Source organism: Mastigoproctus giganteus, chromosome 12, assembly GCF_048544385.1.
Source record: "Mastigoproctus giganteus isolate SK-2022 chromosome 12, ASM4854438v1, whole genome shotgun sequence".
Lineage (NCBI taxonomy): Eukaryota > Metazoa > Arthropoda > Arachnida > Uropygi > Thelyphonidae > Mastigoproctus > Mastigoproctus giganteus.
The window spans coordinates 42,072,954-42,145,042 of record NC_143586.1 but is presented as its reverse complement, the minus strand read 5'-3'; the positions used below and the strand labels follow the sequence as shown (position 1 = coordinate 42,145,042).

General features: G+C 37.1%; 1 protein-coding gene across 1 annotated transcript; it reads right to left on the bottom strand.

The window, feature by feature from the left end:
* Window positions 1–40,806: 40,806 nt before the first annotated feature.
* Window positions 40,807–69,916, bottom strand: LOC150076953 (uncharacterized). Its single transcript, XM_090386022.1, has 2 exons — window positions 69,690–69,916; window positions 40,807–42,681 (listed from the first exon to the last, which is right to left on the bottom strand). The coding sequence occupies exon 2, from the start codon at window positions 42,654–42,656 to the stop codon at window positions 41,379–41,381; it is 1,278 nt and encodes a 425-aa protein (XP_090242148.1). The 5' UTR covers window positions 42,657–42,681; window positions 69,690–69,916; the 3' UTR covers window positions 40,807–41,378.
* Window positions 69,917–72,089: the final 2,173 nt, after the last annotated feature.

The following is a 72,089-nucleotide window of genomic DNA, read 5'->3' as shown; positions in this document are numbered from 1 at the left end:
AAGAGGAATATTTGACCTTTCTTCATGGAGGAACGTGTCAAGCTCCTTAAGTAATGAAGGTGGGGAAATCTTCTCACTCTCCTCTCCAAATATGCCCACAGTGGCTCAATAACGTTTAAGTGTGGTGTTGTGCAGGTCATAGGAGATGCTTAGCCTCAGTTTCATTCCTCAAAGCAAGATTGGATAAGTTTAGCTCTGTGTATTAGAGCATTACCATCTTGGAACGTGGCATCCTTTGTGGGAAACAATGTCCGCATCCTGGGATAAACCTGGTCACTCAGAATATCAACGTTATCAGTAGCAGTAATTCGCCCGTTCAGGGCGTTGATATACTGGTGTGCAAAATTTAAGGACTAGTCAAGTTTTCATCTGTAGCTTCTCATGGGAGTGGACTGGATATGGGAAAAGCATACCAAAGGAACCTCGTGAGGTACAGAAATAATGAAGGAAACAACACCGACACAACAACGGAAGCAAAACGGTACAGAGGGACTTTATTCAAAAATGGCAACATAGCACTGGCTGCCATGATACAGATGCATCACTGCCAAAGATGGAACAAAGTGAAGAGGTGGTCCTCAGTAAGAGATATGGCCACCCCTAATGTCGATGCGGGCTTTGCATCGCCTGTCCATTCTTAGAACAATGTTGTTGATAAGTTCTTGCGGTAAAATCGTCCATTACTTTGTCAGCGCCATCTTCAGCCGGTGAACATTTTCTGGTAAGTGTGGAAGTGGCGTTAGGCGTCTCCCCAGAGCGTCCCATATGTGTTCGATGGGATTTAGATCGGTGGAACCGGCAGGCCAATCCATATGATCAATGTCCTCACTTTCCAAAAGCATATCACAGCTGCAGTGCGATGGGGTGTGGCGTTATCATCCATAAACACGAACTCGGGGCCAATGGCACCTCGGAACAGACGCACATGGGGAAGGATTACCTCAGTACAAAGTACAGTAGCGTGCACCGGTTACAGTACCGCCTTCCAGTATTTGGAGTTGTGTACGTCCATCCAGGATAACACCTCCCCAGACACCTCAACCGCCATATCGATCCCTTTCAGTGATGTGTGTGAGATGATACCGTGTGCCAACCTCTCGTCAGATTAGCTGACGTCCAAAATCGCTGCTGAGTCTGAATCTACTCTCATCAGTAAAGAGTACCTTAAGTAAAGATTTTGTGGTTGTAATCTTTAGAAATAGTGTTGGTCCTTAAGTTTTGCACAACAGTGTAAAACCTAACGAATACCAAGATATTGCTATCTGCCTCACTGCTGATCCTCCTCCCTGTTTGACGGTTGTGGGGAGGACGGCGATTATATCAACTGTGCTACCCACGAGGCCATGAAAGAAACGAGAGAGTGGCAAGCAGAAGTGGCAACTGTTAGCACATCCAGTAAAATATTGCCCAGAATACAATGTAATTAAAGTTAAAGTAAGACAGCAACAAGTAAAAGCGCTGTTAAAAGCGAATACGCCAAAAACCAAATAGAAAAGACAAGGTGGTTGGGGGAGAGTAGGAAGGTTTTCCCCCCTCTTGGGTGAGACACGAACCAGGAGAGACAAAAATTTCTGTACGTCAGGAATTCTAGGGAACAGAAATTCTTTGTTATCCCATGTCACATTTGTTATGCCCGTTGGGTATCAATGTGAAATATCCCATTGGTGATAGCTGTGAAGCATTGATTTGCACTTTACTTTTGAAGAGGAACTGCTGAGCTTTGCTTATAGTAGTTCCCATAGTAGACAATAATCGCCTCAAGACGGATATCTACAATGCAATTTATGTGACCATAGCAAGAACAATACGAACTTGTTAGCTTTTAACCTATGTATTTTTAAAGTGTTTGATGTTATGGCTAATTTCTTTGTGAACAACACTGTCTCTGTCCATCCATATTGTTGTATGTTCCTGGTTTTTATCTCTTATTAAAGGGGGGCAAATGCGTTCAACGTTGAAGCCATAGTACCTAATTCGCTCTGGGACTGCCCATCATCACATTTAACCAGTTTAAGTTAACACATCTCTCACGAACTTAATCTTCCACCTGTGAACACAATACATTACCTAAATAGAATGCATTGTGTTCAAAATTATATATCCTTCATTCGCCATTCTCGTAGCGCTTATTGCAGGAAGTAAGACTGTCCCTCTGTACCTGTATCCTTCTCTTGTTAATAAAGTTACATTGTTTACAAAGTCCGATTGTTCGAATCCTAACAATACATGCAACAATGACTTCGCTAACGATTTTTGTTACTTGTTAAAATAACCATCGTGATGGATATCAACAATGCCTTTTCAGTTACCATAGTAACAACAAAAAGCAATCGCGAAATTGCTGGGATTTAAGTGTAAGTTATATTTATACAGAAGCATGGTCCAGCAACCCTCTGCACATAAGTGAACGTCATAAGATCCAATCTTTTGTTATTCCCTGAGATTTAATAGCCAGGAACAGAACTGCTTCGGATACGATTATTGAGGATCTGAAAAAGTAGGAAACGACAAATACTGTCTTATGTGCAAAGTTGTATCGATGTTTTTATTTTAGAGATAATTTTACAGTGAAACTATTAATGATTTCAGCTTGCAATGTATTTTTCCTTTGATATTCGGTGTAATCACAACGATTGGATCAAATGGTTCATAACAAGTGTTCTTGACAGTAAAAAACAAACAAAAAAAAACACTTCTGTTTGTGATCAAAACGAGCAATGAAGTTTATTACTTGACCTCCACTAGGTGGCCTTCCAGCCGAGCGGTCCTTCTGGACAAAGGCATTGGGGAAAACCCCTCTTCGTATAAACTTACCTGGAAGGAGAAGTCTGGGTCAAAGAGGAGTCTGGTTTGGGACCAATGAACACGCCCCTGCTACCAGTCCGGCTTCAGTGTATGTGTCAAAGGAAGGTTGTAATTTAGAAAGGAGGACACCGCTCCTTTTTCTTAAGTTACAATAAAAGCTTTCGGACTCTCCTGTAACCTGCTTAAAGAATATGGCCCCTTCCGAACATTCCAGGTGGGCTATTTGATGAGTTATGATAACGGAAGAGCTTGGTGAAGTCAGAGACCCGTTTTTCACTAATTGTACTATGATCACTTCAAGGAAGTTCAGTTTTATTTCATCTGACACTTCGTGCATGTGTTTCCCGTTTTCATTTTTTTTAACTTGGTGTTCAGTTGCTAATTTTCCTAGTTTTCGTTTAAGTTCAATTTGTTTGAATTGCTTTATTTGTTTGAGAAGTCTTTCTTCTTTTTTTTTTTTTTTTGTAATATTGCGCAATGTCTCTTATGAAGAAAGAGATTATAATAATACAATAATCAGAAAGGCTGTGCGTATTACTTTTTATCGGTACCCCAGCTCCAAATCCTACAGAACCTTTAACATGTTAATATTTTTACTTATATTATTTGTACTTTCCGTAAGGGGGCGCTATTCAATTTTTTATCAATTTTTATACTTACATTATTTGTATTTTCCGTAAGGGGGCGCTATTCAATTATTACATCATTTTCAGCACATTTGTATTAAGAGGGCGCTATCCAATTTTTTCAATATTCATCAAACAATTCACATAATACAATTCCACATTATACAATCAAAACCCAAAAATGCGTTGTCAAAAAATACAAAACAGAGTTTATTAATTATAGACTAGGTGTATTAAATTTTATTAAATATTATCCATAAAAACAAACATTAAAATTTTAAGTTTATTAAATTTTATTTCTTTTAATAATTTACTTCTTTTTATATAAACATAAACTAAATTTATTTGAATAATGTTCTGTTCTATTCGACTTCAACGAGCAGATGTCACAACTCCATTAATTTTGGTATATGGTCATTTCCAACTGCTCTTGCAATGAGCCTTGAGGCGCGCATGGGCAAATTAGCACCACAGCTTCGCATTAACTGTTTAGAAAGTGTAACAATATGCATATAATACAAATTATGCAAGAGTTTAATTAGGCATAACCAAAATAACGATCATGTCTTTATTCACGTGAATTGTCGAGCGCGAATCCATTCAGGTGAAATGAGGTCACAACTGCGTTGCTACTTCCCTACTGTTCATTTGCTTCGCTAGCAAGCCCCATGTGATAGGGGCAATTGTCTGGTTTGTTTTATCTCAACGTTTTCCATTTCAACAGGCTACACAGGGCCGGTATCAGTGTGGAACTATAAACAGCGCGTATGAGAAAGTTTAATGTCTGCTCCTATTTAATTCAACTCGATTTTTGTTAACGAGCAAAGCAAATGGCATTCTTTTAGGCTTAACTCATTTAAGCTTAAATATTCATTAAGTTAGGCTTAGCGCATTTTAAGCTTAAATTAGCATTAGGTTAGGCTTAGCTGGTGTATACAAAAAAAATTATCACCAAAATGAAGTGGAAAATTAGCTTTGCAAAATTATTTTTGCAGCAGACACAAAGAGATTAGAACATTATAGTTCAGTACCCTCATCTTAAGAGTCTGCAAAGAAGTTTAAAAAATAAAATTCAAGAAAAATGAAAAATACCACAAATATAACCAGATTATTTGGTGAGTTTCCAGTCGTTTTATGTCATTTGTACAACATATGGTTACCCCATTTTCTATTTCCTTAGCACATCGTTAACTGCGAGTATTATCGATACGGTAACACACCAGAAGGGTGTTTACTGTTTCTCATTTCACGCGCTAATGCTTCGGCCAGTGATACCGCATGAGATAAGGTCATTATCGAAAATTTCCCGATTTCTCTCTCTCTCTCTCTCTCTCTCTCTCTCTCTCTCTTTCTCTCTTCCTTGCTCACTAACAGCAATACGAATGATTTCTTTTTCTGTCTTTTTTTTTTTTTTTTTTTTGCGAAAGCGAAGCACAGTAACCTTATCTGTCTGTCTGTTAGAATACGCTAATGGAAAACTAAAACGTTTGCCTCCAGCATTTTAAGAAGCAATATCAAAAGAAACAAGAGCGTTGCACCAAATAGAAACAGTTATACGCTTATTAAATTGCTAAAAATTACTTCTAACCAGTGCACGTATGTCCCATTCGAAGCAGTTTTTTTCCTCTTATGCAGACAATCATTTTAACTATGCAAGCTCGTGCAGTGTATACGATCATGAGTTTATCTGTGCAAGTTATTAGTTAAAGGTTAGTCTCCTAGCATTAAAATTTATTTATTTTTCGGGTCTGGCCCTGTGTTTTTTTTTTTTTTTTTTTTTTTTTGATGCGCATAAGTGCTTTTAATAGTGGGCTGAGAGCGATGTTCAGGATTGGTATATAATCGGGCAATGTTTCATTTCTTTTGTCAATTTTTTTCTCATTCGAAGAGCTTAATTATGTTTTTAAGAGGGTGGGAAATTATAAAATGAAATCTGTTTTAACGATAAGTAGAAGATTATAAACGATGATGCGTTTTATGGAGGAAAACAAGGAATTACTTGTGGGAAAGAAAAAGAATAGATTAAGTTTAGCGATGGGTAGACTAAGTAATTTGAAGAGTAAATAATTTTTAAATAATCTCCTCTTAGTTTTGTAGAGAAAAATAGCCCACGATGCTTTGGAGAATTCTAACTGGTCTCGAAAAAAAAAGATAAATAAAAGGTCGTAACATGGTTTGGCTTTCGGGTAAGCCTTAGAGACCATGAACACTCATTTGCATACCCGAACTCCAGTAATTCGTTTTAGGATGCCCTGATCATAATAACAGCTTCTATTTCAAGCTGTAAACTTTGTTGTACAACGTTCAGTTGTCATATTACTACCCTGAACTTAATCCCATGGTCACCAGGGTGTTGGCCTTTCTGTTATGTGTGTATACAAACTAGTAAAACGTGTTATACGCTCTCTATCCATCTTTATTTTCCTTCTGCATCTCTGTGGTTGATAGGGACAATTGTCGGGGGGTTTATAAGCAGTGGCTGACATCTGGCACTTCACCCTCGTACTTTCCTTATCCTTGAAACCTTCGCTTCATACCTCTTGGCTATTTGGGTGAAACAAAGGGTTAAAGTTCATAGATGAATGAAATCAAAGATCAGGACTGTTGTTTTCCTGCTTCCTTTTATTTTGGAACTGTTTTTTAACGGTTCTGTTAGTAGGTAACGTGGGAAAAGGTGTTATTGTCATACATGAGCAGGAAAAAATATTTCGTCATGACCTGAAATCATTGAAAATTTGTATTTTCTTTAACCCAGAAAAAAGGCTGTTTGTTCTGCAGTCAATTTTTCAGTCTCTCTTTTGATCTCCGTTCATGGCGACCTTGAGATGAAATAATAATGACCCACACACTTGTGAATTATATATATCTAGGTGATACTAATAATATTATAAAAATGCAGTTAAAGTCACGCCGGTTTCAAATAGGAAAATCTGAACTGGTTGCTAATAAATGTACAGAGGATTGCTAGCCAAAATAATTGTCATCACTAGTCTGACTACCCCTTGTAGGATGTCATTATAGTATATGAATGTAATTTAGTCTTCCTCATGATGATCATTCGAAGATATACCCTACTATTGTGATCCCTTTTGACGATATATTATTATCTTTAAGATGATAACACACACTGTACAAGTATTCAAGTTTCTCTATGGATTTATGCAGTTGCATCTTCTCTGTACAGGAGTATCTAGATGCACCTGTAATTTTACATTTCGGTTTTCCCAATTTCGTGACCGCCAACCTCTTAGAATTCTTTACAACCTCAGTCTACGATATGATGAAATTCTGGAATGGAGTTTAATGGTTTTCTGCTCCTAAGAAATTATCAATGAATTTTTAATTTTTTTTTTTTATTAAATTATCTAATTTTTGTATACGGGCCGAGTTTATCAGCCATTTGCTTATAATAAATTCTCATTTAGTGTCGAATCTATCTGGATTTTACACTAACCGAAATGAGATTTGTGAATTTTCTTCAATTATTTACAATCTGTGGTTCCTCCGAAATTCAAACCCTGATCACGTGTATCTGATAAGTATTGGGGAACGGCCTGAATACTTATGAGCGCAAGACGCATTTAGGTAGGTATAAATTACAGTTTAGAAATAAACTCAGAATAATTTACTTTGAAATTTGAATTCGACCTTGAGGAATGTCAGATCTAAAAACAAGTTTTAAAGTAACACTAATATAAAGCATTCCTCGGATAGAAAGCAGACAAAAACCAGGATGAATTTATAACTCCAGCTGTCTGAGCAGATAATTTCCCCAACAACCGTGTCACATAACAGACTCAGCATAGGCTTTGCCACTATATATCAAGGTCTGAAAATTAGAGTTCTTATACAGACTAATAGATAATTTGCATAAAATACTCAACACATTAAAATAGTTTCAAATTTATTGTTCACGAGGCTTACTTTTTTCTCTATAAGGTGGTGTCTATAAGAATTCTTAATTTTTCATCTTGTTTTCCTGAATTTTTAAGATCGCAAAGTGCAGTTGGACCATGAAGACAAATTTGATCTCGTTAATCAACTTTAATTTTCTCTCTCTTTTTTTTTTTTGATACAGAAGACAGTTATATGGCATACTTATGGAATGCACCCCACCTCCCCATTTCCACCTCCATCTTTTTGGACAGAATCAAAGCAAAAAAAAAATTAAAAAACATACAGAGAAGGAAGTACACACTTTATATGATTTTCATTATATAGAAAGATAAAAACAACAATTGCAGTTACTTTGTGTAAGGAAGGTAGTTAGAAAGGATCCTTATCAGGCCCTTTAACAACCCACTTTCTTATTTTACTCTCTAAAACGCAACTACAAAAACTGATCTATATCGACACAAATTTTGGAGGAAAATTCAGTTAAACGAAATCGTTGGGAAATAATTCTAGGTGATTTCCTCCCCACTCTTCTATATTATAGTGTTCCCAAAAAGTAGATTGATCGCCTTGCTTGTATTGTGGATCCATTCTGTCAAAAATCATCCCGAAATCTCACAGCAACGATGGATAGTTAATGATTTACGAGCCGTTATCCATGGAAACCTCAATTCCTCCGTCTTCATGTTAATTATGCCTTCGAGGAACGAGAGCTTGTTCTTTCTGTTCGGTTCTATTAGCCACCCTCCCTCTATTGCTTGAAGGTACGCTGTTAAATATGGTTAGGAATGTACGGAGGAAAATGTGATGTGTATACGCGCGTGTAGTACTTAGTCGGATTAAGTACTGCATTCTCGTTTCTATTTAGAGACGAGACAAACTCTCCAATCCTTCTGCAAAATTACCCAAGCGGTACACAAAGGCGTTTAACTTTCCTTAACTTCTCCACAGTCCTCTTATCCCATTGAAAAAGGACCGCATTTTCCTGTTATCTGATTCTTACAAACTGATCTTTTGTGCTTGATCCAAAGTGGAATTTTAATTCATTCTTATGTAACTGTCCGCTTTATTATAGCTTAGTAAAAGCAAAATGTTTTCTCAGTTGCAAATAAAGCGTATAGAGACCGGCCTCTAGGAAAAACTTGCACGAAAAAAAATATCGTTTTGAAAGAAAAACGTTCCTCTTTAAATAAAGTATTCAAGCAGGCTTATACAGCTAAATAAACTGGCGTACAAACAAACTATAAAAGTGGTTAACCTTCCGTAAAATTGCTTTCAACAAAACCTTAAAACAGTGGTAAGCAAGAATGAAGCTGTGGTAACTTTTAGAGGTGCGATTACAGCGACATCTACCGGCTAGAAAGGACTTAAATCGGATAGGCTAAGACTTAAATTTAAACTTCTAGTTATTAGTTTGTATAAATTTATATTTTAACGGTTTATAAAATATAATAATTGCTTACAAATTAATACTTATTTGAAAACAAATATAATTGTTTAAAAATAATTATTTTTATATACTGTATTTCTAAACTAATAGTCAGTCCACAAAGGTTGAAGACCATCCTTCATAAGTATTCTAAATTGTCTGGCCAATATTTTTGCTACTGTTATACACAGACATCTTACAGACTTCTACCCGTTTAGGACAGACGTACAACATGAATTTACAGCTGTTAGATCTCTAATTACAAACCTCTGGAGTTTTGTCATTGAAAAACTCAAATAAGCTGCGAAAATCAAGTTGATGTTGTCGATATGGACCTTGCCAAAGACATTGAGAGCACTCCACACCATCTACTTGGTGCCAGAATTTCATATTATGGAATACTCGAGCCTCTGCTCATGAGTTGTCTCAGGAACATGAGCAATCGTGTTCTCATCCAAGGATATAAATCCTTACAGCAAATAGTAAATATTTCTTGAAAATACTTCGATTTTTTTTGTTTAAATTCATCTTAATGACGTTGCTTTCTTTGATGTATAGTAAATGGGTTCCCCTGTTCTGAATACGTTTCTGAAATAAAATAAAATTTACTATAATATATCCTATAAGAATAAGAACAAAAAAATCAAACGAAATTGTGTTTCGATTATGGTGTTCTTAAAAATAATTATTAAAATTGTTATACAGCAACGCCACGAATTTTAATAATTTTAATAAGATTGTTATGAATGAACATTATTTTAAAAATTATTTAAGCACGATATTTGCATTCCTTTGTGATTCTAAAATAAAATGACTAGCCTAACCTGTACATACACCTAGTAACCTATGACCTTAGCTGGAGGAAGGTTGACTACACTTCATCCAACACGTTCTCCATCCGGATTTTCCTGGTCTGTTCCCGATCAGCATCTACTATTATGAACCACCTCGTGATTACCCACACTCATGGCAAATCGGTCGCCCCATACCGAATGATGCTCGGAGGGCATATGAATGGCCCACAAGGAAGGCGAAAACGAAAAGCTTTCATCCACCTAAAAGTCCAAAGAAAGCCATTCCAAGATGAGCATGTTGCTTTATGAACCGAATCTTGCAATTAGTAGGGGAAATAGGAGGATAACCTTATTCCAAACTCATTAAGTTTGCCAGGAAATTCATTTCTCTTCAGAATAATTTAGACTTTCCAGTTTAATAATAAAAAGAGAATGACACAAAGAGAATGTATTTATATCGAAGATTTTATCCTTGTTAAAATACCTTTGTTTATAGCTTCCTGTTCAACTAGATGAGTATAAAAAAAAAATCCTGTCATATTAAGGCCACCTTAGAATCATCTCATACACCCGTCTGTATTATGTTTTCACTATTAGGTCGGTTTGCCTATTTTGCTGTCCAAGAAGATCATCAACGTTCTGCGTTGTTAAGGGACTCGAACCGGGAAGGACAGTAATTATAACTACTGCGTTACCATCAGGACTAGCTAGGCGCCTAAAATAAACTTCATTTTGAGGATCAAATACACCCACATTTGTTTATAATATCATCTGCATAATAATTCATATCGAAATATTTGTATAAATTTTATTATAGCTTAAACTTTTTTCTTAAAAAAAATATTACGCCTTTCTAAAATAAGGAAATACAGTTTTAGGGATTAAAGGATTTTAGATATCGTGATAAGCATGACAGAAAGTAAAATTAATAATAAATAACTTCAATAAAAATTTAAAAATCACGCGAAGCTTATCCTGTTTCTTCTTTTTTTTTTTATTTGATTCTTTTCAATTAGTTTAGTTTACTACTAGCCAGTTTTATGTCATATCCATCCAAATAAATAAATAAAAAATTCACTCTCAATAAACCCTGGGATACTTCCGTCATTTAACCTATGAGTGGAACGATTTATGTAAAAATTTGATCCGACGTGCAATCTCGATTATTATCATCAAATATCCCCTCAGGGTTTACATGGCTTCCAGGTAATTGCTATGGCATTACATGCAAAAATTGAACACTACAGAAAAAAAAACTAAATTTTCATAACTCCAACCCCTAGGGTGTTATTGAGTTACAATTTCCACTCTACCTTACTTCCCAGTTAAATTGACTTCCAACCCTCTTCCAGACCAAGAGAAAATCATTTTATCTTCTTCAAACTGCTGTTTAAAAAAAAAACGGACGATATTCGAACCCTCTTTAGAAAAATAAAGCTTTTATTAATTACACAGAATCGATTTTTTTTATATATTTTTAAATTTCGTCATTTAGACATTATAAAAATGCGCCGGATTTACATCAACTATAATGACGTCATATCCGGAACTTGCATAACCTGTTTCTGTCATTAAAAATATCAGTGCAAAGGATAAAACAACACTCATCATCTTTCCTCGTGAAAGTCAACTCTCAGACGTCATAATGAAGATAAGACCCGGATGTTTAGAAACCTATTTTCAGTAACAATTTAATCCGTCACCTTTTTGTTGTTTATATTAGGGTGGAAGAAAACATTTGCGCCTACTCACTGACACTCAAAACAATATGAAATTTTAGCTGACAACACGCTTCGTTGTGATAACTGTACTCGCATTCTGACTGTTTTATCTGAAATTATAAAGGAACAATGGCAAACCCAGTTTTCATTCTCATTTTAACTTCAAAGAACACAGCTGTGGGAAAGTTTCAGTTCTTTGCAACTCTCATGGGTGGAATACGGAAGTATTTTATAGCATCTGGGAAATAGGCTAATCTGTCTGGCAAGTTCATTCATCAATTTTTCCAAAAGATTAGTATAAGAGTGAAAATATACGTCTGCTGACAGTAGTGCCATCTAGCGTCATTAAGATAGAGCTATAACGAGATGAGTCTATTACAGTATTTTGTTGTTGTTTTTTTTTAAATTCCTATCTGTGATTAATTTTTTGAATTAATTAATAGAAAGAATGAGGGAAATAGCGTTAAAAGGACAGTTTCAGCCTCCCAATTAATGAAACGCTATTTTCGTCAAGGAGGAGAGGGTTTTATAAGTCTCACTGAAGGAAGGAATTATATGAGCTGCCCTTTTTATCAATTTTATCTGAGTTCGTTCGTTAAAATAGTTCAAAATAGTCGAAAATAGTTGGGATGTATCCCTCCTGCATGCATTACGGTTTTAATGACACAAATCTCTGAGTACGTGGAGAAGAATATCAAAACTAAAGATGCTACCGAGATCTGCATTAAAATGTATTGCTATTTTATTAAAATTAGACCTTATTAATTATACTTCTTTTAAAAAAACATTTTTTATAAGATTTCATAGGAGAATGGTTTTTGTATAAAACATACCTGTTAATCACATTGAAAAACTCATGTCCACAGGTCTATTTCGCTTGAATCATTACAAATCATGAATTAAATTAAAATACGAGGGGTGATCATTTAATTCGCGGACTGGTGCAAGAGCTTATCTTAACTGTCATCATCTGAATCTTCTATGAATTTCTCCTTCTCGAAATACTCTCCCTTGAACTTTGCACACTTTCGCCACCATCATACCCATACATTAAATATTTCTTGCAAGCCATCTTTCGAAAGACTGCGAAGTGCTCCTGTTGTGGCCCTGATAGCATCCTTGTGTGGGACGCGAAATGCCTGCCTTTCAGAGCTTTCTTCAGACGTGGAAACAGGAAGAAATCATACGGGGCTAAATCTGCTGAATAAGGAGGATGTGGCAGAACCTTGGCACGTATGGCAGTGATAACTGCCTGCATAATATTAGCCGTATGTGATCTGGCATTGTCCTGATGGAAAAACCACTTCACGCCGGAATATGGCTATCCTAACACGACACTCATTGCCATATGCTTCATTCATCTCTTGAACTATTTCCGATGCATTTAAGCCCCTTCTGAACACAATAACGAATCACATATCGCTGTTCAATCAATAATTTTAACAGAGATTTACAGGTGAGTATGACACCCTTATCGAGTGGAGGTTCGCACTCTACCAGACTGATGGCCGTTCCTGGGCGTGGCGAATGCCAGGAGGAACAGTTCCTTCCTGAGTGAATCCTCCCAACAATGGTGGAAGCAGTGTCATGGTATGGGGATCCTTTCATGGTTTGGGCCCGTTAGTCGTTATCGACAAAACCATGAACGTTGTGCAATACCAGGACAGGTTGGACAATTATGCACTTCCAACGTTATGGCAATACTTCGGGGAAGGCCCATAACTGAATCAGCAAGACAACGCGCCATTCCATACTGCTCGAGTTGTAACAGTGGTTTGAGGACGTGTGTGGAAAAGTTGGATTGGCCAGCCCAGAGTGCTCATCTGAACTCCATCGATCATCTTTGGGATGTATTGGATGGTCGGGTACGTGCACGTCGAGATCGCCCAACGAACAAGACCGAACTGGTGGCTGCGTTAAAGGCCCAGTGGAGGAACATATCACGCGACATTTATAAAAAGCTGGTTGAGAGTATGCCTCGAAGATTGAAGGCCATCATAAAAGCAAATGGTTTCAGTTCAAAATATTAAATGACACAATAAAAGCTCTTCTTATGTCTGAAGGCAGGTGTCCGGATATTGATGGTAAGGCAGAGTATATCGTATTTTTATATATCATGCAGTTTGTACGTATTTTAAACCAATTTGTCTATTTTCTGGAGCACTCCTACACATCCTCCAAACTAGATTTGAAGCCCAATATTTTGGTAGCAGGTGATTAAGACACGGACGTCCCACTACTATAAGCGAAGAATGGGTGTGCCTTAACAGAAGAAACAGCAGGTGAAAGATGGGATTAACAAATCACTTTTTTTTAATGCAAGAGACTACTCTGAAAGTTCAATGGCCCCGTTTATAAACCTTATCGACCTTAACACACCATAAAAAAATCAATAAAGGAAACCAATGCTCGATATTTCAATAAGTTGATAAATGTCAGTACACATTAACGAAGTAGGGCACGTATAATAATATTTCACGCTGTAATTATACGGGTTTATATTGCTTGTAAACACCTCCCGACAGATAAATATTTCTTCATTTGATAGCTGTGAACTACATTTAAGCACAACATAGAAAGAATGCAAATGATGAACTCGTGGGAACGTGTCAAGTGGAGTCATACACACGGAACTTGAAGGTTGTTGCTGTAAGAGGGTTTTAGGAGCATCAGCGACTAAGGCCATATTGCCCCGTGTATATTGTCTGTAAATTGCGTATGTTCTGTGGTCGACTTTCTGTTTGCTGGATGAAAAATCCTAGTTTCCAGGAGAGAAAACCATGTTACCCTCGCCTGAGACTGAATAACTCAGCCATGTTGTGAAAAAGGCCCATAAAAATTCCTCCCATCATCGATGGACTCGAACTCGGGTCTTTTCCATGTGGGGAGGATGGAAAGTCTACCAACTGTGGGGTTGAACTTGAAGCTTGTTGGGAAACCTCTGGACAGCAACAACAACCGATGTCTTGATGCCTTAAAGCGGTGAATCTGTAAATGGGTGTAACAAAGATTATTAACTTTTTTAGATTAACCTTCTTTTACTTGGGCACTTTGAAATGTCCACGAGGTGACATCCGTATCTTCTTTTTCCAGTTTACAAACTGCATTCGCTTGCGTCATTTATAACAGCGCATAATTATAAGTTAGTTACGTTCTAATTATCTAAAATATCTCGGAAAGAAAGAAAGAGAGAGAGAGATGCCTCCATTTCGACTTGTCATCTTCATCGCTCACTGTGAATAAAGGGATGTCGCGAAGTGGAATGTTAATTCTAAACTTAATTAATGCATTGCGTGTGGGGATATTTATACTGCGCACTTTAAACAAAGCTTTTTTTTAATGTTCAAATAAATGTTCTTTTTCAAGGAGTTAAAACTGCTTTGCAATGATAATTTGGAATAAAACTAATATTGTAAAAACATCTTACATTTGTGATATCCTTTCAAGTAATAATGATATTACATTACATAAGGAATAAAGGCAGTGAAGCTATCTCTAAATTTTGGCTTCTAAAAGGGGGAGTTTCATATCTCCAAAACCAAACGGACCTAATCTTAATAGATTAGGTCCGTTTATAGATTAGGTCCAGGGGCTTAAGATCGCATTCTCATGAATGTCTGTGTCTTGTTTAAACAGGTTCAGCTCAATACAATGAAGTAAGAAAGCGCAGAAAAGATTTAAATTAGATAACCCAAAGGAAAACATGGACGTATCGGGCCATCATCAAATTTTTGACAAAAGAACTGTCCAAAAGTTACTGATGAACGCATGAAAGCTGTATAAGGTGATTCTGCCCCATCTAAATACCAGATATGATTTTGGGCTTTGAGATTTAAGTGGGGTCGCGAATCCATAGAAGCTAACCCCCAATGGAAGTGACAACTCCAGAAATATGCCAACAAATTGAAGACCTGGTTATGGAAAATAACCATCTTTAAAGTGTCTATGATTAAAAGAGAATTTAATATTTCTGAGGGTTCGCTACTGACCATCCTCCATGAAACACTTGGCTAAATCAAAGGTCAGTTTTTTTGGGGACCAACAACGCTCATAATTCATACATTATGCAGATCCACAAGGGTTTCTTTTAAGAATTGTAACCATTGAGGAAAGGTGAATTTATCAATTGAATCCGGAAACAAAACAGGAATCCATCGAGGGAAACATACTACGGCCCAAAACATTCAGGACTCAATCATCTACCAGGAAGCTCATGGTCACTACTTTTGGGATATGGAAGGAATTCATTTGATAAACTACACGCTACATAAGAAAGCAACAAAAAAGTGATGCCCACGTTGTTGTTTTCAAAAATTTAATAGGGGCCATAAAGGAACAAACAAGAAGGAGATTGACACGAGATGTCCATCTTCTTCATGCTCTTAAACAAGTTTAATGGACAACAAATTGAATTCAGAAGGATATCAAAAACTTCGATGAAGATTTAAAACGTCTCGCTTCTAATATCAAACACAGAAAAAGCCTCTTCGCTGAGATTACCACTGCCAACAACCATGGAAATTTACGAAGATCCTCCCAAAGGCATGATACCAGAATCCACGAAGTATTCTAACTCATTTTGTCCTTGCACTCTTAACCGATCTGTTTCACTTTGTACAGGCCATAAACAAATAAAATATAGGGCTGGCCAGAGACGAAAGTGCAGATTCTGTCGTCCATCCTTGTACTTTATAAACAGTGATAACAAATCAACCGTCGGGACATGACTCTTCGCCTCCCACCCATGCAACTGCCCATGTCAACTCCCCGTCCAAATTCTGTTGCATTAATTAGATTACCATTCGTAATTCTGTGTTTGGTTTTGCAATAAAAATATTTAAGTTTAATTTATTTTAATTCATTTTTGAATTTATTGAAACACCTTTCGTGTCAGTTCTGAAACACTAAACGAAAAGTAGGGGCAGTTAATAAAATTCTATCAGGAAGTGGTTAAAAATCGACCTGAAAGTGGCTAAGGAAACTGTTTAACAAATGTTTCGCAACCACTACGATACCTATAAATAAGGGACATTCCCCTAGGGCGCCTCCGTAGCCAGGTGGGAAGGAGCAGCAGTGCGTAGCACACGCTTCTTGATTAGACCGGGGTTCGAGCCCGTCACCACCAAATACGGAGGATGCGGAAAGGTCATTCAGGGAATGACCACCGCATATCCCGGAGCAATATGGCCTTAGTTGCTAATGCTCCTAAAAACCAAATAACAACAACAACATTCCCCTAGAGCCTTTTCCCAGTCAATTAAGTCGGTTAGCCCTGCCAGAGCGAAAACAGCGAGTCTGATTTGATAAAATGAGGATGAAGGTATATCAGGGCCATAAATCCCATTGCAGGGCCTCTTAAATGTATTTAATTGACTATCTTTTTCAATTAAATAGAGATGTTTGATCGCTGGTCGGAGAAGAAACTCCCAGCACTTGTAAAATTACTCAAATACAATTTAAAACTTTTGATGATCAATGGATTTGATCGTTCTTTTTTCATTTTTATTTGTGTAGTTAATATTTCATACCCATAGGTCGTTTTCCCTTCTAAGAAATTTTCTCTCGTAAGACGTTCTAAACCCGTTCTAAACCTCCATTCCCTTGGAAAACTTCTTAATCCTGGTTCTACTGTGTATATACTGATTATATGAGTATAATTGATTCTGTCGAACGTGTCATCTTGCATGCCCACTTTTGGAATTGTCTGTTCGAAGCCCAGTGTGCATATTTATAGCAGGTTCTGTGACGTGTTGCATCCATGGAGGGGTGTCCGCATATTTTTGGTTAGGCAGTGTATTTTTTTAATTTAAAACAAAAAAGTAACATTGCACGTTGTGTACTGTTAAAATACAACTCAGTATGAAGCGGATTCATCCATTGAAGTAGTTTTATTATTGATAGAAAAGACTAGTGTTTTAAATATTATGTTAAATTTAAACGATAGAATTTTTAATTAGAAAATTATTACTAAAATTAAAATTAACATATAATTTATATTGACTTTTTTAACTTTAAAATTTTAATAGTAGGAGTTACTTTTTAGATAAAAATTAAACAAAATGCAAGAACGGGAAAAGTCGGCAGAAAAATAAATTCTTTGAATATGAGTCACGTGACACTTCATGCCCAAATCCCGATTGTCCTAACGTTGCACAACATAATGTTCTTCTGTCGCACCGGCTGTCCTGCAAACACAAAAAGCAACAATATTTTGTAACCCCCCCCCCCCTCGAAAACCAACTATTGTCTTTACTATGTCCGTCCGTCTGTCTGTCCGTCCGCATGTAACAACTCAACTCGTAGTGGATGGATTTTCATGAAATTTTATATTTGTATCTTTTAGAATCGAGCCATCCCAAATTTAATTAAAATTGGACCAATAGAAATTCGACAATTACATACAAGACTGCTTTTTTTGATATATTTTTTTTTTTGTTATAAATCACAAATTCATCAGAAATATGAATTATAAATTATTCATTTCTTATCTTATTCATTTAACTGAAAGCTGTATTAATTACCATTCTTACCAACCTTTTATTATTAATCTCTACGTTTAAAGACAGAAAGATTAACGAGAAGACGCGAGACAACTTAATTCTTCCCTCACCACGTGAGTGTCTTGTTCACCCACTTAGCTACAATAAATGAAAATATTTTTGTTTCTTCCACGCGCTAAGCCTACCGTATTTGAATTGTGCAACTGGTGTGGCTATTAACGTCACTAGATGTAATCTTTGCAATTTGTGAGCTGTTCCTTTACCCAGTAAACAGTGCCGAGCAGTAGCGATAATGACCAGCAGCGTTGGCGATCTAGATAGAGGGCGTAGTCGTCTTTTGCTCGAGATGATTATCAGAAGAGGAACTGTCGTCTGCTTATCTTCTCAGTAATCTTCCTGGTCAGTTTCAGCTTTCGCCTTTGGCCACTTGAGACTGATCTGGTTGCTCCAACCTATCAAAATAATGCGTGTTGGCAACACCCATGCGCTAGTCATGCACGAGTTTTGGAACCTTCGGATGGCGCATAGTTCACTGCGCCCCCAACAAATTCGTGTACTTTTTAGTACACAGTCTAATTGGTATTGTTACAACGTCCTAGGCGTGAGGACTGCGCGTGTTACAATTTCAGGAGGCACGCTCTCAGAGTAACAACCGATTTATTGCTATTCTCACCACCCCTACCAGGCTATCTATCTTTCTTTCTGTTCACGTTGACAGATAACTCCAGGCATGCAATCGCTTTGTGGAACAAGGAAATTTGTTCGAATGTTCTTGAACGAAAAAAGAGTTTCTTTGTTATTAGAATATTGACTTTTTATGGGTATATACTTTGGCGTGGTCGATGTTCCCCTTTAAATAGTGTAGGGTATTTACAAAGTCAGAGTGAGAGTACCCTAAGCATTGATTTGAGTATTTAACAAAAAAAACTATAAAAGAAATTAAAATTATAGGAAATATAATAATAAAGAAATAAATAATAACTATTAATTTTAATTTAAAAAATATAAAAAATATCTTTGAGAAAATATATCATCTTAAGAAGGAAAAAACACCATTTCCTGATTAAAAACTTTAATATATATATAATTATTTGACCCCTTGTAAGGGCTTTGATGGAAAGACTGCAATTGTGAGATTATGGTTTGTCATAACAGTGTTTCATCATTTGTGTACACTGAGTGGACAAAAATCTTATATACCTACCTAGTAAAGCGTTCCAAGTATTTCCATCCATGCTTGTTCGACTGCTGTCCATGATGGCATCGCATTCCTGGGTGGAGAATCCAAAGCTCAAACGTACCTTTCCACAGCATTCCAAAGTGCTCCGCAGGGTTCATGTCCGTTGAACGGGGAGGCCATTCCATGGTGGTAAAATCTTCGGAATGCTCTTCGAACCATGTTCTACTCGCCACGGCTCTGTGGGGAGGCTCACTGTCCTGCTGGAACACTTCATTGCCCTGTTGGTGCACGATGACCATGAAGGGATGTATATGGTCTGCAAGGATGGACACGGGATCTGGACCGTTCAGAGATGCATCTAGACGTACTAGAGGTCCCAACGTGTGCCAGTTGAACACGCCCCAGAAGCATTACCGATCGTCAACAGGCCTGAACAGTTCCTTGTTCACATGACGGGTGCATAACTTTGTGCGGTTTCTGCCAGATATGCACCCTCCCGTCCTCTACTGGAAACGGGACTCATCGGACCAGGAGACCCGTCTCCAAGGTCCAGTCCGATGTTCTTTCGCCCAGTTGAGGCGTAGAGTCCTGTGTCGTGGTGTTAGCAATGGAACTCTGGTGGGTTCAACGGACATGGCACCTCCCTCGTTGAAGTCGCGGTGATTTGTGTCACTGTCGCTCTCCAGTTGACTGAAATGATGCGAGAGAGATGTCAACGGCCATTCATCCATCACCTTTCTCCACCCACAGTGCTGTCCAAGATGAGATGTCATTCCGGAAATGACGTATTCCCATTATACTCTTGTTACTGTCGAACGAAGAGAGTGCAATTTCTGTACCACCACCGCGATAGAGTGATCCATGCGTTGGTCACCCACTATCATCCTCTTTCAAAGTTGGTTAACTCACAACGTTTATCCATACTGACATCGAATTACCGTCTACGTGAATGCAATGTACCTGTATACCTGCCAAAGGGTAGGTTCGTCCACTGGCGAGAGGGGTAACAGGGTCGCGTTGCCACCAGGTATTCCATGAATTCTGTCTTTCAGTGTACAAGCATACTATTTTCGCTGTTAGTAACCCTAAGACATGTCTCCCCCCCATATTTTTCTTAAACACTTTTCACAATTCTATAGTATATAATATCTTTATTGCAGTCAGTAACACGGATGCCTGATGCAATGCCCATAACAGAGACAATGCTAGGGGTTTAACATAAAAAATACACTGCTGTAGTTTAGCAGACGCCGAAAGAAAACTAAAACCGTTTAAAGTTTTAAAATCGAACAGCTAGAACCAGAATCATGAACAATGTAACGTTTTATGCTCACGCCCGCTGCTTACTCTGCCGAATCAACGTTAAATCCTGAGTTAGCGTCATTCAGGAAGTGACGTCATTTATATCATTTCCGTCTGGATATAAAACATTGATTCCATTATGCTGCACAAATTTTAAATAAATTTAACTTGTAATTTAATTTAAATTAATTTAATTTAAATTTAAGATGATCAAAAGCTTTGATTATCTTTGTCTCGTGATTTATTTTTGCAATACCTCTTAATTTTACCCGCAAGTGTATTAATATATTATTTTAGTTAAGGTGAGCAGTTAAATTCTAGTTATTAAATAAGGGTTAGAATTCTGTACACGTGACTTAGGCAAAAAGTCACGAATAACCTCATACACTGAGAGCCTAAGAGCCCCTAAATAGGACAAAATTTGCATTTTTCTTTAAAATGGTCACGAGCAAATAAATGTCCGATGATGCACCAGCAGCTTTTTTTTCGCAGAATTTTCCAGATAAATAAATCATAGATAACTAAATAAAAAAATAATAAATACAAACAACTGGCTGCTACAACCACATAATTGTTTTTTTGACCTCCTTGCACGTTGTTATCTAAATCCTCTAAAAAATGCCTCGACACGTATAGCTTGTCTGGGTAGAGAATGCGTGGGGTGTAACAAAAACCTGCTTTTCCAATCAACCATACATTTTATAATTCCCTATACAGTACTGCACGCTTTGATGGAAGGGACCAAACAACTTCCCCTCTCTCACCCTCTCTAAAAACTCTTCTTCTTCTTACAACTTTATTACAATGGACTTCAGCTTGTTTTACAACGTTATCTTTCTTAAAGCTGTCGACTTTAAGGAATTGCGACATTTTTCAAGCTTATTTCTGAGGAAGAGGACACAATAAGGGGGTGGTTACATATCTAGTGTCAACCGGTTTGACATATTACACCAAATACACAACACATCTGTCATCACTGTATGTTTCTTTACCTTGTCGACAAGGTAAAAAACATAAAAAATAGTCCTTGAAGAAATCATCATTTTTTTTTTACAAATTACAGATTTTTGGAGGGAGAATGTTTTTAAGACTTATAAGGGAGAGTTTGGCATCGTGTTAGTGATTTAATTTCATTAAAATTACAAATACACATAATTGCTACACGACAGAAGGAATAGGGTTGTAATTAATGGCTGCTAACTGGGTTAAAGGTGGAATTTGCAGATGATCTAAAGATTAGAAGAGTATTTAATGGCTGGTATTGAGCAATACTATTTCAAGACGACTTGATTAGACTTCAGGGGTGGTCAGAAAAGTGGCAGCTATGTTTTAATGCTGAAAAAATGCAAGATCTTATACTCGGAAAATTTGACAACTCCAAAAAGTTGTCAGAGGAAGAAAGGGATTTGAGAATTGCGACGTGGTCGTATATGAAGTTTTCCAAGTAGTGTAGACAGGCGACAAGGAGGGCCCATGGTGTCCTCTTGACAATTTATCGAACATTTGCTTGTTGAGGTAGGAAGGCCATAATCCCATAAAGATTGCATTTGGAATATTGTGTTCAAGTATGGAGACCACTCCTAAAAGGAGATATTGCGCTTCTTGAAAGTGAACAAAGATGGGTAACGCGCCTGGTAATATTGATAAAAGGTTGCCTGTATGAAGAAAGATTTTAAATATGTAGACAGCAGAACCTAGTGACTAGGTACCTTAGAATTTTTATAAGGATCTGATAGGATAGTAAAAGAAAGATAGGAGAAATTTTATTGGTATGAAATGACGCTGGAACCAGGAGCTAGATGCATAAAATCAAATTGAGTGGGAAAGATTATAGGCTGGACTGTATTAAGTTTTCCTTTAGCCAGCGAGTTGTTAATCATTGGATGTTGGAATAAGTTGCTTGTCTGGATGATTGAAGCCATAGGCTTGAAGAACTTTATCAGTCAGCTGGATCAGTATTAATGGGAATAGAGAAAATAGAGGAATTTTTTTCTCTCTTTTGAGGGGTCAGAAAAAGCCTGGCTGCCTTGCACTGTATGGCCAATGCTAAACCTAAGCAGAATTACGCGAGCTAATAATTAATTGCCGGTTTTCTTTTTTCAAGATGTTTTCATTTGTTGAATTCTGAAAAGGAAAAACATATTTCGTGAATGGGGGCAACTCCAATCCTAATTGATCATTTGCATTTTTGATAAATTTTTAAGATGATATTCGGATGGGACCAGGAAACTTTCTACTGAAGAATGACTGAGAGGAATACATAAAATGCAACCTACATAGCTAAGAAGAAAAGAAATAGAAAAAAGAAGGCAGTTCTTCGTTCAAATCGATGTCACGGTTTTAAATTGGTCTATTTTTCCTCACCCTGAGGAAAAAATCTTTATAATTACTAATAAGCAGTAATAAAGTGGATAGTGCAGTAATTTAATTAAGCTTATAGTCACAATACGTCTTCCTTGTTAACATCTGTCTGTGAATTTCGAAGTTATTATTTTTTTAAAGCCGCCTGTTGTGTTTCTCTCTACTTTATTTACACACCTGACGAATAATAAAGCAAAAAACCTCGGTTGTGTGGAATTCAATCTATTTGTGCGTGTTAGTAAGTCGCTATTCGTGGCAGAGAATAATCATAAAATTTTTTAGCTGTACCCACACTAGATATTATCTATCCATCTTCTCTCTCTTAAATAAGTGTATTAATAAATTTAAGTTATTATTAGTGATTTTCTTTATTTCTGCTCATTTATAATTTATTTTATCATGTAAAAACTTAATTATATTACTGAAAATGCAGTGTTTTTTTTTTAATCAATTAACTAAAGTGTTTCTTTTTTTATTTTATTTTTATTAGATTCCATGAAGTCATAAATGTACGAGGAAGAAGTACTTAGGGAAAGGGGAATGTCTGAATTAGGTCGTTTTAATAAACAAATCTACCATCATGAATACACTTCCATTTGCACAGGGCCATAAACGACTTTGGGTAATCCAAGAATCGAAAGTATGTCACTAAAAATAAATTCCAAACATAGTTAATTGCTTTTTCCATCTCTCTCTCCACCATAGTCCATTTTCCACACCAAAATGCAACGAATCTCGAATTATTCTACTGATAAATTGCTTTAAAATTCCAGGAATGTTTCTTATCCACGACATCCTTCTCAAGACGAAGCTATTTTACAAACAGTTGCACGCCAGAGATGGGAGAAGGCCTCCCATAATTAAACCCAAAAGAAATATGAGCATCTTAATGCGACATATGGTTGTGTCAAGCTTGATAATTATTGTTTCTGTAATTTTCTAATGATTTCTTTTCCTCTGCACAAACCCTTGGCAAATGAGAGTTTGGCATGCAAGGAACGAATTTATAACGCTGCCTTCAACAGTTAAGGAGTTTCATTCATCTTTTCGTCTCTATTAAAAAGTATCTTTAAAAAAAAAAACTACGCATTATACTCTGTAGATGGAAAAAGAAACAAACAAAAGTGTGTGCCAATTTCGAAATCTTTTTGAAATATCTAAGTATCGTTTCGTTGATATTGATAAACGATCTTGAGATACTTATCTACAACGTCCACCATTTACAAGAACATAGCATAAAGTTATATAATAACATTCAAAATATAATAATATGAAAAGCAAATAATTGTCAGATTTTTATTGGTCCGATTTTAATGAAATTTGGAATGGCTCCACAAATTTTTCTAAAAGATCCAAATATAAAATATCATGAAAATCCATACATTGCCGATCGACTTATTACCAGACGAAAAGAGGAGCACCTCAAGCAGTTGCCCTTCACATTTCGAAGTCTTTTGGTCGTGTTTGGCATAAAGGTCTTCTAAATAAGCTTCCATCTTATGGTTTGCCAACTGTTTTTTGTAATTGGATATCCAGTTTTCTCTCTGACCACTCACTGAGGATGATGGTAGATGGCTACCATCTACCATCATCTTCTAACTTCTCCACTAATGCTGGTGTTCCCCAAGATACAGTTCTTTCCCCCACTCTTGATTAATGACCATCTTCCATTGACCAGCGATCCTGTCTGTAGTTTTGCTGATGATAGCACGATGCATTCCACTTTCCATTTCGAGAAACCTTGCCCTGTTCAATCAGCTTCAACTTCTCGAATATCCGCTCCCAATTTCTTAAATGCTGATCTCCAGATAATTCTCCAGAGGGGCAAAGATAAATTAGTTGATTTCAATCCTTGTAAAACTCAGTCTTGACTTATATCTCGCAAAAAGGATTCTTCTGTTCCTATGCTTATCTTTGGTGACACTCCGATTTCTGGGCATATATCTTTATTGGGGATTACCCTGACTTCTATTCTCTCTTGGCACAAGCACATTACAAATATTGCTTCCTCTGCATCTAAAAAACTTGGTTTTCTCTAACAGTCTCTCCACTGTGTCTCATAGACGTACTGTTTCTGCTGCATACTTTTTCTACAGATACTTCCATGGGCACTGTTCTTCTGAATTGTCTTCTATAATTCCCTCTGTGTCTTCCAAAACAGTCCGAACACGTGCCGCCACCAGCCAACATCCATTTACCCAACTCACTTGAAAAAGAGTCCGCAAAGAGTAATACATCATATTTACATCTCTTGCTACATAAAGATAAAGATACCACATCTAATAAATGTGCAATCTTTCGAATTCAGAAGCAAAGAGTGTCAGCCTCTTTTTGCCATATTTACGAACGTTGTGGGTTCTCAAACATCCACTAGTGCTACCAATGAAACCGAAATAATATCTCCCCAAAGAATCATTAATCTTCCTATCTTTACCAAGTCACTGTGGCTATTGATGGCATTGCTCATCGTCTAGCGTTCTTCCGTGACTGAAAGAACCCCGTTGAAAACACGCAGACCACTTTCTTTTCTCCTCAATTCAATGCAATTCGAAAGGTTAATGAGCCCAATTTTTACACGCTGTACTAATTACAGAACCTGTTTTGCTTTATACAGTTAGAAAGCCATATTCAAAGCAAGCTATACCAGTTCCCTTATAAAAAGAATTTTAGGAAGATTATCTTTTCTAATACTAGGTGGCACTAATATCTCAAATGTGAGGATTATTCTTGACCACTTGAACTTTACCAAAAGTCATTTTTATAAACATTACTGCAGACATCCAGTTACTGCAGACATCCAGTTTCTCCCCTCGGTTAGAGATACAGTAAAAGAGTGTATTAGTAGAAATTTAATTACAAACAGCCACCCATGATGTATCCTCTCTTTGATTTTCTAAAAACATGGTAAATTAAAGATTATCGAGAGAGTTAACAGTGGCAAAAATGCAGTGTATATCGTGAGTGTGGAATTCCAGAAGGTACGATCCTCGGACAGATGAGAGTGGAAGAAAATTTGCGTTCATTCATACACTCTGTAGAAGATGAAGTAACGCTCCAAAGAAAGAAAGAAGAGTAGACTTTCTGAAAACAGTTATATGGTCAAGTTTCTACAGAAGCGTAGTGAAAGAGTACCGATTAATGGGGTAATTTTCAAAGCAGGGGCATTGAAAGTTCATAAGCTACTTGGTGGAGATGATGATTATACATTTAAAGCTTCTGAAGGGTTGCTTTGAAGATGGAAGATTCGTCGTGGGATATCCCAATTAGTCTTTTAGGCGAATTTGCATTTGGTGACATTACAGCAGCAGAACGTTTCCTGAATTTCTGCGTAATGGGATTCAAGATGATGAATTCACAGATGAACGATTGTAAAATTGTGATGAAACAACGCTGTACTATCAACTTCTCCCTGACAACTCACTGGAGGCACCCAACAAAAGGGATATGAAAACTAACAAAGAGAAATTACTGCGTTATTGTGCACAAAAGACTGGAAATCATAAGCTGAACCATTGTACATTGGTAAAAGTCAGAATCCCCAGAGTTTTAAGCAGAAATCTCTACCAGTTATTTATAAAAATAGCTCCAGAGCTTGGATGACGAGTAATATTTTTGCTTCATGGTTTGAAAATGAGTTTCTTCCATTGGCGAGACGCTACTTGCTTTCCAAGAAACTTGAAGAAGTTCTTTTACTATCGGATCATGGTTCACTTCATCCTTCGGCTGATGTCCTGAAATCGAAAGCTGGTAAGATCAGAGTCGGGTTTCTGCCAAGGAACACAACTGCACTAATTCAGCCCATGAATAAGGGCATTATTGAAGCCTTCAAAGTCAACAATCGTGGTGGCTACTTGCTGATTTCAGAACTTCGAAATTCAGTTTGTAGAATTTCTGAACACTGAAGACGTTGCATACAATATTGGATTAGCCTGGGAGAAAGTTAGCTCAACAGCAATTGAAAACCTCTGGAAAATAAAGGTTGGTAAAGACGAGATCATTAATGAAAACCTTGAATTAGCAGCATTTTCAGAACAAGAAGTAAGGATTACTTGAAACGTACTTGGTAGAAGTCTTTGAGAAAAATGACTGATTGAGATGGATGAGGAAGCTCCAGCTGCGCATTACCCGAACCAGAAAGAAATCTCAGCCTCCTCTGCGAACAGTGGAAAGACAATCGACAAACAGAAGGGCAGTGACATAGGGAGTGTCTCATAAGATAATGTGGATGACTCTGCAAGGAAAAAGCACCAGAACTTACAAATTGCTTGAAAACATTAATGAGGTGATGGCGTAGTTGGAACGTCAGAGTGATAGTGAACATCTTCATTTCAAGGGATGAAACTAAATGGTTCTTATCGAGAATTGTCAAGAAGTATTTATCTTGAGATAGCAAGCGGAAGGTCACAGATTCGGTTCAACCATCTCAAGATCCAGAATGCTAACTTCAACTGAAGACCAGAATGTTGAAAAAACATTCTGGTATACATGACAAAAGTGCATTCGTTTGTTATTTATTTGGTTATGTCATTAAAAATATATGAAGATAGGCTATGTAAATGAGATGCTGGAAGAGTTGATAATTAACCTGACTGATGGAGCTTGTTGAAGTTGCTGCTGATAAATGTTTTAACTGATTGACATCTACAGGTGGTATTTGCAAATACCTGTAGATGCACTTTGATAGAATGTTGAACCTGTTATATTTTCAACATTCGGATACTGTTCGTCTGAAGACCTGTTTCTTAATAAAACCTGTTTCTTAATAGAAATAAAAGAGGGGAAAACGAGAGTGGAGTAGAAATTTATACATTTTAAAAAGTTATTTTCTTTTTTGTATCTCTTTATCTTCCACGACCATCCTGACTTCAAAGTAAACACGAAGAATTGGATCACTTCTCCACGCCAAGTTTTAATATTCATTAGTGGTTCCATCCTTCACATAAAATATTATTCCTTTTTTATATTTCAGTAATTATGAAGCATCGCTAAGGGCATCTGCTTGTCTTAAGGCAGTGGGCGGTTTTTACTAAGCATCGGATGATAAATGACAGGCCAGGAAGTTCACGTAACAAAGAGATAAAGTGGGATGCAGGAAAAGGATGTTACAAAAGTTAACATATGGCATGCTGATCTCCCTTCCCGCAGCTATAGGAGAAGGTCCTTGAGGCTACTTCTGCCAAGAACAGTTGCTCTACTTTCTTGCTACCATTGACCCAAAGGGGATAATGACCTGCACGCACTGTGTTAATGAACACTGTTGTTTTCGTGGAGGGAGTCCATTTCCGTCTCACGATATTCGCTTTCTTGATGATTGCAAGAAATCCGATAGAAAGGAGAAGAGGACAAACAGATAGAGAGGATGGGCAGCCTGCTGTTCGATATTAAGCAGCTGTATTTATATGCAAATTATACACGCACGTGTCCAACAGCTCTTATGTCTCATATGATGCCTTCTGTGGTCGTGTATACGTTTTCTACGCATAAGGGCTACTTGCAGATCCCTGTAGAGAAATTACCAGGAATGAATACTTATCTAAATGGGCCACACGTATATACAAGCCTTAGAGCTTGAAAATTCGAATAAAATGTTACCTATAACGTTTTTCGCGCCTTAGGATACTTTCTTATCAATATACCAATATCAATATCAGTAGTGTTCGGTTGCTGTTTATATATTTTTCTGTAAGCTTCTAATTCCCCACACTCACGAGGAAGTGGTGAGGCCATCGATTAAGATCTATACCAGTGTATTATAATTACCGATATTGATATACTTCAGCGCAATTAGCCTTAAATGACTTTTATAAATAAATAATGGTTTTAAGGAGATAAACGAAGGGGCAAAATATGAACTGTTTCACGACCCAGTTTGGCTCGAAATGTTTCCATATTTCATCACCATAGATTGAGTACAAGGACCTTACAAGATTGCCTTTATGGTAGTCAGACTTCAAACTGAATAAAAAATAATCCAGAGAATGAACTAACGTCTAAATATTTTTATGTATTTTACTTTTAAGGTCTGGTATGTTTTTCAGCTTCTCTCAAAATATATACAGATATTTACAACATTTGCAGCCGTACCACTTCGTAGTGGATTGAGTTTGGCAGATAAGTTTGGGTCATTGGGTACAACAAATGTTCTGCTTGCCTTCTCTTCGGAGCTGATACTGTAACTTTCTATCGTTTATAGATGTTCTTTATCGAAGCAGCTCAGTGGACCTTCTGTGATACACAGGGTGAAAATTGAAGCCAGAACCCTCATTCTTCCACATCAAAAGACCTGGGATTTGAATCCTGTCTCGATAAAAGGAACTTTTATGGGCTTTAATTAGTCATTTTAATCGAGCGAGGTGTTAGAATCTCAGGCAGGTTTTTCATCCACACAAACATGCGAAGAGACTATAGTAGAAACACAGCACAGATATTACTGTTGGTGAATTCGTGCAGTTCGAAACCGCAGAGATGGAGAATGTTTTTAATTTTTCTAACTACAGTTATACATGTTTCTAAACGCAGAGAAAGAAAAGGAAGCTGTTGTCATGTACAAAATCAACCTTCCCATGTACAAGGATTGGCAATTAAGTTCCAGAATTGCGTCCATTGCATGCTAGGTTACTTTCGTACTGTTTGGTTGATTAAAAAGAGCTGTCCAGATTCAAAAAAAGCATGGAAGAGCTCTATCAAGCTGCCTGGTTGAGTAGTTATTGGAGGGTTTTAGACGCATCAGCAACTTAGGCCATGTACAATATGCCTTTAAATTGCATGTGTTCTATGATTGATTTGCTGTTTGCTGGAGGAAAAACCAGGCTGCCTTCGCTTGAGACTGACTAACTCAGCCACGTTGTATAAGAGCATGGATGTCGAACTTAGGTCTTTTCCACCTGGAGAGGAAAAGACCTAAGTTCGATTCCACCACGAGGGCTTCAAGTTGCCAATGGTGATCCTTTGATGCTCGAGTGCATATTAAGAAGTAACCAGCCATGGTGTTTCGATTACAATACACAAATAAAGAGACAAAGCATGGAATGGCGATCAGCATGCTGCACGTTCTTCGATAACAATGGAATCATTCGCCGCAAGGAATTTTTTCCACCAGGAAAGAGGAGGCACAAACTTTTAATGGTTTCATCGAGTGTAACCTTTGTTTCAAGAAAAGAGAGTTCGTTCCTGTTGCACAACAAGTAAGGCTAGTTCGCATTCTGCGTTGATAATCAAAGAATTATTGTCAAAGCGTGGATTGTGGGGCTAATGCCACTCTTTATTCTTCCTGTTTAGGCAACTTCTTATTCCCCAGAATCAAATCCACAGTGAAAGGTCACGATTTGAAGGTGGTGTGGATAGTGAAAGACATTTGACAAAGAAATCAGAGCATTTTTCACCCAGAGAAGAGGACTGTGATTATATCCACTGTGTTACCTGCGAGGGCTATCCACTGTTTATTTAAGCCATCCCATATGTCATTCCGCTAAAACTTTGAAATTTATTTTCTATGTGTATAACCTAGAATTATCGTTCTTGAGGTTCGAGAAAATTGACATTCCTCTGTGTTTGCACCTCATTCTATAACGCCTGTGTGTCATTATCGGTCCAGTTGCGAACAACAACTTCGAACTGCAATAGCAGCAATCAGTTCCTGTCTAATAATACCGTAAATTAAAGCGAAATGATAATGTGCAGCACCCTGGGCCATCAAATTTTCTTATTAGCATATCACTTTCAACTTTTACATAATAAGTAGAACTTTACGGACTGTTAATCAATACTAATTTTGATGGCTTCCGTATTATAATAACTGTGTGTAGCCTTTGGGATCTGAAATGTCTCTCAGTTCACTAGAGCGTGTAATTGGCTTCTTGGAGATGTAAATAAATTATAGAGAAATATAATCGTGTGTGATATAAATAAAAATATAAATTGGACGATTTCGGTACCCATCTGGGTCCAACAATCGATAATAATCGATTCACACTCTTTGACTGACCACATCCAGTACGCTCTTATCAATAATTGTTAGCTAGAATGTATAAAATGTGTGATTTAATTAGGAAATATTACATTATTTCCATAATGGCTCTCAATTATCCAGAGTAGGCTGCTTGCAGGGTTTTAAGCGCGTCAGCAATTAAGACAATGTATATAATATGTCTGTAAATTGCGTGTGTTCTGTGGTCGATTTGCTGGATGAAAAACCATTCTACCTTCGCCCGAGACCGAATAACTGAGCCACATTGTTATATAACTGTGTCCAATATCACACGGTATAGAAATGTTTTAACTTTTTTCAGGTTTAACTATTATGAAATCCTTTATATAAATATTAGATATTAATGGACCCAAAGATGATCCTTAAGGAACTCCAGTTGGAAAAGAAATAGTTCTAGAAGATCAACCATTATGTATAATTAATTTCTCCACTTCTCAAAATCTGTGCTTCGGATCTTATTGTGTCACCCTTTTTACATTTTCTTATTCTACTGGTGTTTTTCTCTCTTAATTGAAATTCCTAAAAACAATGACTGAACTTTCTTTCCCAGTAATCGTCCTGTTATATTAACCTTAAACAGCTGTGGTAGTGAGTGGCTGGTTTCGCTTCTGTTGTTAGCTGTTTGAAATGTTGTGCAAAGGCAACTGATGTCACGAGGTTTCTGCACACGTTAAAATTCATGAATGTGGATCTGAACAATTAAATCCCTCGTCCAGTCAGATCTGGCTCCAAGTGACTATTATTTGTTCAGAAACCTGAAGTTTTATAGATGTCAGAACTTTTTTACCGCTCTTCGTATTTCCTTCTGCTCTATTTAAAAAATGTCTATGGACTTACTAATCGTGTATCTCCACCGGAACTTCCAAACTGATGGATGGTTCTCTCGGATCAGTTGTTGTTGCAAGGTTAGCCAGAGATAACCGACTTTGAATGTTGCTGTCATCCCTTGGCCTGTTAGTTGCAATAACAAACAACCGATGGGCCAAGGGGTCGTATTTATTGGCATATAAACTACCTGTATGTTGTCATACAAGTTTTCAACACACAGTGGCCAGGCACGTTGTCGGAAACAAGTTGTCATACTTGAGATTTCGTTCCTTAAAAAACTGCTTAACGAAGGCTGATAAGATTCAAAATTTAAGTTTAGATTTCAAAATTTAAAAATTAAAAGCAGCATTATATGCAAACGATGTAATTCGAAGTGATATAATTACTCGTGACAATAGATCTCTGTCTCAGAACTTCTTTACCAACGCTAAAGGAACTCAAGGTTCTAGTCTATCACTTCCTTTTTTTTCTTTTGAACTCCGATAACTTTCTTCTGAAGGACCCCAGCATGCATCAGCATGTTTCTACTGAAGGACCCCAGCATGCATCTGTTGTTACCCTGAACTTTTACTCATCCTCCTCGAGAATTACTGTCCGAACACCAAATTACAGTTAACAGTCACAAAAGATATACAATATAAACAGAGTTGTCTTACAAAGGTGGGTTTTCTGTGTTGCCTGTTTGCTATTGCCATGAATCTTTTCATATCGGTACATTAAAACTTCTTTCCACATCCAGCCTTCTTTTCATATGCTGATGACTTGATGTTCATTCCTTCAGAAGACAATGATAATTTACTTTCTAGTTCTCGAGCTGCCACACAAAAAGTCATTGGCCTCACTGGTTACCTCCAGGCTCTTGTCCTCCAACTTAATTCTTCCGAAATAGCCCAAATATCCTTCACTTACAAAAGAAAGAAAAATATCATTATCCACTTGAGTGACCAATCAATCAGCAAAGTTCAAAACCAACATAACCTTGGTGTTTTCAGGATGAGTACCTCCTATTTGTTCGGCACCTAACAACATCGACTTAAAAAACCCTAAAGCACTCTAGAGAGCAAAACAGGAATTTACTGAAGATCAGGTTAGAGGAGTTTACAATAAATCATGAATACAATGGTTACTAGTGATTAGCATTCATGGGCTTGAACCACGGTCCACTCAAAGAGCGTGTGCTACTGCATTCTCAATCCTGACCATTCGGCCACGTCATACAGTGCATGATCGCTATACCATTTGCTTTTTCAACAGATTTAGTATAAACTGTGAAGTTCTGTGTTCTGGCAAAGTATACAGAACTGAAACTTTCTAATACCTCATGTACAATACTGAATTAAACAAATTTATTCTATTGATTTTTCTTTCTCGTCCATGACTTGCACACTCTTTCCAGAGAGTTAAAATTTGTTAAGTTCGTGTAATTTAGTTAATTTAGAAGGTCATGTGGTCTGACGAACCACGATACATTTTGTTCGGCACTGATGGTAGCCAAAGAATGTGGTGAGAACCTCAAGAAGGGATGGACTCTGCTTGCCGTGTTAAGACTACCAAAGAATCTGGAGGTGGTATCATGGTGTGGAGAATGTTTTGTTGGCACGGACTGTGTTTTGATACCGACGGAAGGTCGAATGTCATCCAGCGAATACCTGAATTTTGTATCCTCCCCGTCTCCCAAGGTTTTCTCCTAAAGAAGAAATTGCTCTAAATTTGAAAAAAAAAAAAAGGGAATCCTTTTCAGAATTTCGGACTTATTAAGAATGTTCTTACGGAATTTGATTAAATGTCATGTTGATAGGTTAGTCCATTTCCCCAGTGTCTTCCAGGACAGTAGTAGTCCTGTCATAGACAGAAGGAAGTACTTAAAGATCCCATAAGATTGCTCGACAAAATTAACAGAAAAATGTTTTTCATGAACATTTTATTGTGAATGGTGTCGCCGAAGGTGAATATTTGACATAATAAAGCACTCTGGCATGCAAATTCCGAGTATCCAATGGAAACCGATTTACCACCTTACAGAGCCGCACAATATGCACATTATTCATGCCTATAAAAACACGAAAACGTTTTTTAATTTCGTAAACGTTTTAAACGTTTTTAAATTCTGTACAGTGGGATCAATTGATGATGTTACCAACGTTGAATTCTAAATTGGAAGCCTTCAGGGACTTAATTTTGGAGGCTACTAGGCTTTTCATTCCAACTAAGAAATACTGTTTAAGGTTTAGGCCTAAATGGATGTCAGATGAACTAATGAGGCTCGTGACAGAGAAGAAAAATGTATGGGATGCATATAAAATATCAGGTGACAAGCCTATGGCAGAAATAAACTTGTCTGTAATCAAGTCACAAAGGAGGTTAGGCAGGTGAAGGCAGATTTCTTTGGCAAAGGATGCAATGAAAAACAGCAAGGGGTTCTTTACTTATGTAAACTCTAGAAGGAAGGGGATGAATCGGATTGGGTGTGTGTGTGTGTGTGTGTGTTGTCAAATTTGTTGATGCATCAGCAACTTAGGCTATAATGTACGAATCGGATTGGACCACTTAACATAGATGGGTTGACTATTGATGATCATGCTCAGGTAGCTGACAAACTGAATGAGTATTTTGCATCTACATTCACACATGAGTAGTTATTCAATGAGGGGAGTGCCAGACGTTTATCAAACTCTAACAGGGAGCTAAGTGATTTTGTAATAACTGAGAGCAAAGTGGAGGAGAAATTGTTGAAGTTAAACATAAAAAAGGCATCTGGGGTGGACCGGATCTATCCAGTTATATTAAAGGAGGCAGCAAAGGAAGGAAGCACACCCTTAGCCATAATTATGAGAGCTTCCTTGGACTCAGTGGAGGTCCCCATGGACTGGAGGTGTGCAAATGTATCACCAATTCATAAAGGGGGTTCAAGAGGTGGCACAGGTAACTATAGACCTGTTAGTTTAACTTGTGTTCTGGGAAAAATAATGGAATCACTGGTTAAAGAAGCATTGCAGGATCATCTAGACAAGACTGCAGTAATAGTTAAGAAACGCATGGTTAAGAAACGTCTAGACAAGACCCCCCTTTAACACGTTTAAGAAACGTTTGTTAAAGGGGGGTCTTGTCTGACCAATTTGATGGGATACCATGATGTGGTCACAAAAGAACTGAATTCCAAAAATAATTTTGATACTGTTGCACATGGAAGACTGCTGTACAAATTGGAGAAGTATGGTATTAAGGGTAAATTACTACAATGGATAAAATGGTGGTTGAGTGGGAGAAAAAAGAGAGTGGTAGTCGATGGACACTGCTTTTCGTGGATGAATGTTATTAGTGGAGTCCCCCAGGGTTCGGTGTTGGGCCCATTGTTGTTTTGTATATTAATGAGTGCTATTGGTGAAGGTATATTAGGTTTAATGTCCAAGTTTTCAGATGATAGAAAGGTTGGCAGGGTTGTTAACGACTGTAAAGATAGTATACTACTCCAACTGAATTTAGATAAGTTGGACAAATGTGCTGAGAAGTGGCAACTGAAGTTTAAGTACTACATATAGGTAGGAATAACCGAAGAGAAACGTACTAACTGTGTGGTACTGCACTCAGAGAAGTGGAAAGTGAAAAAGACCTGGGAGTAATTGTGCAGTCAAATATTAAGTTCGCTGTATACGGTCTGCCAGGGCAAGTCATGGAGTCTTGTCAATGATATATAGGAATTTTGCTAGCAGGAACGGGGAGGTGATTATCCCATTAGCATTAGCATTAGTAGAGGCATTTGATGCAAGAAAGCAAGCTTATGCAGCATCAGCCAAAAAAAAAAAAAAAAAAAAAACCACTTCCACTTCACCCCCTGTTCGTTCAAAATACCTGTCCAGCTGAGCCTTAAACTTATTTAGGCTATCAGCGTCCACGACAAGGGATGGAAGTCTGTTCCACCAACCAACCACCCGCTGGCTAAATGCAAATTTCCGCACATCTATCCTACATCTGTCTTTCCTCAATCTGAATTTATGCCCTCTCAGGTGATTATTCTGAGCAAGAGGAAGAATCCCATCAGCATTGAGCATGCTCAAACCAATGAAGGCTTTATACACCTCTATCAGATCACCTCGCTGGTGCCTAGTCTCCAGACACTGTAATTTGCAAAACTTAAGCCTTTCTTCGTAAGAGCACCCCTTTGTTCCATTCACTAATCTTGTTGCCCTTCTCTGTATTCGTTCCAGCATATAAGGCAATGGTCAGGCCACACCTAGAGTACTATGTACAGGTCTGGAGGCCTCATTTTAGGAAGGATGTAGAGTTGCTATAACGAGTACAAAGAAGGGCAACAAGATTGGTGAATGGAACAAAGGGGTCCTCTTACCAAGAAAGGCTTAAGTTCTGCAAATTGCACCGCCCGGAGAGTAGGCGTCTACGAGGTGATCTGATTGAGGTGTATAAGGCCTTGAATGGGTTGAGCAATCTGAATGCTGATGGGATTCTTCCTCTTGCTCAGATTAAGAACCTGAGGGGGCACAGAATCAAATTGAGGAAAGACAGTGGTAGAATAGATGTGTGGAAATTTGCCTTTAGCCAGCGGGTAGTTAGTTGGTGGAACAGACTTCTATCTTTTGTTGCGGAAGTTGATAGCTTAAATAAATTTAAGGCTGAGCTGGACAGACATTTGGAACGAATGGAGGGGTAAAGTGGAAGGTTTTTTTTTTTTTTTTTTGGCTGATGCTGTATAAGCTTGCTTTCTTGCATCGTATGCCTCTACTAATGCTAATGCTAATCTCCAGTACTCAGGGTGGCAAGTCATCTTCGTTTAGACTATTCTTTGAGCTGGAGGGCCGTTGCACGACTTGAAGCCTGGCAGTGACAGCGGAGGTGGCACGTTGTTTAATGTGTCACGTAGTGTCCTCTCGACACTTTGTATGCAGTTTCAGGAGACAAGGACCATTACAAAAAGAGCTGGCCAAGATCGCCCGAGGGCTACATCAGAACAGACCGCTATCTAACAGCAAGACAACACCCTGCGATGTCCTGTCATCACTGTCTCGTGAGTTTGCTGCGGCCACATTTACAGCCGGTCTGTGTTAAGGAGGCTCAATTTAAGTGGACTCTACGCAAGGAAGCCAGCGGTTTGTATCCCACCAGTCCTAGGTTTTTTTGGTCTATCGAGCTATTAATTAAACAATTGGTCATCTGTTAAGTATAACTTGTTCTGGTGATAAGCAAATTATAACAAATGTATGGATGCTTTTGGTTTCCCCAACTGATCGGTAACTGTATGGATCGATTGCCCATGAGTATTGGGATTTCTTGGATCCATACTTCTAATTTATGTTTTGATTGTGAACCATGTCTTAAATTTACGACAATTTGTGTTGTAATTCTTGTGGTCTAAAATTGAGATAAAAGAATTTCTCAGATTCCGTCTGCAGTTGGCAAACTAGAATAATTGTATTATGTAATTAGCTGAGTTGCTAGCTCTGCAACTTAAAAATAATATAGTTTTAGTTTATATTTTTAGGTGTTTAAGGTTGTGCTAAAATTGGTCCACTATGTGTCTCTTTTCCTATAAACCTTTTCACCCTTCTCTCTTCTTGCTCAGAGGATGTCTCTTCTTTCTTCCCCTTACTTTATTCCGCTTTGCTTCCCTTCCACTTCCCAAACTATTCCCTCTAAATCCCATTTCCTTTCCTTCAATACCTTGTGGCCCCAGGCTTGCCTGATAACCCCAGTAAGTCTCTATTTTTGGTAGTAGATTCTGGCTGCCTCCACATGACTTGGAACGGGAGTCAGGGGGTAGGGGACCAGGTGTCCTCTGGCGCTATGCCTTGTCCAATGCATCACCGACTATAGGGGTAATCCTGGAGACCATCATACAATACACAAATACTTCAAATACTTTTAAATCCCATCAACCAACGCAGAGCTCGTCAAACTGGTGCCATAAACATGTAACTTGGAGCTCTGACAAATAGGGTACAGTTATGTTCTCTGATTTTTGTTTTCAACCCGATTATACGAACCTCATTATCTTGTTTATTGTGCTCTTTGTGCATCTTGGTTTTATTTAGCATTAGTATTAGCAATATGGTACAAGAATGTCCTAGGCTTTTGCTAGGTACAAAACTTCAGACTTCAGTCAACCAATGTACACGTACAGTAATATTTTAAACGAGTTAAGATGGTGATGTTAGCGCAATCTGATATTAGTAACAATAACTACACCATTATTCAATTATTATGCTTCTATTCGTTTTAAGAATATAATTTGCATATATAAATAAAGTGGTATTCAGACACTTTCCTTTAATTTGACAATTCTGATGTCTAGATATCTACAATGTCTTAATGTAGATCTTATCAGCAAACACACCTTTCTACAGATATAATACATATCAACCTGTACCATAGTGTACACAACCGAAGCTTGGTGGTTCATACAACGTAAAATCAAAGTATTTTACAATCTCGAATGCAGTAAAATAGAAAAAAATTCAATTATGGAAATATTAAGATAGTCATACCACTGTGACTATTAAAAATAATAGTGAAAAAACGTGTAAAGTAATCCAGTCCAAATTTTAATTGCCCCAAATTAAATAAACATTCTTTATTTCTTTTTTTCAGGAGATTCATTTCAATCTGCAGTCAAAAGTTCAAATTCCTCCATCTTATATAGCATTATCACAGTACAGTCGCCTTTAATACCCATTGTATTATCAATAACGATTTTAGTCTTCATAGCTCACTGATAATAATTAAACCGTGTTATGATTAATTATTCAATTTGTGCTAGAAATATTTCTGTAAATTGATTTCGTTGGAAGCCATCCGCAACGCTAGTACTGTTAATTTTCAGGAACTGCGTTAACTAAATAATTCAACATCCACAGCTATTTATATTCCTTGAGGCGTGTCCCTCTACATATTTCCTGTTTGTGTGTATGGAGTTTGTTTCCGAAACTAATTATCACATTGACGTCTCCACCTACAATAATGTGTAGTGATATAATTATATAAAAATAAACAAATACTCAAAGGATGTTTCAAAATGTCTTTATTATATTCTCAGCTTATTGACAAAGGCTAGCTTCGTAATTTCAGCCAGACAGTTGCAAAACAGTAGGGTGAATTCTAGGGCTGCAATTCATATTTATCAGTGAAATGGTCCATGACCAATGCAAACATATGAAGAAAAAAACCATCACCGGCTCACACTTTGGTACAGTTAAAGATTAATAATTCTAAATCTAAAAAAAGGATACTAAAATTGTCAGTGACAAGGCTCTAAAGTCCTGTCACGGCAACTGTCTACTGTTTTGTTTTCGTCATCAGAACAGCTGAGCTGTAGAAACAAAAACTTTTCGCTATTTATAATCCTAGTTTACAACATTTGACACTAGGGGGAGTTTCTAGTTGTCTTAATGGAGAGAAAGAGTAATCGGCAACATCTGAGAGAAGTTACATATTAGCAAAGAGAGAGAGAGAGAAAGGGAAAGCCCGTAGCTTAGCGAGTTGAGCGATGAGGCTCTGATGCAAATGAAGTTCCTCAGCGTTAGGGATTATCGGGGTTGTCAAGGAAACGATAAAGACCTCGACTTCCAGTAGATTTATTTGCATATGCGAGCAAACGAAAATGTTTATACAGCTCGAAGGTATGAAAAGATGGCGAGTATAAATGCACTCCTATTAACTGTTTTTAAAAAAAAAGTATTCTTCATATAATCGCGCTAATGGATGAAATGCATTTTTGAATGCTTCCCGTTTAAGCTGTGTGCGAGCATTACATAAATTTCATTAAATAATTTCTGTTAGAAATTACAATTAATTATCACCATAGAAACAAGGAAACGTACAATTATTCGTTGCTATTAGCAACAGCTTCAAGATGTCACCATAGAAACAGAAAATTGGCATGACCGTTGATCGTTAATTATCCCTATAGAAACAAGGAAACTTACAACTGTCCGTTGCTGTTAGCAACAGCTTCAAAAGATGTCACCATAGAAACATAGAATGGAATGACTGTTGATTGTTAATTATCACCATAGAAACAAAGAAACGTACAACTTTTTTTTTTCGTTGCTATTAGCAGCAGCTTCAAGATGTCACCATAGAAACATAGAAAATTTGCATGACTGTTGATTATCACCATAGAAACAAAGAAACGTACAACTTTTGTTCGTTGCTATTAGCAGCAGCTTCAAGATGTCACCATAGAAACATAGAAAATTGGCATGACTGTTGATTGCCATAGACAACAATTTCAAAATATTGCAATAGAAACGGAGAGGGGATTATTGACAGATTATAAAGTATTGATTACTTATTTGCAACGATAGCAAAATAGCATGAAATACAAAAACACAAGAATCACCACACCAAATGAATGATTCAAACTTGCACAAAGCCTTATCTATATAATAGTACTCTATATTATCAATAGAATAAACAGCATCCAAAAACTTTACAAAACCGAACTCGACTCGCTAACCATACAAAAAATTTAGAGATCTTAAAATGTGAAGAATGATCTGTTTTGACCGGGTTTCTATAATAATTCTATATAAAAATTATAATGTAACTAGCCACTTATATAATTAACGTATATAGCTGGTATATTCTGGCAAACAACACTCCACAGCAGTTATTTAACAATCAATAAAAACACTACACAATTATTCAAATATACGATTCAATCGCCAGTTATTGGGGAAAAACAAGTTAACAAAACAGTTGAACACAACAGCCACTGTTTTTTTTTCTTTTTTTTTTTATAAATCTTGAGTTACAAATATTCGCGTGGGATTTGCTGCTGAGATTAACCGAACAGCGCCATCTACCGGGGTTGGAGTGAACTATTCACATTAAAACTATTTCCATCTAACAACAATGTTTTAAAAACAAGCAGGTATTCCTTTTTCGTGTCGGTTAAAAGTGCAATATTATACCTTGTTCGTGCCATTGGCCAGGAAAGGGGAGTGCAGTAATTGGTAAGCCCATGATCGATGAGTTTTGGAAAGTTTGTTGTTTGTTTTATCTTATTCTTTCGTTCTTTTACATCTTCTTGTTTCGAAAAAAAAATGGAAAAATACCGCGAGGCCACAGAATGATGAAATATTGCCAGGCGCTACTCGAGAAATCTTCCACGTGTCACTTTAAAGGGTTTAGTTGCCACGAAACTTCCCATGCGTTGCTAGGCAACAATAACAATGATAAAAAAAAGAAAGGAAGGGAACGCCTTATCAACTTTCTTCAACTACCACACTACGATCTGTTTGATTTATTGAAGAGAATGCCTCTGAGATATTTTTCTTGGCGATGTATCGCGCTTCTCTCTTTTCTTTTTTTTTTTAAGTAAATCAAATGAGAACTTTGGCCAGGTAAGATGCAAAACTACGACTGCTTTCTTAAAATGGCTGCAGGCGTTTTTTTTTTTTTTTTTTTTTTTTTTCATCAACTGGGATTTCGGTGTAAGAGTGGGCCAACTCAAACGTACTTTCTAACATTCTTCGAAGAGAACTGTGCAATTTACAGGCTGGGTTTCAACCAATAAAACATTTGCTCCTGGTGATATGGGTGGGATGGGGAAGAGGAGGAATGATGGGTGGGCAATTATCGATAAAATATCTAAATTTTCTTTTTAAAGAGACGATATGGAAAGATTCTCCTAAATTCAAGTTGGAATGTATACAATTAACTATCTTTTAAAATGAATTTAAAAACCAAGGGAGATCTTATTAAGGGGAAGGAATATCTGAAAATGGCAGATGCGAATGTATTCTATTATATATATTATATATTTTTTTTTTTGTTTTAACCCTCGGAACTTTGAGGTCATTTCATTCCACGCCTGTCATCACTATCTTTGAGCAAACAGATTTATTTATTTATTTAATATATTTTGGCACGAGATTAAAATCACCATTAGGAGGCAGGAAAGGGAAACAAGAAGGGTGAAGTCATTTTGCAATTGCTTTACATAACTTCGGTTTCTCTTTCTGCCCAGTCTTCATCGTTTCCATCCAATCTCATCTCCAAGGTGGCGCTGTACGCGCGTTGCAATCTCTTCCCTTGTCTTTCCAGCTGTTCTCTTAACTCGTGCAAGGTGTGAAGTAGGAGAAGACGTCGGTATTGGACTAACTCCTTCTGAACTCGGAGTCTTTCCTCTCTTCTTAGAAAATCCTCTTCTCTCGCTTCCTGCATCCTCTGGTCCAACAGGTGGCGCTGGGATCGCAGTCGCTGCAGCTTCTCTTCGAAGGACTCTTGGGAGTCGGATGCAGGCTGACTTCCTACGTCAGGAGTGGCCGTCTCCGACAATGGGGTGGTGCTGCAGCTACTGTTATCGCGGTCACTCCCGCATGCGCTGTCAGCCTGTGGACTTCCGGTGTCCTGAGGGACTGCTTCTTTGCGATCGCTCAGCGTCGGTGCCTCCGCTTCGGGGCTGTCTTGCTCTTCGGAGTGCACGTAGTCTTCCGAGTAGGCCTCGTCGCTACTCTCGTCCAGCTGGTTGTCGCTGATGTCCCGAAAGTCCATCCATGTGCTGCGAGGAATCGGTCGGCAGTAGGTGGCGGGGCAGTACGGGCGGTCTTCGTCCACGTACGTCATCTCTTCCGATTTGATCTGTCGACGGACTGGAGTCCTCTGCAAGTTGATCCACTGCGCTGAATGGCGCGTGCGATGAATTATGGAAGGGCTGATGTCCCGCCCGCATCTGAGGGCCGTGATCCAGTTGTCTCCCGCGTAACCTTCCCAAAGACTTCCACTGGACTGGCTGCCGAACGCACTTCCGGTGCAACTGATCGACTCGGAACTCTCCGATCCGGTTGAAGACGATCTGTTGCCATTCCATCCGCTGTCTCCTGACCCGCCAGAGCTACGGGGCGAAGGAAGCCAAGGGTTGGTTCGTATCCGACTCCGCTGACGGGGTGAGCTGACCTCCGAAACAGCTGCCGATTCTAAGAAACTGGTTCTTATGTGGGCACCCCTTCGCCCTCCCTCTCTGGTGAGCACGGGAGTTACGGGAAGTTTAAGGGGATGTGGAGATGATGGATACTGGTGGTGAGGGGTACTGTCCGCCGACAGGGGTTGAGGAGTCTTCCTGGAGTTGTCCAACTTGCGTAAGGGGGTGGTAGGATTGCTGCTGTCTCGCTGCGAGTCCGAAATCTTTCCGTCTGTCCTGTCCCCATCCTTCTCTTTCTTCCCCTTGCGCCGGGATCGTCCGATGTGCACTTCCACCCATCGGATGAGTTTCATCCCGATGACACGTCTTTGATGGATGCTGCGAGAGAAAGAATAAAAAAGAAGTTTTTATTATAAATTTTGCGGTTTTTATTATTAGTTATTTAAGTAAACATAACCCCTCTCTCCAATGAAAACATTAAACACGTAGCATCAGAATTTGATTCCTGACAAAAGAATTCCCTCCATCTTACGTCTCCCTGAAGAAAGTGGACTTTTCCACCTGCAAGTTAACAAATATCGATTTGTTTCCCAAAGACAAATTGAGCAAATTAGATTTCCAAGGTGAACAGCGAAGAGCAGTTTAATGTGATATTACTAAATATGTTTTTTTGCTTGCTTGGTCATAAGTCAATTTTATTATGAATCCTTCATCTATCTTGATCAAACAAAAGACCATGAAGTCCTCAGCTGTCATCTTAACTAATAAATATTATAAAATGGACATTTTCGAATCGTTAAAACTTAATGGGGACTCTACTGAAGAACTTCTAATGTAACCACCGAAGTTAACAATATTTTAAAAAAAAGTATACAAAAACATCAGCCAATAATTAAAAGTAATTTTATAAGGATTTCTTTCCCCATTTCCATCCTCCATTATGCAAACTCTCAAGCTTCGTAATCAATCTCCAAAATGATTGAAGACATACCAAAAAAATAAATAAAACTCTTTTCTTCCTACTGGTAAATGCGCGCGCCATTAAAATCGGAGATGTTCGAAAAGGGGTATCTTGTACGACATTATTAAGGGATCTCGGTGCAGGGCTCATTTTGTATTTGTTACCTTCCTAGCATTGGCCGATACTAAACACTAATGATCGCAGTAGCGTAATTACATGCGCAGGACCTTCTCTTTATCGCTGTCTTCATCCTTCCCCCTTCATAACTGATAAGAACCTGGCTCAGAAAAATCATTAAGAACTATATTAATGATGGGCCATTATTTTTTTGCAGTTCGTCAACCTCTCTGTAGCCATTCTCAGTAAACTGTAATGAGGCACACAACAAAGCAACGAACTGAAGTACTTCGCTTTTAGTGCACGAGCATTTTCGAACCATCCCCCATCGTAGTGGAGGCAATAAAGGGGAGTGAGGGAAGGGGGGGAGTCTACCATAGAGTGCGCGTATTGTATTTAATCGAACATCGACTGCCTCCAGGTAAAAGATTGCAACAGTCAAGGATATGAAACTGGCACGAGATATGAGGACCGATGTAACAAATCATCATACGAAGAGAAGTGGGAGGTTGTTGAATGGGAAGGGGGGGGTGGGAGGCATGATTTGTTGGATCAATTTACTCCATGACCCAACGAGTCAATATTTCATCGGTGCTACTTATTTAGATTTACAGCCGGTAATTATGCTTAGTTACGCTACATTATGGGTTTGCAATTTTCAATTCAGGCTAAAGTCATGGAATTTTTATTAATATGAACCCACAGTTCACAAAAAAGAGTACCGCAGACAGCGAAATGGTCATATTTAACGACTCGTAAGATGTATCAATCCGCAGCTCTGATTGGACGCTGAAATTGCGTTGCTGTTTCTTATTTACCCTATTTATAACCACAGGAACTCTAGAATTTACATGCACTGTTCATCCTTACTTTAATCCTCTTCTTCATCTTCATCTTCATTACTGTTCCAACCTAAGGTTGGATTAGTTTCGTCAAAGCCTTCTATTTTTTTCTGTCTTCCCAGGTCTTGTCTTCTATCATTCTCTTCCACTCAATTCCCTTTGTTTCCACATCTTCTCTAATCTGATCTCTCTCTCTCTCTGTCTCTCTCCACCCCTTCCTGGGTCTTCCTCTCGACCTCTTCTTGTCCATTCTCATCTCAAACATTCTTCTTGATAATCTGTCCAAGTTCATTCTCTTCATGTGTCCAAACCATCTCAAACGTGATGTAATCATTTGTAAGTTTAACAGAAAAGAAAATCCGGTTATCGGTTATGGAAGTTTCATTTTCAAGTGTGTTTTGTAGATAAGAAGCTTGTTGAAGAATTCTTTTGCAGAAGACGATTGGCAGTTTGAAGACAAAACCTGCCAATCTTTAAGTGAAATAACTCGTGATCTCGAGTAAGCCAGTAAGTGAAATCTTTGAACCAGGAACTGCCCAATTTTGGCGATTCAACGATCGATACAATATTCACCTTATTATTTATTTATTGTACTTGTGTAGTCCCTGCTAACCTTTGGCAACCCTGCTATATTAGACATTATCACACAGATTAAGATTAAGATGATGTAGAGAACGAGTTATAATATCTTAAAACAGCATCATACAGATTTAATATGTATAAAGGTTTAATGTTCAGTAATGTTTAATGTATCAAAATTAAAGTCTGACTCCAGTTCAAAGATCCCAATACAAACCATGTCCTACATTTTACTCAAGAACTCAGTTCTCTAAAATGCTAACGCGTCGAATAAGTGAATAAAAATAAAATCCATTTCACTGTTAATCAATTCACAGATCCAAATCGAGATCATTATATTCAAAACCACCGAAGAGAAGATTCTTAAGCTCTAGTTCCAGGAGCAAATTATTCGAGCTGCAGTTGAACTACAAAAAAATTTTAATACCTAGATCCTAATCACTATAAGTGCATACAGCATCTAAATGAGAGAAGTCGTTGGTCTGCGATTGAGATCTAGCATTGAATCGTTCCATAAACAATACCAATTCATTGCAAAAGATCTGAATTCCAAGAAATCACTTCATTGCATCATAGTTCAGTGAGAACGGTGCACCAGTAAGGACACTCTTTGGGTTCTCACATAAATTGGGCATTTTGTAGATCGCACTGAATAGTTCAAATCAACTTTATTAGCTATGCAATTCACACATGCTGGAATGTTGCCTTTACCATAACGCTTTAAGTGACTATGCCCCTGCACATTGCACACAAAGTGTCCTTACTGGTACATCGTTCTGCAGTATGTCCACAAGACAAACATTTATCACAGAGTGTAACTAGATAAAACCGCTGGAACCTATGACTAGACCAACCTATGAATAACATCCATCGACTTAAAAGATGGAAATGATCCTAAAAGAAGCTTTGACTACCCGACTCCTTCCTATCCTTTCTTAAATTTTATTATAAATAAAACTAGGATCTATTTACTTACTTTGCATTCCTCTCGTGTTTTATACTACTATCGTCGCTAGCCATATGTCCAGAGATAATTATCTCCTGAGATCAGATTCTAATCCTTTACTTTTAGGCTTAATGCTAAGCAAGATCCCACCAGCAGGCAATTTGCTTCACTGATGATATGACTCTACTGCAGCGAAGCCACAGCTAAATAAATTAGCACACTATCACTCCCACCTCTATCAGCACACTACATCAAATGTGCTCCGGAGGATGCTTTAAGTATCACGTGGATCTGGAAAGTACATGGACTCGGGTCTCCGAAGACGTGTTTGATGCTACACACATTACACACCTGTAATGCTCACGGAAAACGAAAAAAAAATGCATATTTACTCAAGGAAACACGACACAAAGGATTGTAATAATCCCAGGAGAAGACGGAGTGAAGTGAAGGAAATGGGGGAATGCTTCAAGATGTGCATAATATTACCTGAGGTGGCGCGCAGTGATTTGCAACATCTCCATCGGAGCAGTGAGTGAAGAAGATGCCATTAGGGAGGAAACAGTGATTGCATTTCCCGGGTGTAAATATTACCCACAGACTTAACATCAAACATGAAATCTCTCAGACCACCCATTACATCAACGGGGGAATACCGTTTTGGCAAACAGAGTGGTGTCGCGTCTTCCTATGAAAAATTAAACGCTCCCTGAAAATCGTTCTCTCTGCAAATGAATAGCTCAAAAGAGGTTGGAGAATTATTCGCATTTCTCTCACATATTGCCGCATAAACATTTACTATCTCTTTCATTCTTTTACCGGAGTTAACTTTTAAATAACCAGTTTTTTTATTAGAGATTTTTTAATTATTTAAAACAGAAGTAGAATACGTAATGATGATGTATACTATTATATTATATTTTGAAAACTATAAACTTTAATTCATTTATTTATGCATTTAGTTAACAAAGCTAAGATATAAATTTTTAACATACACATTCATTGCCAATCAAGATATAAATTACTATGTGGAATTGGTTATATTTTGTCGTTTTGGGGGGAAGGGATGTTGTAGTGGAATTTTAAGCGCACCAGCAATGAGGACCATATTGCTTGGTGTATACTGTCTGTAATTTGCGTGTTCTGAGGTCGATTTTCTGTTTGCTGTACGAAAGAGCGGAGTTTCCGGGAGAAAAAACCATGCTGCTCTCGCGGGAGTCCGGCTAACTCAGCTACGTTGTGAAAAAGACCCATAAAAATTACTCACGTCATCGAAGGGACTCGAACTCAGGTCTCGTGTGGGGAGGACGGCGATTCTACTAACTGTCTACCCACTAGGGGGTGAAGTATGGATGATTACGCATATAATAGGACAGATGAAGGTCTGTTTTATTTTATAGATTTCCAGTTAGAACTAAATGTAGCCTAATTTCCAAAAGGTTATATATAATGGGAGATTATAATCGTACTCCAGTCTTGCTTCAAGGGGGCAGCTCTAAAATTATTCCTCTCTAGTTAAGGTACCCTCGATTACCGTACTTTAAATTTTGATTTATGTCGGATTTTGTATGTTAATAGACCATTATAGTACACTACAGTGGTACTTCAAATCTATCATTGTGTATTAGTGTATTAGCCTCCCCAGAGTAACTAAAAGAACAGTGCAAATCACAATCGCCATCTTGGATTACTGATTATAGTCTATGCGTTCTAGTGAGCTAAGTTTACCAGTTTACTAATGAGCAAAGTTTACCAGTGTTTATCCCCACTAGCGTATGGAAAAAAAGGTTCCAATATTTGTAACGTACTTTGATTGGAAAATATTTAATACTAAACGAACTCTTAATTTCAAACAACGATAATTTTTTTCAATTTCATTGATAACTTAAAATTAAAAAGCGACTTTACAAATATAAACGGAATTGCAGCTGAAAAAATAAAGACAAAACTAAATTACGTAAAGCATTTTCAATAATAACTTCCATTCGCATCATTTTAGATCTTACCTTCCTCAATACCGCATGACATGCTAAATAATCAATGCCTACTAACAACAAATGCTACCTTTTAGTAACATTGGAGCTTTTTTTTCCTAGCGAAGATAGCAATTCCAAAAGGTTTGTTATTGAAAGCGCTCTTGCGATAGGCGGCAAATACATTTGTGTGTTTCTAGCCTTCGGAAACGCTGTTAACTTCAAATTCCATTTCCTTTCTACCCATTAGACAATGTTCTGTTCTCAGATGGTGGATCAATAGAATTTCATGCGTGGTACCGAGACTTCGCTATCCCAAAATGAAATCTGAAGTCGCTTCGCGAAATCTTCATTGTCGAAGTTAACAATATTTCCTCTGACAACGGGGAAAACAATCGTTCTTCAATCCCAGGGGGTGGGAAGAACACGTGTCTGTGTGTATCGAAGATGGATGGAAAGAGAAAGATACACAGAGAGAGGAGAGAGCCGTTAGGGCGATATTTTTTTCCTTATTTTTTTTCTTAGCTTAGTTTATTTTTTATTGGATTCTCTGCATGACAATAAGCAAAAATTCATAAACCTCTAGATAAGAAATATCGATCAGGGACTTAAAAAAATGCCTTTCAACAGGACTTATTTGCTTAAGTAATGACTAAGGTTTTGCAATTTTTATTTTCTTTGATTTTATTTGGCTGCGTAAACGTAATACGATTTCTGAATTAAATATTAAAACCCCATTGTTTTTAATGCTGTACTTTTTCCATTTTTTTTTTTATTTTCCTTTTTTGTTGTTGTTGTTGTTGTTGTTGTTGTTTGTGTCTGTATTTTTAATAGAAATCATAAATAAATAAACATTGGAGGTCGATATTGTATTTAATAAATTTTAAATTAATGATATCCTTATAACGAACAAGGAATTAATTTAAAAATAATCTTATACAGAATATTATAATTTCGAAGAATATTCTGAGAGTTTTCTAGACTTTTTAAATAATATTCTACACTTCAATCTACAAATTAAGAGGTTACCATGGTGATCCAGAAATGAATATTGCGCCATCTGGTAGACGGGATCGAAAGTACGTCACTAGATCACGTGACAATGTTTTATTAGCTAATTGAAGACAATCAGGTTTAGAGCAGTGGAAATTCATTGTAAGTTATAAAAAATGTTTTTTTTTTTTATTCTTACAAGAAAATAATTACTGCATTTGCCTTTTTTGTTGATGTTTTGTGATTTTAGAATCTGCAGAAGCATACAAAACTAAATATTTGCGAAGCATTCTGATAGATTTCTTTTTTTTTTATGGAAAAGCAAACCCATCAAAGTTTGATATCTTTCCTTCTTTTCTATATTTGCAGTGCGCCACTTCGATTGACTTCTTCTTCACTGTGGATGACTTCCTCATTCCGTGATAAATTAGAGTTGAAGGGAAGCTATCTTCCTCTTTCTTTGAGGGTTCGGCCTCTGATTGGTTACTTTCATGTCACTACGATGTATGTGACTGTTGTACAATGCGACACTGATGGAGCAAAGAGATGTCGTGTTCATCTCTTAGGAACGAAATTCTGTTGAAGAGGAAGAAGCAATGGCTTCCACTGCACTAAGAATTTCAAATTAAATGGAAAAAAGAGAAGATTCGTAACTGGACAACACAGATAAACAGTCGACTGCGAATAACATATATAAACATCTAATTACCTTTCAGTCAGGATATTTAGCCCTTTCTATCTTTTTAAATTTTTCAAATCGACAGCTTTTTAATCCCTTCTCTTTTCTTATGAAGGTAAATAAATCAAATAAATCTAGGTAAAGAATTACCAACCCTTATACCGTATGAAAGCTTGTGTGTGGTGAAGTAACATCGATTTTAAATACTTAACAGAGACAGAGGCAGTATTTTATTCGAAAATATCGATATCAAGTACTTAAAGCGGATAAGGCAAGAGATAAGAAAGTCTTCCAATACGTTGCCAATAAATCATGTTGGATACTACCCAAGAAAACTATTGAAGTATATTTAGCCGTACAGTTCTCAGACGGTGGCTGCATTGCATTAAATCATCAAATTCAGAATTACTACTGCATATACCCGAGTAAATTCATCTGAAAGCTTCAGCCTAATCCAAAAGCAGGCGTTTCCATAGTTACGCGAGTGTGCTTGTTGATGCTAACGTTGTGGTCATTCATTTTTCATTTTAGCGTAGCTCAGAGGTGTCCAACCTGCAGCCTCTGGTCTTATCATTCGTTGCCCTCCGCGTGCTGCTCTCCAGTTCAATACTACCAACTCATTTGTAGCTACCCTTTAGTCATTAAACTTGTAGTAACATTCCCAGCATCGGTTTATTCATTTATTTCAATATTCTTGCTCTTTGTTTGCTAATCAACGTCATCTCTGAAGCATGAATAGCCATGTGCTAGTCGGTGACTTAACAGGCTCCTATACGTATTAAATAATGTAAATAATTCTAAAAAAATGCACAGATGAGAAGCTTTGAGTGTAATAAATACTGAAATTATAGGTTTAAATGTGTTTCAGTTATTTAATTGACCCATATTTATAACAGTATTTATGGTAGTACTGTAATGTGTACAGTGTGCACCAAAATAAAGCATATAGAGATAACAGCACGTCTAGTGGAGACATTATGCGTTATGAAAACAGGTTATAAGGTCGCATAGCACGCGTTGTGTTATTTAATACTGAAAATTTATTAATTTTACACAATAACGTGTGCCAAAATTTCTTTTCATATGTTGGGAAGGGAATTTTCGGTGTCTAAAAAAAGGTTGGAAGTCGCTACTGTAGAGAACTAATAAAGACAGCCACGTTCGTGATACAAAGACGACGCTGGTATTCTATTTTTGAATAAAACCCGGTTGAGAAAGACACTAGCTTAAGCTTACTATGCAAACCTAAAGATTATAAGAACATCAAGATACAGGCAGAAGAAAAGAAAATAACGCCACGAAAACACTAACATTTCAAAGCAGCCCTCCTGTACGGTATTTGCATACTTATAACGATATAAAAATCGCCGGGTGTCCTGTCTTTAATGTATTCAGCAACACGGTTTTATTATTTGGTCGTTAGCGTGAGCCAAAACTTCCTGCATAAATTTTATCTTCGAAATTCCATTGGCTCCTCTCTTTTTTTTTGCCTTTAAAATATCCCAGAAGCTACCACTGGGGGCAAAAGAAGCTGTTCACTGTGTGGAATGAGTTATTAAAGATGGCGTGTTTTTACCCGCAGTAGACTAATTGCATTATTGGCAGGCGAAAGGCGCATTTTGGTGTTTTCTGAACAACCAAAAACAACGTAAAACTGGAAATTATTCAGATGAAACTAAACAGGCAACGATGTGTCAAATGAACACACACACACACTTCGCCACTAATTCTCGCTTTACAAAAGAGTCCGCCACACCATTCCACATCCAAGTCACGTGATGTGGCAGACTGCGGCTCGCTGTTCGTAGACGGCAAACCAACTACGCTCGACTGGTTCATTTATGGAGAAGGTGCAGAAATGCGAGAGGAGGCCAACGTACAATGTCAAACTGGATTAGAAGGAACCGAAGTACGGTTGAGTTAAGGAGTTCTATACGGAATAACTCCAGATGAGCTTAAGGGAAAAGAAGAGAGAAAAAGACTTTTGGGATAATCCGATATATGTCGAGCTAAACCTCTTAAACTATTATCAGAGCTTAGCCACCTAAAGGGATTAAGAATGGGACATAAAATAGCTTTTTGCCTAATAGCGCCAAGAGAATAAACATGACTGTTCACCCAACACACTATTTAAGACAAATGAACCACCAAATACTTCTACAAAAAAGAATTTATTTAAGATAACTTTTATTAAAAGCAACGAAAATTTAAATTTATATTTATTTTTATTTATTTAATAACTGTTTTATTGGCAATATTTGTTATAAATCGAAAATTTCTCAGAATACATTAATTTTCTTAAATAATACTTTTAAGAAGTTGAAGAAATAAAAGGAGGAATTTAATTTTATAAAATATAAAAGATTTGTGTGAATTTTTATATTTTTTTGTGCGCATTTTTATATTTTTTTTGATCATGATTTGTCTAGATACGTTCATATCTTTTTTTTTTCTTTCATTTTATATTAACTCTGGTATTAAATAATCATTTATTTAATACCATTTTATCATTTATTAAATACCATTTAATCATTTATTCAATTTATTTGGCAACTTACTAAAAACACTCGTATTTCGGAACACCCGTTTGGGTTTGGCGTTAAAAATAGAAAAATAAATAAATAAAATAATAATAATAATAATTCTAACCCTCATTCGGTAGGCCAACGTCAGATGTCGCTGTTTCACGTATAAAACGTCCATTTTAATGTGTAAATAAATAAATAAAAATTCTGACACTCATTCAGTAAGTCAACGTCAGATGTCGCTGTTTCTTATACAAAACGTCAATTTTAATGTTTTTAATATATTCACCATAAAATAAATAATAATAATAATAAAAATAATAAATAACAAAAATTCTAAACCTCATTCGGTAAGCCAACGTCAGATGTCGCTGTTTCATGTATAAACGTCCATTTAATTTGTAAATAAATAAATAATAAAAATTCTCACACTCATTCGGTCAGTCAACGTCAGATGTCGCTGTTTTATATACAAAACGTCCATTTTAATGTTTTTAATATATTCGCCATGCGTAACTTTTTTGCTAATCAAAAATCTCTTGTGTTCTAACACTTTGATACTTATTTTAAAACGAATAATAATGTTAAAATGTTTAAATATTAATCAGAATTATCATAATTGAGCCGTAAATTTTTAAACATCAGTAAATTTGCTTTAAAATAAAAAGGAATTGGGGATATGGAAAAAATGGAAGCGGTACTTCGTAAGTATATTATTTAAATATTTAAAATTGCTCAAAGTCACCCTAATGTAATAACGGATAATATTATATTCCACAGTGCTGCAGACACGTATCAAGAATAAAAATAAACACGCTCTGAAGCATCATTCTAAAATATTCTCGCAAATTTCTCTAACGTGTCAGAAGAACCTGCAATAAATGGGGAATCGCATCAGAATCGATGAGTAGAGTGGAGTAGGTTAAAACAGAAAATCCATCATCAGCTCCAAATAACATGGCTTTTAAAGCCTTAAAAAGCCTGATGCAATGAAAACATTTGTGTTATGGATTAAATTAACCAACACAACCTTTCTGATATTTAAATCAGTCCACAAAAAAAGGTGCGCACTCGCAAACTCATTGCTAGTACGTGTACTTCAGATTTGATTCCGTTTATTGGAATAAAAATATCTAATGGTTGGTATGAAGGAAAGAAGAAAATAAACAAGTCTCTTCTGTCAGCACGTCTAAAATTATTTAAAAATTAAATTCAAACACAACTTAATAAAAATAAAAACTTAATAAACAAATTGTTTATTACAACTTTCATAAAAAAACTTTTTAAGTTGTTTTTAATTTGTTTGCTTTTTACAAATTTCATTTGATTTAATAATATTATATATTATATAAATAATATACTCAGTTGTACACTATGATATTTTATACAAGGTCATTAATTTGATATAATCATATATATTTATTTTAAAAAATTCTAACTCCGCTATAGAAGGAAATTAGGTAGGAGAGTATGAGTAGGAGAAATCACTAGCCAAGAATGAGGACAAGTAGTTTTATTTGTACATATATACGAGGAGGGAAAGAGATTAATCGGATAGGACCTTTGCACAATGGAAACAGTAAAGCCATTGATCATCCAGACAGTGTTGTGATGTAGCTGAGTAGATTACTGTATTGATCGTCACAGTAGAAGGTCCGTTTGGATTGGACAATATTGTGGTAATCTACCTGAGTACTGTAAGATAAGTGATATTGATATCATAGAGAGAAGCCTAATGGAAAAACTACTGAGCCTGAAAGTGTGTGAGGCCCCGACTGTCGATGGTATTTACCTGGTCATATTGAAAGATGCTCTGAGTGAGTATTCAAACCATTAGGGTTAATCGTGAGACCATCGTTGGAGTAATAAGGTAATTCTCCCTGGAGTAGAAAAGTAACGTCTCGCCAATCAACAAAAGGTAAAGAGGGAAATTAAATAAATAAATATTCATTTATTGCGTAACACAGCAACCCCTTCACAGCATGAATAATGGCAGATAATTTAGTACAAAGGAAATAACATAGTAAATAATAAATATACATAGCAGTATTCATATATATGTAAAACATGAATATGATTGATACCCATGTACACTGCTTGATAAAATAAACAGACCAAAATGTTTTTCATGAATATTTTATTGTGAAAAGTGTCGCCAAAGGCGAATATTACATATAATAGGCATCCTGGCATGAAAATTCCGATTATCCAATAGAAATCGATTTACCACCTTATAGAGCTGCACATTATACAAATTATTTATGCCTATAAAAACACGGGTTGGGATCTCATCTTCATTACGTTTTTCGACTTGCTCAGTGGGAGAGCCACATCTCCAGAACTCAGGATGGCAAGTCATCTTCGTTTAGATGATTCTTTGGGATGGCAGGCCGTTGGACGACTTGAAGCCGAGCATAACACATTCAGCACGTTGGCTGAATGTGTCATGCAGTGTCCTCTTGGCACTATAGAAGCTGTTTCAGGAGACAGGGACTATTACAAGAGCTGGCCAAGGTTGGCCGTGGGCTCCATCAAGAGAACAGACCGCTATTTGGCTCTAATAGCAAAATGAAATCCTACGATGTCCTGTCATCAACTGTCTCTTGAGGTTGCTGCGGCCACAGGTAAAAACATTTCCAACTGGACTGTGTTGAGAAGACTCAATTCAAGTGGACTCTACGCAAGGAAGCCAGTGGTTAGTATGCCATTGACTCCAAACCACCGCAAAGCTCGTCGAAACTGGTGCCATGAACTTGGAGCCTTGACAAAATGGGGTACAGTTCTGTTCTCTATTGAGTCCCGTTTTAGCCTGCAACCAGATTCTAGACGTTATTTTATCTGGAGATAACGAGAAATGCGGTACCATCTCTCCAACATCAGAGAACACCGCCTCCACTTACGGTGGAGGCGGTGTTCTAGTGTGAGCGGAATAACGATTAACGGCCACACCCGTCTTCATATTTCTGATAGGGGTACGGTAACTGCCCAGAGGTACCGAGAATAGATCTTCGAACCCTATGTGCGACTTTTTTAGGGATGTGGTTGGCCGAGATTTTCTTTTTATGCATGGCAACGTCACTGCACATAGAGCTCGAGTGGTGGAGGAATATCTTGAAACTGAAGATATCTAACGATTGCGTGGTCAGCACGATCACTGGACTTAAATCCGATCGAACGTGTGTAGGACGCCCTTGGGCGTCGCATTGCACGCCGTTCACCGGTATATCGAGCATGGTTCACCGGTGTCAGGCCTGTTTAGTCGTTGGAGGGGTTCATACGCCGTATTGATGTCATGTGATCATATTTTCGAACATCTTCTATCGACATCTGCAACGTGAACGTTTTGGTAATTGTTATACAACCCTTATAAATGTCCCTTATACCTGTCTGAAGTTTCTCGCTGTCTCCTAATTTCATCGTTATTCTACGGCCCACCACCATACTTACTTTTTTTCTCGCTTCATCGTAAGGTGTACAAGTTACACAACGTTTTCTACGTGTTCTGTGAATTTTGTTGAGCAATGTATTAACAAAATAAGGCAGTTGCAGTACAGTAAATCTGGCATTCAATTGCTAATTATTTGGTTAAAGGGAGGCTGCTGTTTGTATTTTCCTTCATCTGATTGGGAATCTGACTCCTTTAGTATTGAGGGTTGAGTAACCTTTTGTAATCAATGTTGTGAAGGTTTATGAGGAGAAGAGGTGCTTTGGGAAAAATTCTGTCCATTTTCTTGAGTCTGGAGAGGTCATATTTGAATTGTTGTTGGTTTCTTGAAATTTCTCTGTTGGGAGCTGTTGTTATTATATTGGCTATATTTGGGGAACCGCCTGTAAAAGTTCTCAACTTTGCATGAAGCATGACTCCAGAGACTCGTTGATCATCTTTTGCAGAGGCTTTGTGTTTAAGTTTTCATAAAGCTGTTTCCTGGATATTATATGGAGAAAACCAAATTTTCTCTTGAGCCATCTTAGAACCCAAATATTCTAAGGCAATTAGTTTCTTGATGGTTACTTCAGGAACGCCTGACCAAATTTTAGAAGCATATGACAGCATGGGAAAGATACATCTTTGACAATGATTTATGAATATTTATTTATTTTTTCTTGAATCGCTGCTGTTTATTAGCCATTTTGCTTTATGATTTTTTGAGTAATATGTAAACAGTGGGAATTAAAACAAAGATTTTTTTTATCAAAAACTACTCCTAGATCTTTGTGGGCTTAGACATTTGGAACTGAGACATTTGCAATTTTAATTTTATGTGTTTTGGTTGTTTCTGTAAGGAATTGGTTATTTGAGCACATTGCATTGATAATCAAATTGAGTTCTTGGTTATTCCAGGCATCTGTAAATTAATGCTAACTTTGCGAATATCATCATACACTGGAGAGTACACTTCCTTGAGGAATCCCTGTTGTGGTTGTGGCGAGAATCGGTACTAGTGGGGAAAAGGAGATATCTGTGATTTAGGGACACTGTAGATAGCATATTACCAATAAGATAAGCAGCTATAGACTGGTCAGTTTGAACTCCCGCAGTGGTTCAGGTTGACGGTTTAAGGGCAACTGAATCAGCGCCTTCTGGGAGTGGAAAAATGAATAACAGACAAGAGAGGATATAGACATTGATTTTCTTTTTTTTTTGGATGATGCAGGTTCCTTTCTCTTTTGACCTTTTCGTGATCCTAACTCCTTGAGATAATCTTAAAAATGGAAGATCAATGCCATTTTTTATTTAACCAATTTCTTTCATTTTGGAGATACTTCTGAATCTGTAGTAAGAGCAAGGTCCGGCATTCCAAACCATTTCCTCTATAAATAGAATACCAATGGTAACTAAAAAAAAAAAGCAATATGGTATTCTTCAAAATTCAGTAGCAGATGCGACTACTATCCCGGTATCCAGAAAATTCGATTCTAAAAAAATCGCTCGCGGCGTTGGATTCGAATCGCTACTAAAAACAAACGTAGCGGAATGAAGAACCCGTTCCGTGAGAAAATACGCCATCCCGTCCTGAAGCATCCATTATTTATCAGTGGAATAGCAAGTCATGTCAATGCTCCAGTTCCTTCCTTTATGCTTCTGACCATTCGATAAGGTGGACAGAACAATTCTTCGTTCGAGTTCGTTGACAGAGAAATCTCCCTGACTTCTCCTCCGAACGGAAATTTCTGATAATAACAAGGCATCTCCACTTACGGCTGTTTCGGAAGATCGATCTCAGCCGACAGCTGTGATTCTCTATAAGGTGACTTTAAAGGCAGTTCTTCTCTTCTGTTCGGGGAAAGCGAAGACAAATTGCTAGCTTCGGATATCTGGGAGAAGTTAATAGTCGTCTAATGGCTTTGATTACCGGCACATTGATGCAGACATCTGTAGGCAGGTTGTAGCTGGAAGCATTGGAAAGAGGTGGGGGGATGAGGACTGTTAGAGGATTAAGATCTGGGATGCTAATATCTGGGTTCAAGTTACCAATGTTTATGGATGATTGGCAGTGGATAAAAAAAAAAAAATGGAAGTTAAATTAGCTAGTTTGTTAAATTAAACACGAGCAGTTATGTGGGAAGGACTGTAGACTGATGAAGTTGGATGCGTTACCATGGCAACGTTTTCCTTCGTGCATAATTTTATGAATTTTTAAATAATATCTGAAAATTCCTACAGCTTTTTAAATAGATAACAATTACTTATAATAATGATTTTAATATTATTTAATTCCATATATGTAAATTCATAATTGGTGTCTGTTTTAACACACAATAATTAATTAATATATTATTATGAACTAATTGAGTCCTGTTGCATAACGGGACTCATTAGTTCATGATAATATATTAATTACAGCATAAACACTAAATTATATAACTGTACGTGGAATGATGCATAATAAACATGTGCATTTATAAATTTAAATAAATGATATCATTATATGAATAAATAATTTTCATTTAGCAATATTTGTTGCTGTTTTAGCGTGATAGCTTGCTGCGCAGTAATAATGAATATCTTATAAATAAATAACAATAAATTGAAATATTAATTAGGACAAAACTATAGGTTAGACGATAGATGAAGGGTGCGTAGATGAATTTAAATGTACCCTAATATAGATTTATGTTATTAATAGGATACGTGTAAAAATATATAATATAAAAATTTAATCATTAGTTTTGAAATAAAATAAATACTCTAATTTATTTAGACTTTATATAATTTTTTGGAAAATTTGAAGTTTATCTGAAGTATTTAAGGACACTCTCTTTAATAAACATTTATTCTTTAATACATTTGAACTAATGTATTCAAAGATGGAAACATTCAGTTTCACCAAATGAAAATGCTGCCCAAGCTCAGCTTCCTTTATTTTTATATCTTCCATTTTATTATTTAAAAAATATAGATATTATTTTGGAGGATGCTGCAAAAGCTCGTGGCTTCCTTTCACTATAGGACTAATACTAATTTTATAGAAAATTAGTATAAGCCCTTCAATTAAAATTCTCAAAGAAAATTGCTGAAATTAAGGTACTGTACTTCAAAAATTTAAACCCACTATATACATATATATTATAGTAACCATTGACACGTAACTGACACTTAAGTTTCTAAGTATACCATCATTTAACCTCCCGGTACCCATACGTCATCAGAGGTCACAGGTGGCGTTCTTTGTAGCGCTAGAAAGAAATTCGCACGGAGAACTAAGGCCATCCGAATCCAAATTCCTTAGAGTGCAATTTTCCTTCAAATTACAATCGATTATCGTCGTTCCTTGTAGCAGCCTGATGTGTACCCAGGCGAAAAGATAGCAGTGTGTTATTTATCTTAGAGGCATACCGACACGTCAGCTTTCTAGCGGCTGCCACTAACTGTTGGGAAGTGTGGCATGAAAGAAGAGGTCTCGGTGTATCTTCTTAATTTTCTCGATGTTTTTTCAGCATCCAGAAGTGGAGATTTTTCTTTAAACTTTATGTTCCGCCCGCTTCTTGGCTTGCTAGATCAATCTTCTAGATGGACCCCATAGATCAGCCGCGCTGCAATATTTCGCAGACAGAGTAGTGAATTAATTGGAGCTGTCTACCTTCGTACATACAGACCAATGCAGAGAGAGAGAGAGAGAGAGAGAGAGAGGGAAAAAAATCGCCTTACTCCTCGCTAGCTTAAGAGGAGTGGAATTCTATCCGGCTATTTTCCACTTCATGGAGTTCAAATACCACTTTGTAGCTATCCACTAAACGCCCCCTTCCAAGTTTTAAAGTTCCAGAGAGAATTTTAAGATGTCACATCACGGCGACAAACAAAAAAAGAAATTAAAACAGAATACTATTAAAAGAAATGTAACGAGGATTTTTTTAAATTTTTTTCTGGAAAAAAGCGATCGTTGGATTTCGTGCTCGGTGCGTTTAAAAGGACTCCCCAAGTTTGTTAATACCTTCTTCCTAATTACTGATTTTCACGAGGGAATGTAGACTCCAAAATTGCACCAAAGGAGAATGGTATGTTTATCTCATCTTTTTTTCAGGCGTTTAAAGAAACAGATGAGTCTGCAGGATACATTAATGAACAATTATAATCTTAGTGTATTGATTCATTTTTTATCTTTCTTTCTTTATTGCGTAGACTCGTCAGAAACTCTTTAATGTCCATCTTAAAAATACACTGAAAGGCATTTTAATTTCGACAATCTTGGAAATGATTTTAATCAGCACCTTAGCCACACCACAACGTTTTAAACATAGGAGAAATTCAGAGCTACAGTTAGCGTGGAGAACATTATACTCCTCCGAAACTAATCTCTCCTTTACGTGCAGTTAAAGAAGGGAAGACAAGAGGAAAAAATGGCTCTGCTCCTTGATCGGTGAGTTCGTAAACAGTGACTGACACCTCCATTAGGGGTAGTGGCAGTCTAAAGTGGAGTGATTGTTGCTCTTGAAAAGAATTCCCTGTGACCAATTTCTGGCCTTAAACAGTTTTATTGTGGTCTATGTTTGAGCCATTAAGGAACGGTAACCAAAGTAATAGTCATGGGAAAGAGTCTAATAGAAACAGAAGGCTGCTCCTTGGAAAAATAACTTCAACAAAAGAGTACCGGTAAATTAAAGATTTCAGTAATTAGAACTCTGCACGGAACGCCTTTGCATATTCACCACCAAAAACTCTGAAAGAAAACTCTCCAATTAATGTGGCCAAATAGATCCCATTGTCACTTAATAGATTACTCAAGTCCTCTTTAAGTTCTATTTACTTTATTCCGGTGTGCTTTAGGAGATTCTAGAGGGGGTCCCGTGATTTATGGGACATCAACTCATTTACTTAGAACGTATTCCATAAAACAGGAACGAAGATTCATTAGCGCAATCTTTACGAGCCATTTGGGAAACTTTTGGCTCGTGTGATTTTCTTAAGATGCTCGTGTGTACCCCCCAGTGACCATTTGAGTCCACCCATTGCGTGCAGACACTGTGTGGTGACGTCATTAAACTTCGAGTGACATTCGTGTTTAGATTCTACAGGATATCATTAGACAAGATGATGTATCGAATGTGCAGTGGGAGACTGCTGATCCCTGGATTCTCGGAGAACGGGAGAAGAGCGCTGTGCCAGCCGTACTGATGAGCTACAGGGATAGGTATTCAACCGTCAAATTGCTTCTTCTAGTGTGTAAGCGGAAGTCGTTTTGGGATTTTGGTAGGATTTAGATCGGGTGAAATACAATAAGCACAATGTTCGGATCATTTATTTACGGTGCAGATGAAAATCCCACATCATTTAATAACAGAGAGAAATGCATAAAACATAGTAGAGGAAAGAGAAAAAAAATGCTGGATACATTTATAAAATTGGGGGAAAGAGCATTTGGAAAGAGATGAATAAAGGTGAGATGGGCAGAAGCATGAAATAGTGGAAAAGGAAAAAAAAATAAACATGAAAAGAAATAAATTTAATACATTTAGGAAGAAAATGAATTTCAAAGTAATCTAAAAAGTAGTTACTAAAGATTGAATGAAAAAAAATATAAACAATCTCCATATGAGGTTTTATCATTCCAGACAAAGGCGAAACTGTTTCTGAGAGGCTGAGCAAATCTGATGCACTCAAGAGCGTCGAATTGCCCTGATGACTAATTTTAACGAGCCCCTGTGCGTTCACCTCATTCATCCTAAAGTACAGTTTCGCTAAGTTGACCACTGATTAGATTTAGAGAAGTAAATCCAGATTATTCCACTTCAGCATGCACTTTGACCAAAAAAGGCCAGGGTCACGAATAATTTTTTTCTTGTTACAAACGGGTATGAACATTGGAAAATGCCCAAGGATGCTGATCTTTCCCTCTCTGTGAGTCCAACCAATCCCTTCATTACGGAAGCTATATAATGAGATCCTCCCCACTCCTCTTGTGCCAGAAGTATCGGATCTGGGGAACAAAGCTTGTTGGGAAAATGGTGATGAGTTTCATCAGCCTTATGTGCCTGGCGCGTGTTCCATCTACCCCCACACGTAAACGAGCCTCCACTCATGCTTTATATAAAGCATTTCATTGTCATCATGACGCGTATCGTTAATAGCCAGACAATGGACAGCCTCGGCATACGGGGAGGACAACCTGCCTCTGGCGTTCTTAGCTGCGTTTCGCAGCTGACGCGCGTCGGAAACTGGTGTATAGGGTCATGTTTCCACCGTGAATTACGTCGTTGGCGATAGATTATAATTCTTGACTCGGTAGAAAGAGAGACAAGAATGTTCCAAACAAGACACGGTTTTTGACCTTCTTTTATCCATTTATTTTTTAGTGAAATGAAGTGTCATTTCTTGATTTTGAAGTTTCTCAGCAACACAGAAAGATTTAAAACAGTATCTTCCTATTTATAAAAAGGGAATCACCCAAAGTGTTATAAATAAAAATTATAATATAAAATATTAAAGTTGTTTATTATTTTTTCTTTAAATATAGTCCATTTTTATTGTGCATTTTTCCTATTCTTCCTTCGCTGTCTATTATCATTTTCTCTTTCCTTCCTACATTCTTTTTTCTCTATACATCTCTGACAGTTTTCTCCACAAGAGAGCCAATGGTCTTGCGAGTACTGTAATGTGCTATTCTGTTGGATATTTCATTGCCTGAGACCTACATAAAAAATGCAATGTTGCTTGGAAGATGGCTCATGATGCAGACAGTATCCCTCTAGTGATTACTAGCCCCATTTTCCAACGTCTTGTGCTATATTTCGGACACTGTAAAGAATAAAAAACACAAACCTCCTCGTGTGATAAAACATCAGAAGAATCGATAAAAATCATTGTACCTGTACGTACGTGAATGGGATGGTGTGCTAATAAATTTCAAAATCCGAATTTTTATGTGGTATTTGCATAAATTTAATAGAACATTGAGACACGTACAAGTGATCTAAGTTTCCATTTACTTTAAGAAATCGCACTTATGGAACGCCCATTGTAAGGATATAAACGAGAAAAATGTGCTTTTATGAACGAAAGAAAGTTTAAGTATAAAGATGAGAATCGTTTACATGTGCCTTGTCATGTAAATCTCTGATATTACAGAGAGACGTGAGAGTTTTGAAGGATTGCTTAAAAATAAATTGCAATGAGTTTTCTCCACTCTGTGTGTTTCTGTGAAATTCTGTACAGGCAGAATGCTAACTGTCTATGAAAGACTGTCGAATTCTGAATTTTTAAATGTTGATTAACGTCTCTCTACTGGTCTTTCCTTTTCATTTTTAAATTAAAATCATTATAGTTATAGAATAAAAACTGTTATTATTATAGAACAAATACTAGAAGTGATTTTTTCATTGTGTCCCTTAAAATGATACTTCTCTGCACACTTCCAGTGTAGTGCGGTGTTCTGCAGATTGGTTTATTTATGATATTGTATTTTTTTTAAATGTTTAAACTTTAAAGAAAGAGAATAAGTACATAATTTTAAATAAAAAATCAAGAAGAATAATATAATACTGTTCATGGGCATTTTAAAAGTCTTGTATTAATAGTTTTAAATAGATTTCAGAGATATATTAGAAACCATATCCTATTTGATTCTCTATCCATGAAGAATCAAGAAATTTAAATAACGATTTAATATTAATTTAAAATGCCTTAATAAACTTATCATGCCAAATTAATTCCACCTTTCTAGATTAGATGTTATATAAGCATGAAAAGTTCTATTTTCAGTGATTTTTAATTAATATTTTAAACAATATAATCTAAAAAACATGGCGTATATTTTTCATTTTTAAGATAGCTGCTATATATTATCATTTCTGTCAGATTTTTTCGCATAAATTTTTCACTTTTATGGAAACTATACAAAATAATCTTGTTCGGACACACAATAACTACATATTGAAAAGATTGCAACCAGTAAATATATTAGTCATTTCAAGACACCTTGATTTAGAGGTAGTTCGTGGTGTAAATCGAAACTTATTAAAAAACAAATTCTGAATTTCTTTTTCAACGTCACTTCTTCACGAAGACCTTCCAAAGACACTTGATTCCAATGATTTTAAATAATAGTTTTCGCGAAGCCACATCTAGGACAAAAAACACACACAAAAGAAATATAATCGAAAAATGTCATCGTTCAAGCGAGCTGATCGATTCAACATAAATGGTGTGGCATCTGGTTTTGACAACATGTCATCGCATCGATTTGCCTGTAGGGCAGAATGAAAGAGTCTTTATCCAGGCAGAGAAACAGAAAAAATAAAAGAAGGCCCTAATTGTTACAAACGTGATCACCGAAGCATACCAATATAATAAGGTATATAATTACTCTTTGGAGGTAAGGAACCTCGTAAAAGGACGTCATCTATCTGTCGTTCTATCTATCTGTCTATCACCATCCGTTTGAAAGGAGCGCCTTTATCTCTTCACGAACCTCTCCATATCTCTCACTAATTAACTCGACAGTAATTATTGTTGAAATCTGATCGTGCCATGCCCGTACGGAGAAAATAAGTAATTTTCCTGGTTAATTCGTGTGAGTGAACGACAGCTGGAACTCGTGTCATGCTATAATCAATTATATCTTTTAATCTTCTCTCAATATGACAACAACACCGTGCTTTGTGACAAGCCGCAGAGTGTGAGAAAATCCATTTGCACGCTGATTACTGGGAATTGTGAGAAACTATTCGGCATTATGAAAGGAAAAGACAGGTAACATGAAAAATGCTTTATTAGTCCAGCATAACAAGTAATCGCTCTAAAGAACACGAGTAAGATTTGACAGCGAAATTGATTCCAAGTACAGAAATCTGCTCCTTCGTGTTATATGGTGTGGTGATGACTTTATTTCGAATCTTTTTTACTTTCTAAACAATATTCCAATTTGTTCACGATGAATATGAGAAACACGTCGCGTCCTTTATTTTCCCGAGTGCACCAGCTTTCTGTATTCTGTTCAACGATAATTTTCGTAGAAAATGCATCTTTTTATTGATCTTCGGGATCGATAAATGAAGTTGGACATTTTCCAAGTTTCACTACTCTCTAATAGGATTCTGTTCCCGAGTCGTTGAAGTCAACAAGGCAAAAAAGTCACCTTGTATCGTCCGTGGACAACGTACTTTTATTTTACCATTACCCAAGCATATATGAATAAAAGGCGACCCATTTTACAACCACCAAATCGACTGAATGGATAATGAGAAGGAAGTGAGTATGTGTAAGAATATAACAGCCCAGTTAGACTCAGGTGCATTTATCAAAGGAGTTGCACACACATCTCCAGATAAGCATCCATTCCATCTATTTCTTTGCGTTTCAAATATGATCCTCCCATCACCGATTTGCCTATTTAAAACATCCATAGTGGGAAAAATCTTTCATTGCTTATAGTTAATCTCATTGCCACTCACCCATCAGATATACGACACCTTTTCTTCACTTCTCTTCCATCTATTTGAACAGCCATCACATATCTCACGAAAACAGCTTGGATTCGCGTCTAAACATACGCAGTCCTCAGCCTAATACTCTTCTAGAAGAGATTGCGTGTGAGTATTTGTAAGCGACCAGCACAGCAACCATCCATTGATCTCTGTGCGTTGTAGCTATAAAATAGATTTTGTTGTTATGAGTATCACGTTTCTGAAATCAAAACCCTCTCTGGCAGTTTTTCCTTTGGGAATATAAAGTATATCAGTCCCCATGGCCACAGTCACAACTATGCTTGTGAAAATCGGTAGCAACAGGACCCCCATTGCTTGAAACGTATAACTGCTGAAAACCATTGCTTTTTGTATACCTTTCCTCATTCAAAATGAATTTAACAAAATATCTTTCTATTCAAGAATATAATTCAAGAAATTAATAACTAATTTTTCGAATAATTTATTTTTAGTATGATGTACTAACAATATATTAATTATAAAGTAATTTAATAAATTTCTAAGGCTATTATTAAAAATATACATACATAAAATAAATTATAAATATACAGTGGGTAACTATAGACCGTTCAGTCTGATATCAGTGGTAGGGAAAATCATCGAAGGGGGCTTCAAGAATGCAATACGGTATTAGTGAGATAGAAATAGAATTCTGGAAATAATGGTTTGTTAAAGGGAAAGTCGTGTATAACTAACCTAATTGGCTGATTTAGCAGAGTTATTCATGAGCTGGATGTAGAAAATAATTTAGACATTGTTTATTTTGATTTTAGCAAAGGATTTGAACGGGTCCTGCCGAGAAATTGCTGTATAAACTGAAATATTTTGGGTTCATTGATAAAGATTCTAAGTGGATCGCAGAGTGGCTGCGCAGCAAGAGGCAGATGGTTGTGATTAATGGTTATTCTTCAGAGGATAATAAGCTCGGTGAGATCTGCAAAAGGAAACCCGTTTGTGGAAAGTTGTTGTTATTATTGGGTTTTAGGAGCATTGGTGACTGAGGCCATTTGCTCCTTGTAGATTGTCTGTAAATTGCGTGTGTTCTGTGATCGATTTTCTATTTGATGGCGGAAAACCCGAGTTTTCGGGAGAAAAAACCGTGCTACCCTCTCCTGAGACCGACTGTTCCAGCCACGTTGTGAAAAAGACGGGACTCTAACTCAGGTCTTTCCACCCGGTGTGGGGAGGATGGCGATCCTACCAACTGAACTTGACAACAGATCTTGACAACCAGGCACCTTAGAGGGAACCTAACTGAGGTCTGTATGGCTCTGAGAGAGAGAGAATAGTAAAATGAATGAAGATGAAGAAGGCAAACTCGTTCCAGCGAGTTGTTAATTAATGAAATAAGTCGATGTCATTCATGGAGGTGACTTATTACTCATTCCCATTGGTAATCCATCTCCATCGATTCATGGAGATGGGCGGAGGCCACGAGTCACAAGTTCTTGTGCTCAGATATGGTTTGTTAGTTGTTGTAGTTTTAGGCGCATCAGCAACTTAGGCCATATTGCACCGTATATATTATGCCTGTAAGTTTCGTGTATTCTGTGGACACACACAACAGGAAATGCAACGGCACTGCCCCCATCTACTTGATAGGCGCGTTCTTCGGGGGATATCTCAAGCTTTCTTTCCCTTTTTTTTCTCAATTATTTCAACTTCAGCCTTATCCTTGCACTGTAAACCTCAAGATCCCTCTATTATCCCCATTCATAACTTCTAAAAACCCGTGACACAAACGGGAGTGAAAAAGCTACTAATCAAGATTATAGTGGATTCCTGGCTGTGAAGAGTCCAGACATACAATGCAACAGACGTCTGGCTAAGTAGAGATTCTAATCTTCACAGAGACGCAACTACATTATATGAGAGAATATATGAGGACCGTCTAGACGGAGAGCACAAAGAATACTAAGGAAACTACCCAATACAGCTTAGTTAAGTTTTAATAATTTTTAAGTCTCTTCACAAATGCTAAATACACAACTAACGTAATGCAATCTTAGTCAATGTATTTGAGTAATTTTTTTTCAATTATTTTGACTGTCATAGTCTTAAAAAACTGGTTAGCTTTTTACCAAAATATTTCGGTTAGGCCATATATGACCTACTAAAGTTTCGTTTTGCTAATGTTCTGGATATTTCAAGAGAAGTAATAAGAGAAGAAGAATCCAAGATATTTTAAGTAATTTTCTCAAAATTGCAATGGTTAAATGTCAAAACTGATTTCAGATGAGCAGCCATTGGGCCCAAATAACTGAAAAATAAGAGAACAAAATTCCAATTCCTTTTTTTTTAATTTACCATCTTAAAACTTTAAAGCTCAAAATTTGTGCAAATTTGCTTAGGTCCAAATCGATGAATAAAAAATAGCGCAAATAAAATGAAATATGTAAAAAAAAACTAGATTAAAAAAAGTTTTCAAAATTATTTAGATATACTATAACCTAAGGCTCGCAACTTAGTCAGAGGAATGGTCATTTTTTGGTGGTTAATTAGAGACACACAATGATTCATGGATTTATTTCAGATAACCATGAAAAATTCCGTATCCAGTTGCCTATCCTCTTAATAAACATGGCAGAATCGGGACACAGATGTCATCCTAGAGACTTGTGGTTGACTGCTTGGTCAGTACTGATCGATGTATGATTTTCGGGCTCTTCTATCGGGATCCGTCCTAGATTTCAGAATGCCAAAGTGCAAGAAATCAAAAGCAGCAAAATCTGAATAATAAGGGGGATGATCAAAACCGTTTTTGGTTAAATATTGTCTCAGAGAAAGTGTATTGTGAGATGTGGCATTATCGTGGAGAAGAAACCCGTAATTGTTCCATAGTTTACTCCTTAGGCAACGTACAAAATCTTTTAACTTCCTTGGGAGGATTTCTATGCAATATGTCTCACTGCTCTTGAAAGATAAATCTGTACGAACAATCCATTTCTTCTTGATGGATCAGAGCAAATGTGAAGTCTTTTTTTTAATGCCATGTGTCCCCGATTGGTTGAAAAATCAAAATAAATAAACTGTTTTGTAAGATAAAGGAATTAATGCATTAGGTGTAGGAGTTGATCATAAAAAGATTGAAGATCATTGCTCTAAACCATCTCTTTGTAATAATTAAGCTATCCTTCTAATACGTTGCCCTTTAAGGGAGCTTTTTATGAGAGAAAAAAATTAACCGTATTTTTTCATATGTTGCTACGTAAGGTTTCCTTAAAAGTTACGAAAGAGCGCCAGTCATAGCAGGCGGCTGACTATTCCCTGAGCAGATCAATGCAGTGCGTGCTACATACGACAGTACAGTACAAATAACCCGGAGCAACAGATTTCACAGTCTGTATTTCTAGGCAAAAGCAGTTCTGTAACCCGTGTAATGTTCATTAGAGAGCACCCAAGGACACAAACACATGAAATTCCTCGGGAACAGTCACCCGGATAAGAGTACACCTTCATCGCGTTCAAAAGGTCAGTCATGAGTCAAAAAGATGCTTGTCGATTGAGGCAATACAGAAGGAGAGCGTTATAAGGTCAGTCAGAGGTCAATAGGATCCTTGTCGATTGAGGATATGCAGATCGATGATGCAGCGGTCGTTTAGGGGTCAAAACGATTCGTGTCGATAGATGTTATGCAGCAGATGTGATTGTCATTATTTTCCTGAACACGTTTGAATAACTCTGACAATGTACGTCATTGATAATTTTTCATACGAGTACACGATACAGTGACCATCGTACATCCACAAGAAAATCTCGTCTTCAATAGAAAATTGTACAGCTCACTGAGCCTGGGAAGTATTGGCAGTGAAGAAGACAGTGGAATGATAGTTGATCTTTTAAACATTACGAAACACTTCACTAGTTTTAAGAGAGTCTTACGAGAAATCTCTTAAGGGTAATGTTCTTTGAACCATGAAAAGATGGCTCAATATGTGTGTTTTTCCGGTATCTTTTAATATCTCATCTACTCTATATAGTCCTAAGGTGGTAAAAATCAACGGCAGATTGTCGATTGAGGTGATACAGAAGTCGAACGTTCTAAGGTCAGTCAGAGGTCAATAGGATCATTGTCGATTAAGGATATGCAGATCGATGATTCAGCGGTCGTTTAGGGGTCAAAAGGATTCGTATTTTGCTCATTCTGAGGATTGAATAAATCGATTTGTAACAATTCGAATGCCATCTTGAATTACCTTTTTAAATGTACTCGTGAAGTGAATTTTATTTCTAAAAAAACAGTTTTAGAAACTCTCAACAATTTTTTTTCTTATTTTAACTGAAACCAAGAAAAATGCTAAACATTTAAACGCTAATAGCGTTTTGCGATATAAAAAACTAACAACCTATCTTTTCACGAAGAGTAGAGCTCATAATGACACCGTTCCAATGGATTGCAGTTAACAGTGCATCAAATTAAACTCTTCCGGGATAACGTTTCGATGTCTGCTTAATAGCAGAATGCGTTTGTCGCAAGGGAACATTTTATTTGGCTGTTAACGACATTAAATGACGCAAATAGGCATTCGCAGAGTTATTGGCTTCATGTGACCCGATAATTTAATGCCTTCCGATACGTTTCACAACTTCCGCACTACCCTAAGATTATTCCCACAAAGAAATCAAAACTTTTCTTCTGCAGTGGTATAAAAGTGGCCCCCTTTCCTTTGCAGCGAATCCTTTAAATGACATTTCTCGCATTGTTAAACGACATATCGGCCCTTCTACAGTTACACGGAGCTGAGATCGATATGAAATATCGTCCAATTCGTGCTCCGATGGTCTCCGTAATAGAAATAACAGCGCCCCCCTGCTAGTGAGTCCCTTAATGTCTCCAAAGTTCCACTTACCTTCTACTGGGATCGTCCTTAAAAAAGACAGACTCTTTTCTCTGCGGACTGTACCACCACCGATGACTTGATGGTTCGTGCAGCGAGGCAGCACTCTTGCATTTCTTGCTCGTTGGAGTGTCGCCGATACGGAAACACCTTTCTCGAGATGCTGGCAGACGCACAATGGCGGCCTGCGATGAAGAACCGTTAGCAGGGTGGCCTGAAAGGACTGAGGCCGCCTCCACTGGTGTTCAGGGGGCAGATGGAGAAGCGCGAGCTCCATCGGAACACCGAGAGCTGTGCATATCGATTTTTGGGGGTAGCCAGTCCGAAGCAGCGAGCGCTTGTCTGATTCTGCGCTAACGACGGAGGCATGCCACCGCTAGCAACTCGCTATGCCAGCAGCTCTTCTACGTAAAAATTGCTGACAGGAACGTAAAGGTCTTACGGATGCCGACACTTGCACTAACACATCCTCACACAATGGATGCCCTTACCTCCCTTGACACATCTACACTTATGAAGTGCGTTAGACAGACTACGTCAAGGTGACGAAGAGTTGTTGAAGAGATACGTGGAGTAGTACAACCATGAAATTGCCTTGGAGGATTCATGAGTCAGGACTTAAGGGAAAAATTTACTCTCCTCTTTCCCCCTTTGGAATTCCTCGTCTTCTTCGCACCTGCCTATCGGGATTAAATCTGATGGATTTTGTTTTTAGCGAAGAGGCGATGAGCACTTCATTATACAAGCGTGAGATAAGGGAAGCGGTATTTGTAAGGACGGAAATTATAACAACATGGCCAAGTGCCTATTAGCTTCTAAGAGATTTTAATTATTTTCCTTGCTAGGAACTGCGACTAACAATGACGAAAAACATGATTAGGCACCCACCGAGAAAGTTTCAGCGAAACTTGGGTCTTCGATGCAAATTAAAAGTTGTAAAACAATTTTAATTTTCGAAATGCTACCTAGGAGTATCCAATAGCAAATAACTTCCAATATGGTATTCTCTAAGCCGAATTATCATTCAGCTGTTGTCTGCTACTACCATGGAATTCACGAAGTTGTCCTCAGTTAAGATACTTCTTAGTGAAATGTCTTAACGAGCGATAACATTTCCTCCCCCCATTTTACTTTATTCGAAAGTGCAAGGCTGAGCAACTCGTTGTGAACGATTTCACAATTAAAGAAAACACATGAAATGTTCCAAAATATTCAGAAATACATGTGTATTATTATATTTATTTTGCACTTTGTTTGTTTGTATATTTTTATCGAGCACGTGTAAAACAGCTGATCAAAATCATTTTCTTCTGCAGTCTTCATTTACACAAAATTTAAACTTTGTTAATCCATTAATTACTTTTGAGTTATGGCAGTAATTGCTGATGATTGCACTTGGCCACCATCTATGTAATCCTCATATAACGAGGAAATTTAATTCTCCCTTGTCATCTATTACCTCAACCGTCAAAATATATTACTGGACTTTCATAACGTCAGAAATGCGAGAGTTGCGTCGGTACATGGCCCTTTGAATAATGCAGCACAGTTTTGAATAGCAGTAATGGATAACCCAGAAAGTCGGAAAACATGTTTATGTGAGTGCATTTTGCTGTTTCACAATTTCGAAACGATTGTTAATTATCTTAATCATCCCTAATGTCGCGCATACATCATTAAAGCAATGTAATGCAAGATTAATTTTGTTTCTCCTATTTCGTCATTACGAAAGACTAAAATTGTTGTCAGCCTTTTATCACTGCATATGATTGTGTTTTGTAGGAGAAATGAGCAACGCAACTCATTTTTGTATTTCGAAAGAGCAGAAATTAAACAATAACTCTTTCTAAAGTTTTCTTTTTTATTTTATTTTTTAAAACAAATACAATATATCTGAAGAGATAGGATATATACTGGTTTTAGTTCCTTTTTTTAAAAATTAGGATGTATTTTTTAAATATTAAGATTGCAAACTATTTTTAGAGAACATTTGATGCTAAATGCGAATATTAAAGATAGGAAGATATTTGTGATGGGTTACTATGACAACGCTGACAATCTCGTGATATTCCATTAAATTGGTTTCGTTCCAGTTTATATTTTAAAACAAGAAAAGGTGTCTGAAAAAAATTTAATTTAATAAATAAAAACTCTAATAAAAAGTAAGATATTTAATAAATTTAACTAAAAATTTCATTTTAAAAACACTTTTATAAAAATTATCGATTGATATATAAGCTAGTGATGATTCGTTTTATTTGTAAAATTTAAATGGGAACAACCAATCACGTGAACCTCGTGACGTCAACAAGCACCATTCTGATATAACAGAATGGTGAATAGTGACATCATGCCACTATTTATTTGTTACTTTATTTTATTTCATTTTTTAATTTAATTCTATTTTATTTT

Coding starts and splice junctions, on each gene's coding strand:
- LOC150076953 (XM_090386022.1), bottom strand. CDS start 42,656: ATGAAACTCATCCGATGGGTGGAAGTGCACATCGGACGATCCCGGCGC.